At 41.3% G+C, this 72,089-nt stretch overlaps 1 protein-coding gene across 2 annotated transcripts; it reads right to left on the bottom strand.

The window, feature by feature from the left end:
* Positions 1-23,507: 23,507 nt before the first annotated feature.
* Positions 23,508-68,179, bottom strand: paxip1 (PAX interacting (with transcription-activation domain) protein 1). 2 transcript variants are annotated; one of them, XM_079285199.1, is made up of 23 exons: positions 68,039-68,179; positions 66,187-66,321; positions 65,835-65,878; positions 61,109-61,172; positions 60,736-60,846; positions 60,539-60,614; positions 58,931-59,458; positions 52,880-52,992; positions 48,744-49,572; positions 41,831-41,925; positions 41,587-41,682; positions 40,835-40,972; positions 38,777-38,898; positions 38,306-38,490; positions 38,028-38,071; positions 35,580-35,638; positions 35,364-35,466; positions 34,917-35,085; positions 34,730-34,830; positions 34,401-34,535; positions 27,209-27,284; positions 26,214-26,273; positions 23,508-23,806 (listed from the first exon to the last, which is right to left on the bottom strand). In XM_079285199.1, exons 1-23 carry the CDS (start codon positions 68,117-68,119, stop codon positions 23,790-23,792), a joined length of 3,381 nt encoding a protein of 1,126 aa, XP_079141325.1. In that variant the 5' UTR covers positions 68,120-68,179; the 3' UTR covers positions 23,508-23,789. The 2 variants fall into 2 exon arrangements, with proteins under 2 accessions (XP_079141325.1, XP_079141324.1); XM_079285198.1 differs by having other exon boundaries at positions 23,508-26,273.
* Between the last annotated feature and the right edge of the window lie 3,910 nt (positions 68,180-72,089).

Here is a 72,089-nt window from a genome sequence, read left to right as displayed (position 1 = left end):
TTTGAAATTGTGAAGTTTGAGCGAGGGTGCTGTGGACGGCAGCCGCTCACATGCTGCAATATAATCCTCGGGGCAAGTTGGATTCCACTAAAAGTGCGTATTTTAGCCGCTGACAGGCTGTGATCGTTATTAGAACGTCTGCTAACATTATGGAAAGAGTCGTGACCTGTTGCTAGAAGACAATGGTGGAAACAGCAGAGTATAGCAGAGTTTGTTGTGTCGGAGTATAGAAAGCATAGCTCAGTGTTATCTAAATGATTTTCAACATCATGCCTGAATATTAAGATGATTTCAAGAATGCTGTAAAGTGTGGGAACTTTTGCTGCCCCATATCAAGATTTCACAAAGAGACTTCTCCTTGAGCGTGACTGGGAACAGTAACAAACAGACCAGATGAAGCGAACGGTAAAGAAAAAGGTTTTAATTCTCTGTAGGGTTCTTTGCATGAAGTTGTCAGACACTTGCTCTAACAATCTGAGCCTGTCAGTGGATAAAATAAGCACTTTTAGTGGCCATTACGTTACAATGAAGCAGCACAATTGCCCTTGTAGCTCTTTTTGCGCCCGCAAGCAGCCGTGTTCTCACTGAACACTGGACCAATTCAAAAAAGAGTTGTCCCCATTTGCCATTGACACCCAAAAACACGGGGAAAAAGGGTTCAGGTTGAAAAATACCGAACGTTCCATAAGTGTGAATGTAAAAGTAGAGTTCATCTGAAAAATCCATAAAACACACGATAACGAGATTGTTTCTTGAAGAAGCAGCTCAGGCCGAAGTCGATGAGGCGGACCGAGCCGGTCTCTATCAGAACCTTCTAAACCTTGATGTCCTGGTGGAAGATGTGTTTGGACTCAAGTTCTGCTGCTGCTTCAACCAGCTGCTTCAGTATCACCTGTGAAGGCGGGAGAGACAAAGAGACGGAGAGAGGCGAGGGAGGTGAGGGAGGTGGGATGTGTAATGATAAAAAATGTTTTAACCTCCTGTCATATTTTCTGTCAGACATATTGCTGTTTAGAAAGTTCATTTGTATGGGCGTCTGGATGTCTGAACACATTGACCTATTTGGTCTAGGACAAAGGTCACTTTTCTATCTTAGTCGGGACAAACAGCCGACGTGTTCTTTCTCTATATCAGCTGCTTCTGGTTAGACTAAACATTTCTGCCTTAGTCTCCTGTGTTTTATCTGTTCCTCTCTGCCGGCCGGTATAAATATCTTGTTTTGATTTTGTGTCTTTAGAGCATATGCACAGTTCACTGCAATATGTGGTTGTGTTTTGTGTTCTCTGTTTGCAAACATTAAATTGACTTTTTGAAACTTTGATCATTCATCAAGACTCTGTTTTTATGGTAAACACTTTGGATAAAACCAACTTCACTCCTGAACTTGTCAAGGAAATATTCCACAACAGATGGATGTGCTGCCACCACTAACTCTGATTGTCTGGGTAAAGTTGACCAGACTGTCTTTACCGTGCCGGAGGGAACAGACACAGCTATCATGTTATCAGTGTGGTACCATCTGTAAACCGCTCCACTAAAGAGATGGCACGTCAGCAGGAGTGGTATCAATAGTATTCTTGAATTAGGTACTGCACACGTCAACATGTTCTTTGAGCTGTAAACTAAATGATATGATTGTACTGTGATGATGCACGTCAATGGTGGTAGTAAAATTGACATTTCTTACAAAATTTAGGAAAAATCTGTATTTCATGGGTTGAAAACGGCTCAACAGGCCGTCTGCTGTTTGAAATCAGCCGTGAACGTCGAAAGGCTAATGCTGACGTAACGTTGACGGGTTGGGACTAATCTATGTCTAATCTAGATTTATTTTTAAAAGAAAAGAATGTTAACGCTCATTTATCAGGGCCATGGGATGTGGTCTGCTCGTGGAACCAACGTAAATGCATGCAGTGCTTATGAGTAGAGTTCAACTTCAAGTGATCTTTGATATGCAAATTCATGACACTGGCCAATTGTCCTTGGCAGTGCTGATCGCTCAGAGAAGGAAGAGAGGCGGAGAATTTGAAATGGAGGGACTGAGTTATCATTTGGCATTTATAACCCTGATCTTTTCTTTTCTTATCCATTCTGACATGATGAGTGAATTTAGATGTGTCACTTCTTGTTGTAAAGACTCAATACTGAAAGTAGTCTGATGAAATCCTTTCAAGTGCTTTAACCCTACAACACTAACGTAACAGTTAGTAACACCATCACTAACGTCGGGTTTATTTTACCCGATATAATATACAACAATACATGGCCAAGTGAAGTACTCTTCTTTTATTTTAACGTCTCATAAAACCAAAAAACTGTATCATGGGGCGACCCTATAAAAAGGCTCTAAAATGAGTGAAAAGTTAGGGAATCGGGAAAAAAGACAAACAAGATACATTTGTTGAGAGGGGAAAAATGCAGAGCTTACTATAAAATAAATTTGACAGCAGCCGTAATGAGCACACATCTGGTCGAAAGTATCGACACCTCCCTTCGTTTGGTTGTAAAATTGGATGACTTCAGGCTTGCGAGTGGGTCCTATGCTTGGTTGTGTATGCATGGATGACAGGAGCAGGACAAGCTTCTTTTTTGAAGCTGTGTCAGGGAGGAAGGACACTAAAGTTAGTTCTTTGGTGAAAAGAAAAGCACTGGAGCCTGGCGTGCGATTTGCTTTATCTTTCATCACATGTGGGATCTCCCTTTTGTTTGCTTTCACCGTCCCCACAAGGGTCATGCAGCAGTTCTCCAGCAGATCAATCACCAGTGGCACAGAGGTGAACCAATTATCAGTGGTCACATTCCTGTTTGTCTGGTGATATTGCTCAGCTCCTTGGTGAAATGATGGCCAAGACTTTGGACACCCTGTGGTTGTGTCACCTGCTTCCAGGTATGGTATCCCTGCCAGCAGCTAATTGCTGTGGACATCATTGGCAAGGACAAGCTTGATTCCATATTTGGCAGGTTTGTTGGTGTTATGATGTGGTGTGTTCATGGACCCGAATGCAGACTCAGACAGCAGAGTTCTATTTCAAAACCACGATCATTTATTTCTCTCAGTCAAGGGAAAAGACAGGAAATGGACAAAGTCAATAGGAGGCGTCTCCACGGTTCCAAGCCGGAAAGTGGCTAATCCTGCTGAACGGCAGCCGAAGCTGACAGGAAAACTGTCAAACGTCAGTACGGAGGCACGTCCTCGCGCTCCGCTCGGATCTTAGCCGGGAAGTGGCCGGTCCGCGTCCGTGGCTGGCAGACAGGCTGGATCGTCTGTGTGACACCCGAGGCTCGACACAGGAACGCCAAGACTACACAGTTGATCTCCGAGGAACTAACTGGAAGGCTTCTTCGTACAGGTGAAAACCCGAGGCTCGACACTGTACGGCAGGCAAGTTGAAAAAACTAAATGCATCGTTAGTAGCAGATCTTCAGAGAGTGAACAAATGGACTACTCACGGGTCGGAATACCAGGTAGGTAAACGGACGGACTGACAACTGGAATGAGAGTGACAGGAGTATTTATGTCAGCTGGAGGCGATCACCGGAGATGAGGCACAGCTGTGCCTACGGAGAGAGGTGCGGCAGTGGGCGGGACTCGTAGGAGGACCCTACTGAGGGAAATACAGCAGAGCTAGACACAAATCCTCACAGTACCCCCCCTCAACGGGAGCCTCCCGGCGAACCGCCAGGCTTATCGGGGTGCAGGCGATGGTATGCGGAGTAGCTCTGGATCCATAATCCGGGAGCGAGGAACCCAGCATCGTTCCTCCACACCATACCCCACCCAATCAACGAGGTATTGGTAACCCCTACCTCGTCGGCGGACATCCAGGAGACGGTCGACTGTGTAAACCGGACCGCCTTCGATGAGTCGGGGGGGTGGAGGAGAGGCTAGCAGTGGCACCGAGGCTGCGGCAGAACGCCTTCCAAACTTGGGAGGAGAACTGAGGACCCCGATCAGAAACAATATCCATAGGGATGCCGTGGAGTCTAAAGACATGTTGAACCAACAAGTCTGCGGTCTCGTGGGCCGATGGGAGCTTGGGAAGGGGAATAAAGTGAGCTGCCTTGGAAAACCGGTCCACAATGGTAAGGATGACCGTGTTGTTCTCGGAGGGAGGAAATCTGGTGATGAAGTCCAATGCCATATGCGACCAAGGCCTGTGGGGAACAGGCAGAGGTCGTAATAGTCCAACAGGGGGTCTGTGTGAGGCCTTGTTGCGCGCACAGGTTGTAAAGGCTAGGACGTACGCTTGGGTGTCATTGTCCAAGGATGGCCACCAGAAGGAGCGCCGGAGCCAGTTGATTGTACGTCTTATCCCAGGGTGGCCGGAGAGTCGGGAGTCATGAGCCCATTGTAGGACCCGGGAATGGACGGAAAGGGGAACGAACAGGCGCCCAGGAGGACCACCTCCTGGGTCTGGCTGGGTCTGCTGAGCCTCCCGCACTGCAGACTCTATCGCCCAGGTGAGAACCCCTAGGACACAGGCAGGTGGACCAATCGTGTCCAGAGCTGGGTCAACCTCGTCTGGGGAAAACTGCCGAGAGAGGGCGACGGGCTTCATGTTCTTACTTCCTGGGCGGTAGGTGATGGTGAAATTGAAATGGGCAAAGAACAGAGCCCAACGGGCTTGGCGGGAGTTCAGTCGCCGGGCTGAATGGATGTATTCGAGATTTCGGTGGTCGGTCCACGCAATGAACAGGTGGACTGACCCCTCCAACCAATGTCTCCATTCCTCCAGAGCCAGCTTGACGGCCAGTAACTCCCGGTTGCCCACATCATAGTTCCGCTCGGCCGGGGAAAGGCGCGGCAGTGGGCGGGACTCGTAGGAGGACCCTACTGAGGGAAATACAGCAGAGCTAGACACAAATCCTCACAGTTGGGGATGTATGTCCTAAATAGACACCTCCCTCTAAATGCCAGCAGCTGTTCATCCACAGTTATGGGCACATACAACATTTTACAGTTGTCAATGAATATGTCCCATATTTTTCTAATGGGAGCAAATTTGTCCATGGCCTGTCTTTCCCGCCATGTGTCAGGGTCATCCAATCACAGACAGGCAAGGAGGAACGAAAAGCAACCCTGAGACATAGCAGCACGGCACACAGGTGCACCAGTACCAGGGTTCCACAGTTATTTAGTAGACAGATGGTTGTCCATCTGGCAACCACTAAAGATAACAATCCCCAGCATCGCACGCACCTCTGCTGCTGTTGTTGACTGAACTGTAGCTGTTCCGCTCTGATATATCGTCGCTTCAGCATCAATACGGGACATATGGTAGGGAAGTAGGATGGGCAGTAGGCTTAGAGGTAACAGGTCCTGGGGTGGCCATTTGTCTGGTGGTAGGCCGACTGGAATCATGACATCGTATTTTTTCTCTCTGATGACTTGAAGTGCTAGGCTCAATGCCATCACTATCATCCATCATCATCATGAATGAATGAATGAATGAATTTTATTTATATATCGCTTTTCACAGACAATAGTATCACACAGTGCTTAACAGAGCAGACATTTAAAAGCATAAAAAACACAATGTGACCCTAGGGTCAATAAATTATATACACAGAGAAAAGTAAAAAATAAAATAAAAAATAAAAATAAAAATGTAAAACATATTTTAAGAGCAGGTCTAGGACATGGGTTTACTTTTACACAAACGCCAGCCTAAACAGGTGGGTTTTGAGCTGGTTCTTAAAAGTATTCACAGTATCTGCGAGGCGTAGGCAGAGCATTCCAGAGCCTCGGGCCACTGCCTCAAAGGCTCGGTCACCATGGGTCTTAAATCATGTGCGTGGCAGAAGACCTAGAGCGTTTGACCTGAGAGTGCGGGCGGGTGAATAGGGGCGAAGTAGATCAGCTACATAAGCCGGAGCCTGACCGTGAAGTGCTCTGTAAGTGATGGTGAGAATTTTAAAGTGTATCCGAGATGCTACAGGAAGCCAGTGGAGAGATCGGAGTACGGGGGTGATGTGAGACCGTCGATTTGTCCTGGTGAGTAATCTGGCGGCAGCATTTTGGATGACCTGCAGACGGTTAAGAGCAGATGCACTGAGTGATGTAAAAAGTGAGTTGCAGTAGTCAATGCGTGAAGAGATAAATGTGTGTATGATCATCTCTAATTCAGGTGTTGATATTACAGATCTCAGTTTACTGATATTTCTTAGATGGAAGAAACATGATCTGGACAGCTGCTTAACATGAGGGTCAAACGACATGGATCGATCAAAGAAAATCCCAAGATTGCGCAGGTTGCAATGGGCAGCAGAGGAGAGTGGACTAATAATCTGCCTGATCATGGGGACAAACTCCTCTGGAGCAATAACTAGGACCTCCGTCTTAGAGTCATTGAATTACAAGCAATTTTCTGCCGTCCAGTCTCTGATGGCATTGACAGTCCAGGAGCCTAGTTTATGGAGCTAAATCCAGGTCAAAAGTTGCGTTCACTTGAAAAAAAAATGTGAACCTGAAAGTTCAAAAATACAGCAATGTATTGAAAATAAAAATAAGTGAATGAAAAGTTTTTTTGGGTTGAATATAATTTTGATTCAGTTCTGGAATTTTTTCGAATACATTTTTTTTTTCAGTTTTCACGTTCATATATATTTTGATATTTGAGTTCTTATATTTTTCAGTTTCAGATTTTCAGGTAAGATTTGCAGGTAAGAAATCGAATACATTTTTTTACAGATACTAGAAATTATCCTAAATATTACAATGATGATTGTAAGATAGCGTCATACATAGAGGGAGAAGATTTATTTAAGTGGGGATTTCGCCAAAGCTAGAAATTAAGCAACTAGCTTAATGCTGTTAGCTTGTGTTTGTGTATAGAGTGGTCTCGTGTGACGTCACAGTTTAGCTGTCGGCCATGTTGGAGTACACACAAAGCCACTGGCATGCACGGCTGAGTCGCATAACCTATCGGTGGTGAACTTTTGTGCTGTCTTTGGTTGTGGCAGCAGAGCTGATAGAGACAAGAAATCATTCTTTCGTTTGCCAGCGGTCATTACACATCAAGGAAATGACACGAAGGAGCTATCCAAGCGACGTCGCGAGAAATGGCTGTCACGCATCTCTCGAGATATAAAGGAATGGAATTTGGCATACACTAGAGCAGTGATTTTCAACCGGTGTGCCGCGGCACACTAGTGTGCCGCGAGAGATCGTCAGGTGTGCCGTGGGAAATTTTCTAATATCACCTAATTAACCATTGTCGGGTGTCTGTGCTGTAATAAAGTGTCGCAGATAATGTAATACTCTTCTATGGCAGTGGGTGGCAGCAGAGGGATTTAAATACCTGTAAAGACAATAGAGTTAGTGCTGCGCGACACGTGACAGTGACAGTTTGGGATCAAAGCAAGACGAGCAAGTGACAGTGATGAAAAAAAAAAAAAAAAAAGGTGACAGTGATGGAGAAGTTTTTGAGAAGGGAAAATGCAAATGCCGAACAGGGCCCTGGACAAAATTCTGACCCAGATGAAGGCCCAAGTATGAGTGGTCGACAAAAGAAAAAAGACAAGACGGTGAGCTCGAGGCAATACAGCGAATGCTATCTTTCATTTGGATTTACGTTCACCGGGGATGCTACGGCACCGAGTCCGCTGTGCTTGGTGTGTGGTGAGAAGCTATCCAATAGCGCCATGGTGCCAAGCAAGCTTAAACGCCATCTCCAAACGAAACACCCTTCCGTTCAAAACAAGTCGATGGACTATTTTGTACGCTTACGTACAAACAATGAGAAACAGGCAACTGTTTTGAGAAAAACCACAAAGGTAAACGAGAGAGCCCTCAAAGCTAGCTACCTTGTTGCTGAACTCGTAGCTAAAACAAAAAAGTCCCACACCGTGGCAGAAACATTAATACTGCCAGCTTGTAAAGCCATTGTGAATGAGATGCTCGGCCCTGACGCGGCCAAAGAGATCGCTAAAGTGCCTCTCTCAGATAACACAATTGCCAGACGTATTGATGACATGTCTGCGGACATAGAAACTGTTGTTTTGGAAAAGATGCGCATCAGTAAGAAATTTGCCTTGCAACTTGATGAGTCGACGGATATTAGTGGACATTGTCAGCTCTTGGCCAACGTGCGTTTTGTGGATGGAGAAGCCATTAGAGAAAACTTCCTATTTTGCAAGGCACTGCCAGAAAAATCAACAGGAGATGAAATATTTCGGGTCACGTCGGAATATCTTGACAAAAGCGGGCTTACGTGGGAAAACTGCACAGGTGTCTGCACTGATGGAGCCGCAGCGATGGTCGGGCGCATCAAAGGCTTCGTAAGTAGGGTCAAAGAAAGAAACCCAGCTGTTACTGTTACGCACTGTTTTTTGCACCGTGAGGCCCTCGTTGCAAAGACCTTACCAGCAGATCTAGGTCCTGTGTTGGATGATGTTGTGCGCTTAGTGAACTTTGTGAAGACGCGACCTTTGAAATCTCGCTTATTTGCATCTCTGTGTGAGGAAATGGGAGCGGAACATAAAGTGTTATTGCTCCACACGGAGGTCCGGTGGCTGTCGCGCGGCAAAGTGCTGGCCCGTGTGTATGAGCTCCGAGAGGAACTTAAAGTGTTTCTGACAGACGAGAGGCCCGATTTCTCAAAGCTGCTTGCAAGTGATCAGTGGTGTGCAAAGCTGGCATACCTGGCTGATATATTTCATCATCTGAATGAACTGAACACACGGATGCAAGGCCGAAATGAAAACCTGCTTACAAGCACTGACAAAATGAACGGATTCCGTTTAAAGGTGCAGCTCTGGCAACAACATGTGCAGCGTGGCAACCTTGAGATGTTCCCACTCACCGAGAAACTGCAGGATGGCAACACTGCTGCAATGTGCGAGGTGATTGGCAAACATTTGAAAACTCTGGAGGAGAAGTTGTCATTTTATTTCTCTTCAGCCTTCACAGAATGCCTTGACTGGGTTAGGGACCCATACAGCTCAGCATCCGTTGCTGGAAAGGACATGACTTTAAAGGAGCAAGAGGAACTCATTGAACTGAAACAAGATCGTGGTTTAAAGCTAAACTTTGCTGATCTTCCTTTGGACAGTTTTTGGTTAGCTGTTGCCAAGGAGTTCCCCATTCTGGCCAACAAAGCTATTTTGACATTGCTCCCGTTTTCAACCACATATCTGTGTGAGCTGAGCTTCTCAAGCTTGACAGCGATAAAAACTAAAAACAGAGAGAGACTGAGAGCTGTTGAGGAAGAGCTTCGTGTGTGTCTTTCTACCATTCCTGCCAGGATATCCATGTTGTGTTCATCGAAACAGGCCCAGGTTTCACACTAAGTGAGTACAAATACATTTAGAAACTATATTATTAACTATATGTATTATATGTACTGTGTTAGTGTCTTTTTGTGTCATTTTGGTTGGTGGTGTGCCCCAGGATTTTGTAAATGTAAAAAGTGTGCCGCGGCTCAAAAAAGGTTGAAAATCACTGCACTAGAGTATGTGCGGATCACTTTATAAGTGGTCAGTGATTTTATTTACAAATTCGTTTGTGAACAGTATTTAATAAAGGAAATATAAATTAAACTTGGACATGAGAAGGTTACCGAAGCTTCATCGGCCCGTGACAGCAGTCGGTACCAGAGACGTGTCGAGCGTGTACAACAGGCGGAACACAGAGATGCAGCCTCAGCATTGCTTGATATGAGTTTAACGTCAGATCATAAATATATATATATATATATGTGTGTGGGGGGGGGATGAAGTTAGGGGTTAGTTTAAAGTTAATTCCTACACACACGCACACAATGACGTGCATGTACAATGTAAACAAACACACGTGTCTGTTTGCACTGAGTAAACATTGAATATTGCTAAATATCTGACCAGATCTGTATATATTTACTCTTCCAATGACGAGATGAGAATTCTCGACGACCGTTGCTTTGACGTCTCGGACCCATCCACTGACAAACTGATTATAAGCGTTGAGCCCTTTGTAGCACTCCAACTCGTCTTTTGTGTAAGGACTGGGGGTGTTCACGAGATACGTGTAGATGTTGGCGTAGTTTACCGATGGAAGATAAGTAGGATCGGCACTGAAACCATCTGCACTCATCGTATAGGGATCCAAGTTACCAATAACCTTCAATTTGGCCAGGTAGCGAACCTTTGATGCACTATCCAGTGATTCAAAGTATGGTATTTTCGCCGCACTTCCTTGTTTACTCGCCGCCATGTAGGATCTGTATGTACTCCAACATGGCCGACAGACCTCGTAACTAAGGAGATTGTGACGTCGGTGAGACCACTCCATTGTTCCCTCCTTACACTGACCAGCTCAAGTCCTTCAATGTGTGTTGTCTTTCGTAACAGAATGTCGACTATAATTCGACAGTGGCTGCAGCTGCACAGAGCCTTATAAATGTGCTCGCACAGAACCTCTCAGGGACAGGAAGAGCAAGGAAGAATGCAGCAAAAGCCATCGTCTTCTGTAGAACAGGACATGGCCAGGTTTTAGTTTTTATGGAATTTCATTTTTCATGTTAATTTAATGGTAGTTTGACAAGTTCATATGTATATTCATCATATTTCAATCAAATTGTTTTTTTTAATCATGTAGATCTTTCCCTGGGTTTTTCACAAGAAAAGGTAACCGTGGAAAGCGAATGATGCCGAGTCTAAAGACCTGTGGCACAGCATCCACAAAGACCTGGAGGCCTTTTAGTTTCTATGCATACCTGTTGAACATTAATGCAGAGACAACCCCAACCTCCTCTGAAGAGTTTGACCTTGCCCAGGCAGGACTTGGAAAAAGACATCTCAACATGTCCAGGGATATGGGCCATGAAGAGGTATTGCATAAAGAAAACGTACTAGTTACAAATTGCACAATTGAAACATGCAACTTCATCCTAGTGTTTGGCTTTTCTTCAAGCATGTAGACATCACTTAGTCCCTATGTTATTGTTCTTTTAGTTCTTCAGACGACTACAAGATGAGTATCCTAAGATGCAGGGGCTGACAGGAGGATGGCTACTCTACAAGGCTGCAGGTAGAGAAAACTTGTTATATAAATTCCATTGTAATACATTGCCATTCAAATAAGTAGCCCAAACAAACACAACTGATCTAAACAATGTTGCATTTACAGGTGGGCAGGGTAAACGGAGACTAATAATGATTCCTCCTGATTCTCATGGATACACTGGGACCCTAATTCGCAGTGTTACAGGGTCAGGGAGAAACACCCTGTTTATTGTGCCTCTGCAACATGAGTTTGATGGAAATCCGTTACCTCCAGATGCCATTGAATTCAAAAGTATGCCAAAAGCACAATGCCAAACGTGCAAAGTGAGTTTCCCTTTGCAGATTTTGGCCCTCCATGTTCAAGAGTTCATGGATTCTCAGTCGGCAGCAGAGGATATTGAGGTAAATCGAGCTATGAAATACTGTATATGTGATGTTGCATTGTGCAAGTTTAACTTACGTTAACTTTTGATTGTTGTCCAGTGAGTTATAACAGCATATTTGTGGGTAATTTTTTATGTCTTAGGCATGTCAAAGTGAGGTCCAGATAGTTTCCAGATAGTTTGTACTTTTTTTTAGAGGAGCAGAAGACCATAGGATTGCTGAGACAACGTCCATGAGCCTTGACAATGGAGAGGAGCAGATCAAGAGGTAAATACTGTGTTGTCCTGATACAAAAACATCTTTAGCCTACAGAGCTTTTGTATTCAACATTAGGAGTTAACATCTGGTAATTTTGAGTTTTTTTGGCAGTGTTGATGATGTATTGGACACCATTTGTCAAAGAGTTGCCGTAGAGAAACGGTTCAACATCCAAATCTCAAGAACAAACATTGTGGAGAGAGGCCTTCTACAGTGGCAACGTCAAAAGAAAAATTCACCCACTGCTACTCTGAAAGTGACCTTCTTTGGGGAGGCAGGGGTAGACACAGGTGCTCTCCGAAAAGAATTTCTCACAGGTAAAACAAAAACATATATATTTGCATTCTTATACACTATTGAAAGAGTTTTAGGTTTCAGCTCATGAGTGATGTCATACTTTGGTTAAAAGGGCAGCTAACCCAAGATTCATGTAGACATTTTTCACTTTTATCTTAAAAATATCGTAGTTATCGAAGGACCTCTATCCTTGAGTTGTATGTTATACTGTTAATCGTGTTAGTTCATTTTTCCATAGTGTACATAGAAATAGAATACAACATTATTTACAGCAGTGACTCTCTTCTCAACAACCCAAATTAGAATTAGTGGGCAGATAAACCCGACAGTTCTCAACAGTGATGCAGTGGCAGATGTCCAGTTGCGTGCATTAATTGAGCAGGTAAGACATGGTAGACATGCTGGGTTAATGAAAAAAAGCATTCCTTGTCAAATGATATTGCCATATGTTTACATAGCATATGGCACCGAGATGTTCCTGAAGATTTAATCGAGATGACATTTTTTTTTTCATTTTCAGGTTGAGTTGTCGACTGAGCATTCAATTGAAGGCCTATCTGATGAAATCTGTAATTGCGGATATACTGGAGTTATCTCGGTTCGAAACAAGGAGTCAATTGTTCGGTACGCGAGGACATGTGTTTATGTTTAGGAAAGTATAATACATGAGTAAGGTTTTATAGGAATTATTTTCCTTTCTACTGTTGTAGTGCCATCATACTCCACGCAGTGCTGAGGTTGCAGCCTATGTTGGAACAACTAAGGGAAGGCCTGCAGCTGTATGACCTTCTTCTGCTAATCAGGAAGTAGCCAGATATCTGCCAGCCCCTGTTTGTTCCTGGGGAAGATGTAAAAGTGAGCAAAACAAGAGTGACCATTTATTATTATGAACAAAGAACACTTTCTATGAAATTTCATAATGAATGTGTGTATATAATTTGCATCTTGATTTTATTTCATCATAGGTCAATGCAGAGTTTTTAATGACATCCATTATTCCTCAACTGAGTGACAAAGGGACTACCAGGCATCAGGTTGAGCTGGAGGTGATCAACTTCATCCAGGACCTGCTTTATGAAGCTGAAGGTGTATAGTTTGTGATTTCCTGCAAATGAAAAAATTCCAAAAGCTGTCAAATTTTAGTGTTTTCGTGACACAAGATTGAGGAATTTGTTGTAGTATTTAAAAATAGCCAGCTACCCCTGTGGTTATACTGGTATTGAAGAAGTGATATTGTCCCTGAAAAAGCTTGATGGTGGTAACAGGTATTATTTGCCAGGGTACTTTGTGTTTTAAATCAGAGGCCATCCCTGTCACAATATTTATTTTGGCTGAGCAAAGCCATTATCACAATAAGCATACATATAGATTGTGATGGAAGAAGTAATTTTTGAGTAAAGTAAAAGTAGCTATACCACTGTAAAAAAAAAACTTTGTTTCAAGTAAATGTCCTGCATTCAAAACCTTAATTATGTCAAAGCACAAAAGTATTAGCATCAAAATATAGCAAAAGTATAATTAGTCATTATATATATATATATATATATATATGATGCATTAATGTTGATCACTTTAATGTTGTGGCTGTTGAAGGTGGAGCTAATTTTAGTAATGTGTATTAATGATCTAAATCTGCAAAGTAACCAGAAACTAAAGCTCTCAATGAATGTTGTGGAGTAAAACGTACAAGATTTCCCTCTGAAATAGTTGAGTAGAAGTATAAAGAAGCATGGAATGCAAATACTGAAGTAAAGTAAAAGTACTTTTAAATAGTACTTAAGTGAAGTTAGTAAATGAAATTAGTTACACTCCACAACTGCATAGACATTATACATACAAATGAGAATTCTTTTTTCCTAAACCTCTAGTTCTTAATGAGAACTTTTACAAAGGCCAATCTATATCTCCATTCCTTGTAAAAAGACTTAATGTTAACACAGAATGCCATTTATAACCATTGTGCTTGGCCGAAACAGTCGAATATCTCCAAACCTCAGGAAATCACACACATTTGTTTTGGATCAGCTGTTCTTCTGTGACCGAGAGTACCTGTTTATTTCACTTCTTTAAATCGAAAGACCTGCATTGCAGTAAAAAAGGAAAACTACATTTTAAACTGTCACATAACTTTATTTTTTTCTTCTCTTTGCTTCATAGCTGAAGATCATGAAGAGGACGAAGACGGCCCACGGCCCATCACACCTGCAAGGTTTCTGCAGTGGATCACGGGCCAAGGTCACATCCCACTTCTCCCATCCGAGAAGAAGGATTTTGCTGTGATGCTCAGATTTAACCACGACTGCAGTGCAGACTTTGGGCATCACAGCATCTGTTACCCTGTCGTCTCAGCATGTACAAAGACAATTGCACTACCCGTACGACATATGAGGTCATATGTCGAGTTGAAAAAGGTTATGATGGAGGCTTTTCATCTCGGGCAGGAATTTCACAATGTGTAGACAATTGTCTCTCTCTACCCTCCATTTATTTTTTTTTGCCTCTGTTTATGTTTAGCAAAAACTGCTGTTTTAATACTCTCATGTTCTGAGAAAATAAAAGTATTTAATTGTAATATTTAAAAATACTTGTTTTGAAAAATGAGTTCCGTACACACAAAAATTGTGTTGAATGTTTATAAAAGAGAACAAAATGTTAAGGTTTGGAATTAAAAAACGATTTTATACGATTTATTCTTCTTTTTTTTTTACATGTGGCTTCACTGTTGCCAGTCACAACAAATAAACATTTAAAACACATTCATTGTATACTTGTTGGTGTTAAAATGGTAAAACCCTTGAAACATAACGTTTGCATTTATGGTACATGAGTTAGTACACAGTTCAATACAGCTAAATAAATGTCTCGGCCGTAGGACTCAGATGGTCTAGCAACATCAATAGCGGCCCTAAGGCGTGCCATATCCTCCTCACATAGGGGACATGCAATGGGTGGAAGAATCACTCCAGAACTGGTCGCATTTTGCTCACTGGCACTGTTGAAATCAAGATCTGCATCCTCGATTTCCTTCATTAAGAAAAAAAGGCAGATTTCTTAATTAAACATTTGTCATATAGAAATCAGAGGACATAAAGTAAAACTATAAAGGTAAGCAGATTTTAAAGAGATCAACATGTGAACATAACTGATACGATGCTGATGCAAGTATCAACATAGTATCATTTAATTAGTTGTAATGTGAACAAAGAGATACAAGCCCTGATCAGCATTTGAACAGTTTTGAATACATTTTTGTTCTGTTATCTTTCATTAATTTGACGTTGGTGATTGAAAAAAACTTTGACACATCTGTTATTAAACAATATTCAATTTTCTTACCCCAAATTATAATTGGTAGTGTAATCTAAAGTAAACTAAATTCAGTTGTACCTAGATGTTTTTTCATGGTATAAGTTTTGAGGGCTTCCTTCACAGTGTTGAAAAGCTGTTTTATGCACAATGCTTGTGTCTAAAATAAATTCAAGGAAATGGTGTGAGCTTTGCTATTCTATGAAGTAGAAACACTGGTCAAAACTATCAATGTATAATACTATGTTTGCATAAAAATAACTTAGATTTGCTACCTCTGCCAGGTCTGGAGCATTAACAGGATTCTGGAGGAGTCCGATTGTCCACAGTTGTTGTGGGGACAGATTTTGCTCTGTCCTTAAAGGATGATTATCCCAACCCATCCTGAAGACATCAAGATCCCTCTGCAGACGTGGAAGAAATACATGCTGGGCACAGAACAGGTGGATGCTATCAGAAGGATCTAGAACACCTTCATCCTCAAAGTTGTGAAGAATCTCGTAGTGCACGTTTGAAACAAGCTTCCAAACAGAAAGGCAGTTTTGATATGGGCCTGTAGTTCATGGGCAAAACTGGATCTAAGTTAGGTTTCTTTAATATGGGCTGGATAGTGGCATGTTTGAAATAGGAAGGGACAATTCCTGTAGATAATGAGGAATTGACAATAGATGTTACTGCAGGGCCAATAGTTAGCAGAACATTCTTAAATAGAGAGGATGGTATTATATCCAGAGGGCAAGATGATGGCTTTGTTTTGTTAATTAAGTCCATCAGGTCTTGAAGGCTGATAGGCTGGAAAGAGTCCAGAACAGCAGGAGATTGCGAGGAGCTACAAGTAGATTAACAGATCCAGGCTGAATGCCAGACCTAATACCCGTTACCTTATCAATAAAATAGATAAGGAATTTGTTGCAATCGTCAACAGAATAGCATGGTAATGTAGAGACAGACGGTGAAACAATTCTCTTAATTGTGTCAAACTGAATCTTGGGATTTCTCTTTGAAGAAGAGATTAGGTTGGCAAAATAAGCAGTTCTAGCTTCCTTTACTCCAGTATTAAAAGAAACTCTGAGGTCTTTGAGATATGAGTGATGCACTTCTAGCCCAGTGTCTTTCCAGAGCCGCTCTGCAGACAGCGTCTGTCATCCACGGAGAAGTGTTATAGGCAGCCCTGGTCCTTTCCTTAAGAGGTGCCACTTTGTCCAGCAAAGTGGTGCAATGTTCATTAAATGACTGTATCAAGAGTTCAACATCATTGAGATTTGTGTTAATATCACAGCAGAAGTGCATAGCGAACTGATCAGCTGTACTCTGAGTAATAATGCGGGAGTGGAATGTTTGTTTCAGACACAAGGGGTCAGCATTGACAGAAAGATCAAAGAAAATACATTTATGGTCACTGATCAATAGGTCCTCACAACGGGTATTATCAATATCAAGACCCAGAGAGAACACAAGGTCCAAGGTGTGACCACCCCTGTGAGTGGCGCCAGAAACATGTTGCGTGAAATTAAAAGATTCAGTAATATTGAGAAACTCAGCAGCAATACAGTCTGTGGTATCATTGATATGCAGATTAAAATCACCAACCAGAAGCACTTTGTCTAGCTTGATAATAGAGGTCAGAAAGTCTGTGAACTCTGATAAAAACTGACCAGCAGGACCTGGAGGTCGGTAAATTAAAAAACAGAAAAACGGCTTTAGTCGGCCCACTTTAGTGAGCTGCAGCTCAAAAGTAGCATAGGATTCTGTGCTCCCCAATTGGCAGGAAAGCTGATTCTTCCAGACCACGGCGAGGCCTCCACCGCTGCCTGTCAAACGCGGTGTCCCAACATAAGAACAGTCCACAGGGCAGAGTTCATTGAAATGGATGCATTCCATATTCCGTTGCCAGGTCTCGGTCAGAAATAAAAAAGCCAAATTATGACTTGTGAACAAGTCATTTAAAATGTGAGCCTTGTTTGTTATAGAGCGTGCATTAATCAGACACATTTTGATGGGGGAAGACACTGTGTCGTCATCAGCACAGGAAGCTTTGGGGGTATGTGCAATAAGACAGTGATTCTTAACCATAGGGCGCCACCTAGAGGGCCGCGAAAAACTTTCAGTTTTGCACCTGTGGGCCGCGAGGGCCGCGGGACCGCATAGGTTATCAATTGAAGACACCAGAGATATTACTGTTATCCATGAGACGCTCAGTTACAATATAGCTTCCCACCACCTGGTGGCGGTAATGCGTCAGTCAGTTGTTTAACAAGCTGCAATAAGCAGAAGAAGACACTCAGCTAGCCGCTAGCCTGTAGCGAAAGTTATGGATAAGTTATTAAAAAGAAAAAATGAAGACGACAGTGGTGCCATACCCCCCAAAAGTCTAAATGTGTGCGCAAGTACAACCCTGACTTTCTTAAGTACGGCTTTGTGAACGGAGGCAACGAGGCAGAGCCGAGGGCTCAGTGTGTGGAATGTGGGCTAATGCTATCAAACGAAGTACTGAAGCCTTCAAAAATAAAGCGACACGTAGCGACGAAACATCCAACGCTCGTGGGAAAGTCTGTTGGGCTTCTTGTTGTGTATGCAGGTTTACATACACATGGTAATACAGTTTTTCTCGATTGCTAAGACACATTTCTTGAAACGGTCACCCATTCTCTCAAAACTGTAAACACAAAACCTCATCTTCAAGCACTATTTACAAAACCTCTGAATCCTCTTGCAAAATGAAACTTTCGCCTCAAAACAGTTTTACCTGTGCTCAAAATCAAACACTGCTCTCAAATCACAAACAAAGTGATCAAAATAATATACACTATCAAGCAGTCAGTAAACAATACACCAATGAATAGAAAACACATTGTTCAAAACATATAGTTCTCAGGGAGAAGTCGATTTTTAATCTCAAAACTAATTTCATATGAACGAAAACATGTTCTATTACAGTAGCTCAAAATTGATCAGAAATGACTACTGTGCTTTGCTCTTTGCAATTTATTTTGTTCTTCCTCCTCCTTGTACCCCTATTTGTACAGTACTGTACCCTGCATCTCACAAACGTGTCCTTTGTCTCTGTGATACTGGAATTCTTGTTCTTTCTTGATATGAACCTGCAACCAGTCAACATCTATTGAGCAGTCAGTGCTGTTACTGTAACAAATAGAAAGCACGATGTTCAAGGCCATACAATTTGTTTATTGTTCATTATACAGCCTACAATGCACTGTAGGCCTACTACAGTATACAATACTACAGTGAAAGGGACAAAAATCAAAGGAGTCAACATGTCATCAATGTGCTTCTTCTTGTCTTTGGGCTGGGTCAGGCCAGAGCACTTCGTCGACATCACCTTCAACCACCTGTTTGCTCTCTGAACTGGCTTATATTGGTTGTGTCACATCATTTGATACAAGTGAAATCAATTTTGAGTGATTGTGTTTAATCAATGACATGTGTTCTCTATTTGTATTTGATTGTTGCCACTTGTGTTTACCAGTATGGATGACATGTGCATTAGAGTGCAGAATGTGTTTAGAGTTTTGCTGAAAAGTCGAAGTGAGATCTGAAAATTGTGTTTCACCATGTGACACAGTTTAAGGTATTGACAACAGACTGCACAATTAGCTAAATGAGTTCAGGCAACTGAGAACTTTGCTCAGCCAATGGGTTTTAGTGTTTTAGCAATTGAGAAAAACTGTAAATGTCTTTGTGATCATCACATTGTATCATCTCATTTACAGTTTTTCTCAATGCAATCAATCAATGCACATCTACTTTTTGTAGAACTGCAAGGCTGCCACATGCAGGTGGAAGGAGAGCTATATTCACTCAGGAGCAAGAGACCGTTAGAGTGGGCATGCTCCTTCAAGATAATTTAATACGACTCAGAGAAATCCAGGAACGAGTGATACAAGACAACACACACTTCCAGGGAATCGACAGTGTACAATAAACAAATTGTATGGCCTTGAACATGGTGCTTTCTATTTGTTATAGTAACAGTACTGACTGCTCAATAGAGTTTGACTGGTTGCAGGTTCATATCAACAAAGAACAAGAATTACAGTGTCACAGAGACAACGGACACGTTTGTGAGATGCAGGGTACAGTACTGTACAAATAGGGGTACAAGGAGGAGGAAGAACAAAAGAAATTGCAAAGAGCAAAGCACAGTAGTCATTTCTGATCAATTTTGAGTTACTGTAATAGAACATGTTTTCGTTCATATGAAATTAGTTTTGAGATTAAAAATCTGCTTCTCCCTGAGAACTATATGTTTTGAACAATGTGCTTTCTATTTATTGGTGTATTGTTTACTGACTGCTTGATAGTGTATCTTATTTTGATCACTTTGTTTATGATTTGAGAGCAGTGTTTGATTTCGAGCACAGGTAAAACTGTTTTGAGGCGAAAGTTTCATTTTGCAAGAGGATTCAGAGGTTTTGTAAATAGTGCTTGAAGATGAGGTTTTGTGTTTACAGTTTTGAGAGAATGGGTGACCGTTTCAAGAAATGTGTCTTAGCAATCGAGAAAAACTGTAACAAGGGTTTTGCCTGTTCAACACCGGCATCCTCGATCCCCTCCCCTTCCGTTCCTACGGCTTGTTTGCGCAAATACGTCACAAAACATGTCCGTGTTTGGTATCCCAGCATGCCCAAAATCCTCATCTTTGCAAAGAAATCATCGTTTTTCTTTCATTTCTTATGGTTTCTCCACAAAAGGAGCCCAAACACACACTGTCCAAAGTCGCCATAACCGCTGCAAGTCGTATCTTGCAGCATTTCGACGGAAAAAGACACATTACAGACCCGACAACGTGCTAGCGGATGTTACCATGGAGCTACTGCCTTCAGAAAAAGCTAGTACTTATAGTACAAACCGTATCTTCCTCTTGCATAAGCCGTCAACCAACGTTTGCGTAACTGAGCTATTCTCATGCTCGATCGTGCGCTCTCTCGCAGCCATTAAGCACAGCAAGTCCGCTACTCACACACCATGTCTTCCACCATATATACATAGTTTTTGCAATTTGCAAAGGCTAATAATAAAAGGAAAATAATATAATATCAAAATATAAAGGGAGAAACACCTTTAGTGTGTCAGAATATCATGTGGTTACCATGTGTCCATTTGGGTCTCCAAATGTCCTTTTAGAGCTCCGCCTGGATCTCTTCATGGAAGAAACACTGTAGAATGGTCATACTTTGTCCAATCTTCTTCAAATTTGAGGCAGTTGTTCACTGATAGTGTAGTTACAGCCCTATACTGTCCTTTACCTGTACAGATACAGCCACCGGCAGTTATTTATGCTGAAAGATACTTTTTTATTTTATGCGGACAAAAATCTTAAATTTGTACTGACTCCAAAGGCCCACTGCTCTGTTTCTGTATGACCTACAGGTTGTCTGACACTTTTGATGCATATAGTCAGAGTGGGCCCCGGGACACTTTGTACTTGAAAAGTTGGGCCCCGAGGTCAAAAAGGTTAAGAACCCCTGGTATATAGTGTATTGTGTCCTGTTATACATGTTATATAAAGTGTGTTGTGTCCTGTCATACATATGTTGTATATAGTGTGTTGTGTCCTGTTATACATGTTGTATATAGTGTGTTGTGTCCTGTTATACATGTTATATAAAGTGTGTTGTGTCCTGTCATACATATGTTGTATATAGTGTGTTGTGTCCTGTTATACATGTTGTATATAGTGTGTTGTGTCCTGTTATACATGTTATATAAAGTGTGTTGTGTCCTGTCATACATATGTTGTATATAGTGTTGTGTCCTGTTATACATGTTGTATATAGTGTGTTGTGTCCTGTTATACATGTTATATAAAGTGTGTTGTGTCCTGTCATACATATGTTGTATATAGTGTTGTGTCCTGTTATACATGTTGTATATAGTGTGTTGTGTCCTGTCATACATGTTATATATCGTGCGTTGTGTCCTGTTATACATATGTTGTAGATAGTGTGTTGTGTACTGTTATATATGTTATACATAGTGTGCTGTAGTATAGTGTTGCTTTCTGTTATATTATTTAGAGTGTTTTGTTATGTCATATATGGTGTTATGTTATTACAGCAGTCGCTCAGTACTTTGAGGATGGCAGGTCTCTTATCTGTTCAATATTCACCACTACCTCCACTTCTACTGTAGTGCCCCCAAGCAGGGCACTAAACCTTCGTCTGCATCCAGCGGAGTTGCTCAGTGTTTGTAGTGAACCTGGATACATAAAGGTGAAACGTCTTCTCCTGTTCTCTGCTTTGTCTGAAACAAAGCATTTTTCTCGAAGCCTCCTTTTTCCAGAAGTGTAATGAGATAGCCCAGCCTTGTAATTGGTTAAATTACTAGTCATTAGTTCCATCATATGCTAATTAGCTCATATGTAAATTGCGGGGGCCAGATGAATCCCAGAGCCCATCTCTGTGTAATTAGTCTGTAATTCCTCTGCATCCTGTGGAACACAGTGAAGTTGGCAGGCCAAACGTGTGTCTGATGCAACAGAGGGAGGGACTGGGGACTAATTAGAAATATCTCACATGAAGCATTTCTACATTAATTACATTTTTTATGTCCCAATACTTTTGTCATTCCTTCTCCCCACAACTGGGCTGCATCAGAGGACATCACAAACCAACAAGGAGCCCGACTGCTGCTTAATCAAAGATGTGGCTCCTTATTTGCATTTATAATTGGAATTAATTAGGATCATACAAATAGTGTGTGTGTGTGTGTTCTCTCAGAGATGTTCTTGCTCATGTGGATTTCTTCATTCAGCTGATGATGTCATCAACGGTGGACGGACAGCAGGACATCTGGAGTGAATCAGCTGCTATTAACAGCAACATGTTAAACTCTGTTATGCATCCCAATAGCTGCCTGTCTGAACACCTCAGGCTGGCCATTACTGCAGCGTCCTTTGCCATTTGTTGGTTATTGTCTTTCCTTCATTGTTAAACTCTTTGAAACTGTTAAGAAAGGTGTTGTATAAAGTAGTTATTATCGTTATTACTCTCTGGTGCCCCTTACAACATGTTAGGGTACCACTTTATAACAAGGTAGGTAGCATTTATAGAAAGGTCTGTAAGCTCTCAAGAACACTTCACTAATGGACAATACATAATGAACCTATTTGTACTATTTTACACAGCAAACATATTTTACTAGTCATGTTCAGTGCAGAGGGCATGATGGTGTCATGGGGATGTCATCAGGGTCATCTCAAATCTATAACAGACAGCCTACATTACAAAGAACGTGGCAGGGTCCGCCCAATGAAAAGATCATATCAAGTTGCATTATGGGAAGATTATGGTCCAGTATTGTTTTATTAAAAGCTCAGCTTCTGCTGCTTATATTCCGAGTCTCTCTTGGGAGCCTTTTATGGACATGTCACTAGATGTGTGGAGTAGCCCTCTGAAGACGTGTATTTACAACCTGTTCACCGAACGCTGGACCCCGCTGCTCTCCAAAGACTGAGGGAGAACATGTTGCGCTCCAGTAATGAACCCAACTACAGGTCCAACTGTGCAATGAAGGATGGTGGCTTTTAGGTTAGACCATTAGATGGTGTCACTTTTCAGTGAGTGAAAAGGCAATGAAGGTTCAGTGCACTATGAAAGGAATCCTGGACGGGTTTGTCAAAAGAACAAATCACCCAAAAGCCTGAACCAGAAAGGGCTGTGAAGCTACTTGTTCTGTCAGGAGAAGCTGCAGAGCTTTGGTTCTGCTGTGACGTGAACTGTTCAGACTAAATGGAGTGAATCTCATGTTCGTGTGAATACTCGTTCGGCAGCACACATCCGATATGTAGCACATGACCTTGGCTCAGACTATCTAATTCAGTCTGCTGTAGTTTTGAGGGCAGCACTGCAGGCGACGCTGCACCCCCCCCCCCCCCCCCAACCACACATGACCCCAGGCTATCCGTCTGACAGCCAGCAATTAGAACTTCACCAGTAACTACCCCAGACCCTCATTACCAGTTAATTAAATTAAATCTATCAGGAATTATCTGCTTAACCCTGTGAGGGAGGAATAGCTTCACAAACCCTCACAAGTAGGAACCAGCAGAGCCGGAGCTTTCGTCCTGAAACGTGACCTTCCTTTAGGCTTCGATTGTTGGACCTACGCTCAGTCATCGATGCCAAAACGTCTGTTCATAGTCGATCCTTGAGCTTTCTTACTTGAGGCGTATTTCACAGGTGGAACACACGGACTAAAAACCCTAAAAAAGAACATTTTGGAGCCATTCTTTTTCAAAGCCAAAGACATTTTTCACAAACAATGTACAGTTTTTATTCCAAAAGAGCAGTGTGTACGAGCTGACGCCTTTACACATTCCATTTCAACAACAGTAAAAGGGTTAAAATCCTCCATAATTTAAACATTCATTTCAGAAAAATAACATCCATTTATTTATTCTCAAACAGGTCATAAAAAGCTACAAAATGGAGACTCGAGATCTATGCACAGAAATAAAAACATAGAAAAGTCAGTGTGGCTGGACTGTACACAGACGGGCTCCTCCTCCTCCTCCTCGTCGTGTCATCACTGCTTCACCATCAAGTGAATTTATATGTGTGACTGTCAAGGAGAGTCACTTTTAGTCCACAGCACATATCACTGCTGGCACAGTACCAACACCATTAAAGGTTCTCGGGCATCTTTACTCAACACGCTGGCATGTCCGATAGTCAGTCTGCACTCATTCATTTAAATATTAGCACATTAGAATTCAATGAAGGAAGGAGTTATTACAGCTGTTGGATGGGTCCGTTCTAATGTTTGTTGCAGTGATCAGTCTTTATTGCTGCTGTCTAGAGTCTGCACTACAGTATCACTCAGACATGAACACGACTGTCAGAATAGAAATAAAGAGCTTGTTGAAGGCTGACAGTTGGTTTTAGTCCCAGTGAGATGAGAACACGTCCATCATGTCAAGTCAAGCAGCTGATCGGTGGTAAATACACAGTGATCATCAGCAGATTGTTAAATAAGCAAATAAGTGTAGAAACTACTTTTTTAAAATATGATCATGTTAACATCAGTTAATATGTGCTGCTGCTATCATAGTGTGATATTAAGAAGACTGTTGTGCAGGTGTGTGAGCAGCACTTTGAGTCAAGTGTGGATACACTGAGTACACTGTCAGGAAGGAAGCTTAACTACAGCTCTTCATCCTGCAACTCCTCTTCACACAGATCAACCTGTCGTAGTTGAGATTATATATCTGTTGGGACCATGTGCTTTGAAACAGAGGGATCTGGCCTGTATAGGTAGATAGCATTCAAACCCCCACAAGAGAGGATTCCACACTCACCTGTGAAATCTTCACCCAAACACAACGCTGGCCTCCCATTGGTCAGGCCCACAGACCCCTGTGGCTCAGCCCTTCTCAGCCCTAACTCTCTGCCTTTCCAGTCGGACTCACGTCAAAGAAGGGGAAACGCAGCGTTGCTGTTCATAAAAGGATCCTAGGTCAGTTCTTCATGCGCAGGACAAAGAGAGACTATTTGTTTGGTTTTTTGTTTTGCATCCTGGAAAAGGAAGCGGACAATTTGCCTGCCGAATTGAATAAAACTGATTCTTCAGAGAAAGAGGACACTTCTCTTTCCAACCAAGTGCACTTTGTGCCAGCCGTAAGGAAGAAACATTCCCTGACTGAGCCGAAGAAATGACCTCTGACACACAGTTTCAGCACGGAGCTGTGCAGCCTGAGGGCCGAGGAGCTCAGAAAGACCACAGAGCCACCTCACCGTCAGGCTTACTTAGGGTGTCCGGGCTTCGTCAGGTCATTGTGTTTATTATCTTCTTTGTGTTTTGCTTAAGTTACATTTCATAACGTGGTATTGTGTATGTATAATAATCGCCAAGATTAACGACCGAGATGGTTAATGTTGTGTATTTCATACTGCTGCAACCGTGTTTTGAGATAGTTCAGTCCCCGTTCGGTAGCTTGTTGTTTCATGGGTTCAAAGGTCAGAACCTTTGGGGCGAGTCAAAGATCGTCAGCCGCGTTTCTGTGATGAGATGCAATCCCCGTATATTTGGCGGTGGTGAGGATCTGTTTGAGGATTTATTTTGTTTTGCTTTCTCTCTTCTTTCACTAACCCACACACACGTATATAGCGTGAAGCTACATGTAGCTCCGGGTTGGGCTAACTGCTTCAGACACGTGTAGATAACCAGATCTCTATATTCGCCATTTTGTGGTCTTGTGAGTGTGGTCACGTGCAAACTCCATTTTGATAGTTCGTGCTAATGTGTAGTCCCACTTGATGTAGCCAAGTTTTAGATGACATCATACGTTGTCTGAACTGTTCTCTCCCCTCTCTCATTACAGATAGTCTGTTGATTTTAGATAGCGTGCTCATGAATGTATAGTTGTTTGTTTAGATATTAGTTGACTAGATCATTGTTATTAGAACGTAATAAACTCTGTTATATTTAAGGAGCAGCTGTCTGTGGTTACTTTGTGCATGTATTGTGATAACAGCTGATCTGTGGTCTGTGCTCTTAAACTCAAACCTTCACGTTCACTCTGAATGTGTAACAGTACTCAGACTGTTGACATAGTGAGTGAACACGAGTGATGAGATGAAGTTTATCGTTTGGTTATTGGTCCCTGTTCTCTCGGCGGTGCCCTGTTATTATTAATAATTGTTAATAATCTTACTGACATTAATAATTCTATTGATGTCAATCATTTTGTTTTTCATATATACTCAAACACGCTCCTTTCCTTCCCAACATATTATATATATGTGTCGTATCCTTATATTATTATTTATTTTGCAAAAAAACAACAACATACAACTCCATACTAATGTTTGATCAGCAGGTACTACAGTCGGTGGAATGTAAAATGAAGGCCAGAAGAACTGTGGCTCCACTAACTGTGTCTCTATCTGCTATCATGCCAAAGGAGCAGTTACTGTCCTAAAAGGAGCCTTTTGTCCTGACCTGTCATTGCTGTAAAGGATATGAGTCGTAGTCGAGCTTCTGGGTGAGAACTCCTGTCAGGATGAACTCAGCGTTGTGGACATCTGGACAACAGAGACAGAATGAGAAACACGTCAGCACATATTCTGATAGAACATCAGGTTTACAGACACACTTCTCTCAATGCTCTTTGTAAAAAAATCTCGATGTGTACAAACACATTTTCAAGCATTAACAAGTGAAATGCTGCACTGTAGGCTTCTGTAAAGAAGAACTTATGCAACACTAACAGGCTGATATATACAAAACACTGTAGAGTACAGTGAAGAAACACAGTAGAGTAAAGTGAAGAAACACAGTAGAGTACAGTAAATAAACACAGTAGAGTACAGTGAAGAAATGCAGTAGAGTACAGTGAAGAAATGCAGTAGGGTACAGTGAAGAAACACGGTAGAGTACAGTGAAGAAACAGTATAATACAGTGAAGAAACACAGTAGAGTACAGTGAAGAAAGACGGTAGAGTACAGTGAAGAAACACGGTAGAGTACAGTGAAGAAACACAGTATAATACAGTGAAGAAACACAGTAGAGTACAGTGAAGAAAGACGGTAGAGTACAGTGAAGAAAGACGGTAGAGTACAGTGAAGAAACACGGTAGAGTACAGTGAAGAAACACGGTAGAGTACAGTGAAGAAACACAGTAGAGTAAACATTAGAGTACAGTAAAGAAACTCCGTAGAGTACAGTAAAGAAACAGTAGAATACAGTGAAGAAACACAGTAGAATACAGTAAAGAAACACAGTAGAGTACAGTAAAGAAACACAGTCGAGTACACAGTAGAGTACAGTGAAGAAACACAACCGAGTAAAGTAAAGAGACACAGTAGAGTAGAAGATTTTGATCGGCCCCAATACTGATTCTTAAGATCCGTTTAGGACATATCTAATATCAAGTGATTTTACAATTGCTTTCTAAAAGTGGATAATACTCAGAACGTAGGACAGGAGTAAGACTGTCTGTGTGTGTGTGTGTTTTACCAATGTTTTTCAAGAAGTATTCTCTACAAAGGTGGAGGTCATTGTCACAGGAAATTAAGATGATCTCTGGAAGATTCTGCAACAGAAATCCAACATGTAGTTAGTACTTTGTAAATAAATGTATTATGTATTTAATAAAATAAGTTTTACTATCTGCTGTTTACATTTCTTTATTAGTACTAATGCTTAGTACTGTATTAGTTCTGTTGAGAAACCTGACGTAAACATAAATGATCATCATTGCTTAAAGGTGCATTGTGTATGAGGCCAGAATTTAGTTAAAAAAAAAAAAATGAACTGCATGTGAAGAAGTTACAGTGCAGAAGTTTGCTTTGATTAAACATTTGTGGGAGGGCATTAGTGATGTATTATTAAGGGCTTAGTTAATGCCAGTGTTCGGAAGTTAAACGAGTCATAATTCCATCTCTAATTGTTGGAATGCTGTTAAGCATTCCAACTATTGTTCTTCGAATCTTTATTCAACTTCTTCTATTTCTTCCGTCGCACCGCTTCTCCTCCTTCATTTTTTAAGCTACAGAAATCGTTCAACTATTAAAATGTTCAGCTCCTTCACCAGAGGTCTGCTATGACTTTTTATATTTCTAACCTTTAAACTTTTTGAATTATTAAGCTTTTTATTTTTTCAATAGGATCTCTATGGAGAATATTTTCAAATGGCTTCAGGCACACAGGTGTTTGCGATTAAGCCAATTAGTGATGTTTATAAACAGACTCACAGACACACGCGCACATACACTCCTCTCCCTCTATCTCTCTGTGTGTCTCTCTCTTATACAGTCATTCAGGTCTTAGGGATCTTTCTTCTCTCTCTCTCTCTCTCTCTCTCACTCATTCTCTTCTCTCTCTCTCACTCATTCTTTCTTCTCTCTCTCTCTCTCTCTCTCTCTCTCACACTCTCTCACTCATTGTTGGAATGCTGTTAAGCATTCCAACTATTGTTATCCTGTTTCTTCATTCAACTTCTTCTATTTCTTCCGTACCCCTCTTCTCCTCCTTCATTTTTAAGCTACAGAAACTGTTCAACTGTTAAAATGTTCAGCTCTTTCACCAGAGGTGTGCTATGACTTTTTATATTTCTAACCTTTAAACTTTTTGAATTATTAAGCTTTTTATTTTTTCAATAGGATCTCTATGGAGAATATTTTCAAATGGCTTCAGGCACACAGGTGTTCGCGATTGAGCCAATTAGTGATGTTGATAAACACACAGACTCACAGACACACGCGCACATACACTCCTCTCCCGCTCTCTCTCTCTCTGTGTCTCTCATACAGTCATTCAGGTCTTAGGGATCTTTAGTGTCTCTCTCACTCACTCACTCATTCTTTCTTTCTTCTCTCTCTCTCTCACTCATTCTTTCTTCTCTCTCTCTCTCATTCTTTCCCCTCTCTCTCTCACTCATTCTTTCTTCTCTCTCTCTCTCTCTCTCACTCATTCTTTCTTCTCTCTCTCTCACTCATTCTTTCTTCTCTCTCTCTCTCTCTCTCTCTCTCTCTCTCTCTCTCTCTCACTAATTATTTCTTCTCTCTCTCTCTCTCACACTCATTCTTTCTTCTCTCTCTCTCTCACTAATTATTTCTTCTCTCTCTCTCTCTCTCACAAATTATTTCTTCTCTCTCTCTCTCTCTCACTCATTATTCTCTCTCTCTCACTCACTCATTCTTCTCACTCTCTCTCACTCATTCTTTCTTCTCTCTCTCTCCCTCTCATTCTTTCTTCTCTCTCTCTTTCTCTCTCACTCACTCATTCTTTCTTCTCGCTCTCTCTCTCATTCTTTCTTCTCTCTCTCTCTCTCTCTCTCTCATTCTTTCTTCTCGCCCTCTCTTTCTTTCTTCTCTCTCTCTTTCTTCTCACTCTCTCTCTCACTCATTCTTTCTTCTCTCTCTCTCATACAGTCTTTCAGGTCTTAGGGATCTTTAGAGGTCTTTCCACCCTCCCACACACACACGCCATTTTAAAATAAAAGCCCCACAGAATGAATCCTAACTGAAATGCTTGTGATGAGCCTGTCATTTAATAACCGGTTTGTGTTTATCGAACATCATGATTCTGTCTCCTCTCCCCTTCTGCCCTACCCCATTTCAAAATAAAAGCCCCAGAGAGTGAATTCTAACTGAACTGCTTGTGATGAAGCCTGTCATTTAATAACCTCTGTTTATGTGTGTCAAACATTATGATTATGTCACCTCCCTCCCCCACCCAGCCCCATCCTTTCCAAATAAAAGCCCCATGGATTAACTGTATGAAAACATTAAACTCAAAATTAGGCTTTTTTGTTGAAATAATGAATGCTCTTACAAATACTGCGCCAACTACTACTGCTGCTAATATTTCGAGCATTACTACTACTACTGCTGCTACTACTTCTACTACAACTTTTGCTGTTGCTACTATTACTAGTGCTATTACTGCTACCATCAATATTATTACTACCACTACTGCTATTACTACCACTACCACTATTACTTATACTACAACTGCTCTACTACTGCTATTCATGCTACTACCAGTACTAATACTACTACAGCTATTAGAACGACTGCTACTAGTACTACTACTACTGCTACTTCAAATACTGCCATTACTTTTACTACTACTACTACTACTACTGTTATATTAAATACTACGACCACTACTACAGCTATTACGACTACTACTGATACTAGGCTGCTACTTCTTCTAAATACCAATACTTCTTCTAAATACTCATACTTCTACTCCTAATGATACTTCTACTACAACTACGACTTATACTACTACTATTACAAATATCACTACTGCTATGACTACTACTTATTCTAATGCTACTAATACTTCTACTACTAATAATACTTCTACTTCAAATACAACTTCTACTACTATTACTACAAATATCACTACTTCTGAAATTTGTTTAAGCTACAGAAATTGTTCAAATATCAAAATGTTCAGCTCTTTCAGGAGAGGGGTGCTTTGACTTTTCATATTTGTAATCTTTAAACTTTTTTGAATTAAGCTTTTTGCAATTTTCTTTTGAATGGGATCTCTATGGAGAAAATCTTAAAAATCCTGTTATACTTCAACTTTCAAAGCCTTCTTCTTCCTCATACTTTCAGCTAGACACCATAGTTAGACATTTCAACTAGAAGGTTTTTCAGCAGTGCAGTTTAAATGCTTTCGAGCTTCAACATTTTTCAAACAGATAGTCTCCCATTTCTTAATTTTCAGCAATTTTTTCACAATTCATTTCAGCTTTCAGCATTCCAACGCATTTTCAGCAGGAAATGCTTTTTCTAGTTCCACTATTTCTTCCGTCCCCCGTTTTGTCGCAACGCTTCTTCTTCTTCATTTTTTAAGCTACAGAAACCGTTCAACTATCAAAATGTTCAGCTCCTTCAGCTCGTCTGCTATTTCGACTTTTTCTATTTCTAACCTTTAAACTTTTGAATTATTAAGCTTTTAGCAACTGTTTTTGAATGGGATCTCTATGGAGAATATTTACAAATCCTCTTAAACTTCTTCAACTTTCAAATCCTTCAACTTCCTCATACTTTCAGCTACAGACACCATTTCAACTTTCAAATGTTGAGAAAACCCTCAACTATTGCCAACATGATTCAGCTTTTTGATATCTTTTAAACTTTTTGAACTGCAGCAATTTAACTTTTATGATTTTTCAGCCCTTTTCTGACTTTATAATGGGTGTGTATTGCGCAGCTTAGAGTGCGTGATGTCACCGCTAGAGTGAAGAGCAGCTTGAGATTCTTGTGAAAAAAACATTTGTATTTTGCCACTGTGTCCACAATATTCACTCTTCATGCATAATTTCTGGATGTAGAAGTAGCTAATATTGTCCTTGTCGTAGAAAAATTACTGTGGAATCCCACAGATTTCCACATTTGACACGGAAGCCATTAATTGAGAGGAAAACCAACTTTCTGCTCCATAGAGACCAATGTTAAATTTAGCTTCAAAAACATCTTCCACAGAACACGGTACCCCATTTCTAGATCGCCAGTTAAGCCACATTTTTTACACTACAGACACAATTTTTACAGAATCTGTTCTTCAACTCATTCTTCCCCTCAATTATTAATATCGCAGCAATAGGAGCTACGGTTATGGGAGTTTTGATGATTTGTTTGAGAGGTGTTTCCCTGTTTTATCTCCATGAAATGGCTTCAGGCACACAGGTGTTTGGGATTGAGCCAATTAGTGATGTTGATAAACACAGACTCACAGACACACACGCACATACACTCCTCTCCCTCTCTCTCTCTGTGTGTCTCTCTCAGACAGTCATTCAGGTCTTAGGGATCTTCAGAGGTCTTTCCCCCCTCCCCCACCCCATTTTAAAATAAAAGCCACACACACATGATTTGTTGCAGCTGTTACGTGTTGCATCTCGGCCAATCAGACATGAGTATTCTGATAAGTTTCCTGATTCGAGTGACATTTACACACACCGCGACACAAAAGGGAGAGGTGAGGAAAGACATGGCAGAGCAGGACAACAGTGTTAGCTGTAAAAGATAAAACATCGGACAATCTCCAAATGAGAAAGTTTGCCAGAGATATCAGAGCCTCTCTCTTGCTCTCTCTCTCTCTCTCTCTCTCTCTCTCTCTCTCTCTCTCTCTCTCTCACACAAATTCTTTCTTCTCTCTCTCTCTCACAAATTCTCTCTCTCTCACACAAATTCTTTCTCCTCTCTCTCAATTCCCTGTCTATGTCTCTCTCTCATACAGTCATTCAGGTCTTAGAGACTTTTAGAGGACCCCCCCCCACACACACACACCCCATTTCAAAATAAAAGCCCCAAAGAGTGAATTCTAATTGAAATGCTTGTGATGAAGCCAGGCATTTAATAACCTCTGTTTATGTGTCAGACATTATGATTGTGTCTCCTCTCCCCCACCCAGCACCACCCTTTCAAAATAAAAGCCCCATGGATTAACTGTATTTAAACAAGCTCAAAATTAGGTTTTTTTGTTAAAAAAATGAATGCTCTTACTAATACTGCGACAACTACTACTGCTGCTACTAATACAGTATTACTACTTCGACTATAACTTTTGCTGTTGCTACTATTACTGCTACTACTGCTACCATCAATATTATTACTACCACTACTCCTATTACTACCACTACTACTATTACTTATACGACAACTGCTACTACTACTACTGCTATTCATGCTACTAAAAGTAGTAATACTACTACAGCTATTAGTACGACTGCTACTAGTACTACTACTGCTACATCTTCTACTGCCATTACTATTACTACTACTACTACTACTGTGATATTAAATACTACGACCAATACTACAGCTGTTACTATGACTACTGATACCAAGTCTTCTACTACTTCTTCTAATTACTAATACTTCTACTTCTAATAATACTTCTACTACAACTACAACTTCTACTACGACTACAAATATCACTACTACTAGTACTTATTCAAATGCTACTAATACTTCTACGAATAATACTTATACTAAAACTTATACTACTACTAATATCACCACTGATGAATTTTTTTAAGCCACAGAAACTGTTCAAATATCAAAATGTTCAGCTCTTTCAGGAGAGATGTGATATGACTTTTCATATTTGTAATCTTTAAACTCTTTGAATTATTAAGGTTTTTGCAATTTGTTTTTGAATTGGATATCTATTTTCAGCAATGTTTTTGCCATTCATTTCAGTTTTCAGCATTCCAACACATTTTCAGCAGGAAATGCTTTTTCTAGTATCTATTTCATATTGCTGTGAAAACATCTGGATTCATTGACTTTTCTCACCAAAACTCTATTTTAGAAGATCACATTTGAACACATCATGATAATGCCCAATACTCATTTTCTATTGTTTTTTGCAGCCTGAAGGCAACATATTGTAACTGAGTGGAACCTCCATACATTCACTGGTAGCTGCTTTATAAGCAGGACTGTTCTAGGGAGACTCTGTGATGTCGGCAGAAGAGCATGTCACTGTGATTAATCTGAGCAGCATTCATGACCATGCATCACAATATAATATGTTTACCTGTCTGAATCAGTTAGCTGTTCCAAATGTTGCTATGCTGTGAGCTATTTAGCCAAGCAGGGCTGTTAACGTTAACTAGCCCTCCTTTTGCCGATTTCAACAGACTTAATGTTCACAATGTAGCATCATCGTGATCGGAGACTGAAAGCATTAAAGGCGATCGCCCAACGCATGTTTTTCCAAATTGTTCAAGAGTTTACTTGCCCCGGGCCAGCGCCCTGCTATGTTTTGTGTTGCAGAGATATCTACTGAATTGAGCATGCTAACCAGTTAGCCCTGGCCCATCCTGTCTTGTAATACCACTTGTTCCACGACAGGCGACAGTGAGTCACTGTAATGTATAGTGTGCCCTCAGTCCAACATGAGAGGACGAAGAAGCAGAGCTGTCCAGAGAGCTTGTCAAACACATTGAAGGGTTTCTTTATTTGCCAGGAGACTAACTTCACAGGGAGAAGGGCGGGACAGACTTTCAGTTAGCAGTTAGCTGTAACAATTAGCATTCAGTCAGCACAACTCCCAGTGTTGGGAGTCACAGCAGGCTGCTGGAGCGCTGGGTCTAACCTGTGTAACGGAAGCAACAGAAGGTCTGCTGACCCCTGGGATCAGACCCCCGGTGCTGGCGTTTGCTCTGGCTACATTTCTGTTGTTACAGCTGCTAACTGAGGGTCTGTCTCCCTGAACAACCAGTTGTTCTCCCTGAAAAGTAGTCTCCCGGTGTCGGGGAGGAAAAAACGAAAATACAAGTCGTTTTCACATTTCTGCAACTTTGGTTTTAATCCAATAAACAACTATAAAAGCGCAGACGGACCCGGTTAGTGGCAGAAACACACAGAGAGCTAACGTAAACTACAGGCTACTGCTGTTAGTTAGGAGTTGGCTTTTTATTTTATAACTGATGACTGTAAATTCAGATTGTATTGACACATCTAGAGGTGAAATGCTGAATTACACATTGCCCCTTAAATAACATCACCTTCCATTCATTGGCTGTAAGGACTTTTGATAAATTTGGTATGTTAGGTACCACTAAAACCTTTTCACTGTCATTTTACCAACCTAAATTGTGCTGCATATTAAAAGCATTTGAAAGAAGAATCTGTGTTTTTCAGGACATAAAAGGACAGACTGTGGATGGGTGCACCTTGTTCTGTTTGTGCTCCATGATCTTCCTGTAGGAGGGTTGTTTGGCCAGCAGCTTCCCTCCAGCACTCTCCAGGATGGGCTTCATGGTGCTGAGGCTGGGGCAGATCCCCGGGGTCAGATAGAAGTACTTCCCCTGCATCAGCCATCACATCAAACAGACAAAATACATTCATCAGAACCAATCCAGCTTCACACATTTTCACCACTGTTCGGTCTTTCCAGTACCAGCGAGAACAATCTCAATGAAAAACACATTTTGCCCGAATCACTCTGCCCATCAGGTAAACGCTCCAGGCCAGCTGCTTTCAGAGGGAACTTGTGTCTAACCTTGAAGAGCGGTGCGCTGTGTGCTCTCTTTAGTGACTCCTCCAAACTGAAGCCAAACAACACCTCTGCCTCCGCATCCCTCAGAGTGTAGCTCTGCTCATCTGCAACACACACACACTAGGCTAGCTCACTGCTGTGAGGGACACATGTTTATTCTTTTTATTAGGAAAAAGGGAGACACACATACCCACAAACTTCTGGCTCCTCCAGCTCTCCTCCAGCCACTCTGGGCTGACGATGTGTTTGACCACAGACATGGCAGTGAGGAACTTGATGGTGCGAGTCACCTTACTAGCCAGCAGGTGAGTGACTTTCTGACTGTTGTCTGCTACTTCTCCACCTAAAGCGTGTAACCTCTGCAGGGGAGGAGACGAGGACAGATACCATCAAACACGGAGAAGCTTATGTTGAGAAGAAACAAATTATGTTTACTCATGTTTAGAAACAGGAAGCTCGTGACCTCATTAAAGTGCCTGATGGTGACAAGGTGAGTGTAACAATAGAATCCTGTCTGATGGTTGGTGACTGTCCTGTTAACATTGCTTTGAGAAGTCTGATGCTGATCCAGATAAAAGTGACAAAGAGACACATAATGAAAGGTGTAGTGTTTGAGTGAGTGATGAGCAGACGTTACCTTCGTGTACTGCTGTACTTGTGTGGGCTCAAAGCCTGTAAACATGACTCGGGGAGTAGACTCCGGAGGAAGCTTCTTATTGGGGGACTGGATCTCCTCCAGCCTGCACACACACCATTGTACTTTTAGCCACAAAACCACCATGAGACGGCGATGTGGATCTAACTTGTTGTTTCATAGTGACACATGGCCTGTGCCCAGATCTGCTGTACTGACCTGGCCTTCTTGTTTGCAGGCTGGTCAGTTATCTTCTGCTTCTGGAACAGCTGGAGACTCTAAACACCACACGATCACAACAGGTGAGCCAACACAGCAGCAACACAAGCAGTGCAGCAACTATCATCCACTGTTTGGTTCTGTACTGACAGAACTATAGTGGTGTAACGCAGTGATTTTCAACCGCTGTGCCGTGAGAGATCGTCAGGTGTGCCGCGGGAAAATGTTCAATTCCACTTAATTGGTCCAATAAAATATGATTGATTTGCTGCAAATAATTTGCATTGTTGAGCGTCTGAGCTGCAATACAGTGTCTGGCTAAGTAATAAATACTCTTCCATGCCAGTGGGGGGCAGTAGGTAGCGCAGTAATGACGTGTTAATGTAGGACAGGAGAACTAAATGATGGGAGAGGTTGTGGTGACAAGACGAACATCGATGGAGAAATATTTAAAAGGTAAAATGCAGACTCTGAACTGGGCCTTGGACAACATAACCCAGATGAAAAGCATAGTAAGGATCAACACATTGAGAGACTTGTCATTAAATTGTCAGCATATATCAGAAATGTCAACCTCAAGGCCCGCAGGCCAAGTCCGGCCCTCGGTACAATTATATCCGGCCTGCAAGAATATAAGATAACTGGCCCGCCACACCACAGAGCTCCGGGACCAAAGGTGGCGATGTGAGCTGACCTTTCTGTGCGACATAACTAAGCATCTCACTGCGCTGAACTAAGCTTCAGGGACGTGTGATCACAGACATGTGTGATCACATACATGTGTGATCACAGACATGTGTGATCACAGACATGTATGATCACAGACATGTGTGATGCAGTGAGAGCTTCCCAAGCCAAGCTGCGCCTGTGGGACACTCAGATGCAGACAGGAAACTTGGGTCACTGTCCGTGTTGCCAAACCGTATCTCCACCGCTGTGTTCCTGACTGCGCATGTTGCTGATAAACTGGTGCACTTGGTACAGAGGTCACTTTGCGATTTGCCGAAATTTGCCTGAGAAATTTAAATTTGAACTGCTCAGCAATCCGTTTGCAGTTGACGTGGAAAGAGCACCCGTGCACATCCAAATGGAGCCGATAGACCTCCAGTGTGATGACACTCAAGGAAAAGTGTGACTCTGAGGGCGCTGCACAGTTTCAAAGCTTCATCCCTGGAACGATGCCTTAACTCCACCTACATGCTGCTCAAACGCTCTGCATGTTTGGAAGCACATACATGTACCTGTGTGAGCAGCTTTTCTCCGTGATGAAGAGGAACACAAACCCACACAGGAGTCGTCTCACTGATGCTCTGACGCATGTGAACCGCAGATTAATTACACAGTTTAACGTTAACCATCAGTCTGAAATAAAGTTTACTGACGATCGGTATCCACTAATATTCAGTGAAATGTGAGATCAGGACATCATTTATGCTTTTCTAGTCACCGATCTCTGATTATGTTACATTGTAACCAATCTGTGTTTAAATTGACAGGAGAACAAAGGTTCCATTCGCTTACATCATGATGCGTTCAGGCTCTGCTCAGTGAAAATAAGTTTTGGGTGAAGGTAAATTATAACGTCATGTAGGAAATATAGGTTTAGAGGAAATATAGGTTTAGAACTGCTTTAAGAAATTATAATAGAAGTGTTTAATGATTCATAATTAAGAATTCATAATTAGAAGTGTTTTGGAATTCATAATTATTCATGATTATAAGAGTGCTTTAGAATTTATAGTTAGAAATGTTAATGTTATGTTATGGTAATGTTAGAAATTACCATAGTAGCGCTTCTTATAGGTGGGGAATAATATGATAGCAAGTACTTGGAAGTCCCATTTATGCTTGTAAAACTTGTTAAGTTTTTGCCGAAAGTTGCAAATCCTTATCTTTATTATAGTATGTTAAGAGTAAGGCTTAGGGACAGAGAGATTTCTAGACAGGCAATTGCAGCGGACGCAGAAGGAGCATCACCCGAGCCAGGGGTCCTAGCCAGTCGGAGTTAGCCAATAGGAATTAAGATAGACAGTCTGTGGGGGGGGGATTTCAAACTGGGAACGAGAGGGCTGGGGAAGAATTCAGTCTCTTTGCTCTCCTCTCAAGGTGGGAACAGCTGTGGGTCCCATCTCGGATGTTGGGTGAGATGCTCTCTGCGCAGAGTATATATATACATCTATATATATATATATAGATATCTATATCTATATCTATATCTATATATATATATATATATATATATATATATATATATCTATATATATATATATATATATATATATATATATGAGGTAAATAAAGTCGTAATCATCTATCAGGGGGCCAGGGGGGCCGTTTGCAACAGTACGGGAAACACTGTCTTTACGTTGGTACAGAAACTACTTTAACAACTAAAACAGAATGAGCTGACTGGCATCATCTCATGAAACAGTGAGCGAACAAACTCACCGCCAAAGCTTCAGAGGATACTTTGATTGGCGTTCTCCAAGCAGCTACAGAAAGAAATAGAAGTTAATGCAGGACAGTTTCATACCACGCACGAGCGCACACACAAACACACACACACACACACACACACACACACACACACACACACACACACACACACACACACACACACACACACACACACACACACACACACACACACACACACACACCTTTTCATTGCTCAACATTCAACATAAAATAAGTGTTTTGATGAAGGCAGATGAAAGTGTACATACCCAGCAGGTTCTGGACCAGCTGTGGGTTGGGCACCAGAGGTTCAGGGTGTGTGTAGATAGAGTATCTGCTGTGCTGAATCTGTCGCAGTGCTTCGAAGTTCCCCAGCAGTATATCACACAGCCACTGGGCATTCACACATGGGATCTTCCACTCCTTGGCCTTCTCATATTTAAGCCCACTGGGTCTGAAGAGAGATCAGCAAGAGGACCATATCAGCACTGCAGCTGGTCCTTCACAGGCCAACATGGCTGGGTGGCAGAAAACCGTCAGGGCTGATGGTACAAATACTAATATTTATCACTTATCAATGTAAGGCCTCGCTGAATAAGACTTCCTGTTCTCCGGCACTCCTGTTAGTCAGTACATCACATTGCACGGAGTATCCCAGAGAACTGAATTTGATCACACCCAGGTGTCGATCTTCTGCTACAAGAGCTACAAATATGATCATCCATCCCCCCTAATCTTACTCTTTACAGATGAGGACAGTGTTGCTGCGACACAGATATCCGGTGTATCTGGCACCAGCCAGGTAGGCCATCAACTTCAGGTCGTCCCTGTCAGCATCCACAAAGCCTGTCACCGATATGATCTATGAGCGACAGAGAAAGGGTTCCAGTTCAGAGATGACAAGCACACGTCAGAAACAAGATGAAGACACCGAACACTGTGAGCGAGTGCTGGGCATCTCTGAGGCTGTTGGACAGTAGGGAGGGGGTCTCTAGAGACCTCACCATTCCATTCTGATTCAGAGGGCTACGATGCCATTATAAAACCATTATCGATTCATCTTAATGCATTCAAAGTAGTGCTGGGCAAGTTAACGCGTTATTATCGCGTTAATTCATTAATTAACGCCGACAATTATTTTATCGCGCATTAACGCAGTTTTTTTTTTTTTTTTTTAAGCGACATTCTTAACACAAGAACAGCGAGCGGTGAACAGCTGTTTGTGTGGCGTCTCTTCCTGTTTCCTTCACCTACATTCCCCTGGGTCCTAAGTCCCTCCATGTACAGCTTCTTATCACCCTCTATGTACCAACGTACATTTATAACAAATACCACACATATTACGGTAATCAGCATTGTATGTGTCTGACCAAAATACCAAAAAAAGCTAAATAGAAATTATTCATATAAATTATTGTTTTAGAGTTTTTAAAGTGTTTTTGTTTGTAATATGTATAATAAGCATCATTTAGTATCACTACTGAGAATTTAACAAACATAAAAACATGACGTAGGTAGGTTTGCAGTTTTCAAGATGTATATTTCAGATTGCATCTCTTACACACATGAAGATAAAGTTGTGAACACCGGCTGAATATCTATGATCAGAATCATTATAACTGTGTTATAACTGCTGCTGTGTAAAGGGAATACTGCTGCTAACAACAACCTGATGTGTTTAAAGTGTTTACACCAAATGTTATTGACCTTTTGTTCATAGAGCAGTACTTTAAAATAAAAGTGCACAATACACTACTTTTGAATTCATTGTTGAATTTTGCCATAACAATGCGATTAATCATGATTAAAGATTTGAATCGTTGCCCAGCACTAGTTAAAATGTTTCTGTACATGATTTATTTTTTCTCACTGCGACTATCTGCTATTGTTTCAGAATTTACTTCAATTATCTTGTATTAATTTAATATCAGCAACAAATAGGAAGGTTACATTTCCACGCACTGCAAAGACAACAAACAAGAAAACAGATAACACAGATAACACAGAATTCAGCATGTTCTCAGACATGTGACATAACAAGCTGCTCCTATTCACTAATAATAATATAGAATTATCTTCAAACAAATCCCCTGTTAAAGGCAATGCGCATTCAGCTTTTGTACAAAAACAACACTTTCTGAAATATGTGGTAAACTATAAATACGGTGATCAAGTGCGCAGTTACAATCACACAAGATTCTGTAGCGTGTTACTGCCATCAAACCAGAGGTCCTCGTGACTCCATGGCTTTAGCTTTGGTTCAGTTGTAGAGTCTGTCCGTGTCCGCAAAAATGTCGGGATGAATGTTGTATATCTCGGTTCCAACGTGTGCAACATAGCACGAAAGCTCTGCTTCTCAATGACCGAGTAGGGACGCAAATCTACTTTGTGATTCACTTCGCCCTCTCCGAGTTTGGCGGAAGAAGAAGAAGCAAAATGCTTCCATACGTTAGCTTTTAAGCAGGGGGTGCCGATCAGATGGTATCCACATTAGGCTGCGCAAGCTCAGCCACCCTCACCAAAACAGGGTTACAAACAGGAACCCCGGTGTCACAGAATTGTTACAGGCGATCATGACATTGTGAAGGCATTCCTGGAAATTCAAAGACGGAGGAGACTTCTTGAAATCTCATTCTTTTACCAGGTTAAATAAGATGGGAAGTGGGAGGTCTCCTTTGTATCGAGAGACAAGTAGATTTTCACAGCCGGTGCCTTTATCGAGTTCACCAACAGAGTTCAGGCTGGCAACAAAGATGACTGAGTGAACCGAAGTAGATCTCTGTGGGAGTTGGACTTACGTGTTGAGAGCAGGGTTTGGCTCCAGGGGGGAAGGCGAAAGGTAGATGTAATGTCCGATGAGGAGGGACCATCCTCCTCCTCTTCAGTATAGTGTTGAGCCAGTGGGCTGTTACACAGCGCTTCCCCTCTCTGAGTGCCTGGCAGAGAAAACACCACAAACACCAACAACAATGACAAAGATGGGATGTTTTTGGCAAAATGATTCAAACGTACCAGCTGCGAGTAGAGAATCACCCATTCCCTTCAGATATAAATTCAACTGTCAGATACTCAGTCCCTTCTCCTGTCAGCATGTTTACTTTGTCACCTCTGTATCTTCTCTATCGTCTCCTCCTCTTATGATGCCTGACACACTGGCTCCATGTGAAGCTGCACCCTTTCCCTTTACTCTCGTCTCTGTACATAAACAGCTGCACCTCCAGTCATCAGTCTGTCACGCTTCGAGCACCACCCTCACTGGACTCATCTCTGGAGGGGGAGACTAACCATCTGGTGACCTGCAGCCGACTTAGATCTCAACGCTCTGAAGACAGTGGAGACGGTTGTGGATTATACTATATTTTATACAATTTTAATTGTTGATTTCTTTTTTATATTTATGATTCTTCACTTTTTGCAGAACTGTTTTTCTTTTTAAACTTGGTGCTTACCTCGTTTCTAATTCTGATTTCTGAGAGTTTGCAGTGTTCAAATGTCTTGTAGTGGTGACTACTTGGAGAGCTGTGTATGATCTGATAGCACACATCCTTACCTGTACATACATGTTGCTGACTTGACTCTCACACAGCAGGTGTGTGCAGCGGCTGGTCAGGGTGGGGTCAACAGCACCTCCACACGCCTGGATGACCTGAGGGAGGGGTTTAGGAAACATAACCTGATTCACAACATCTTCTGTCATCATTAATGGAACCACTCATAACATAAGCTACTGGTCGCTCCTCCCAAACAGTTCTACGTGGAGACGACTTCTTTGTGTGACTGAGTGATTGTCTCACCCTCTTCCATGTGGCCAGGAGTTGTTTGTCAGCCATCTGCTCTGGGTAGTCAGCAATAGCAAACACACAGCCGAGCAGGAAGCCGTCCTGTGGAACTGAGAATTAGAAGAGAGAGAAGGTACACAAGTGAATCTGCAGGTTCAATTAAAACCCTCACACCACCTTTTTTATGGACTTGCACTTGGAGCTGACTTTTCAACTAGTTTTACTACCCAACGTAGAGACAATTGTAACACAATCTTCTCATGTTCTTCATATCAAATGGGGGTCTATGGAGAGACTCCACATTAAGGCCATTACACTTAAAGATTCATCTTTTACTCTTAATGTTGGCCCGATGTGAAATGCGCTCTTCAAACCAAATTGAAGAGCCTTTCCAAAGATTTCTCCATGATGGATAAATCTCAAAACATAACCTACCCAGCCGATCGATCGATCGATGACGTCCATGAATGGAGAACGACTTCTTACTGGAACTAAAACACATGGATGTACTGAACAACCGTGAGATTAAACTCTTTGTTAACAAAGAAAGGAGGAAGCACTTTGTCTTTAAATAGTGAACAGCAGCTCTGGTAAGTGAACTGCAGTAGCTTTAACTGCCATAAATATTATTTATGTCATTATTTAATATGCTTATATCTTTATATCTTTATATTATTATTTGTATAACTTGTTTTTATGAAGATGGATTTTCATTTGGTTTTATATGTGATAGGAACTATTGTTATGTCCTATGTTGCGCGGGGGACACATTTAGACGGTGCACAGCAACAAGACGATGCGTGAAGCGGCAGTGGTCTATATACTCCGTGCAAAGTGTTAAAGTTAAGTTTAAGTGGTTCAGTGATCTACTTTGAAGGTTCATGTGTTTTCAAGTGGACTCATTTTCCCTCTCGGTGTTGACAGACGAATAAATTCGTCAGTAACAAGAACTATGGAGTCGTGTGTTTCCTGGAGGGAGTGATAGGAGAGTTACTGCTCTGTTCATTTGTCTATGGTGTCATCTTCATGATATGGGTAATATTGTTCCCTCTGATATGAATAATATGCTCTTGAGTGTGTGGCGGAATGCGTGTTTTAGCTGAATTGATTTTGACTTTATGCATTGTTCGTTAATGCCGCCGCATCCCGTCATGCAGGTATTCATGTGTCTGCACTCATAGTGTATTTGTAGGTGTTGGGCTTCATTTTTCATTGTTCTTCGAATCTTTATTGTTGGAATGCTGTTAAGCGTTCCAGCTATTGTTATCCTGTTTCTTTATTCAACTTCTTCTATTTCTTCCGTGCCCCTCTTCTCCTCCTTCATTTTTTAAGCTACAGAAACCGTTCAACTATTAAAATGTTCAGCTCTTTCACCAAAGGTGTGCTATGACTTTTTATATTTCTAACCTTTAAACTTTTTGAATTATTAAGCTTTTTATTTTTTCAATAGGATCTCTATGGAGAATATTTTCAAATGGCTTCAGGCACACAGGTGTTCGCGATTGAGCCAATTAGTGATGTTGATAAACACACAGACTCACAGACACACGCGCACATACACTCCTCTCCCTCTCTCTCTCTCTGTGTGTCTCTCATACAGTCATTCAGGTCTTAGGGATCTTTAGAGGTGTCTCTCTCTCTCTCACTCACTCACTCATTCTTTCTTCTCTCTCTCTCTCTCTCTCTCTCACTCACTCATTCTTTCTTCTCTCTCTCTCACTCACTCTTTGTTCTCTCTCTCTCTCTCACTCATTCTTTCCTCTCTCTCTCTCTCTCTCTCTCTCACTCATTCTTTCTTCTCTCTCTAACTCATTCTTACTTCTCTCTCTCTCTCACTCATTATTTCCTCTCTCTCTCTCTCTCTCTCTCTCTCTCACTCATTCTTTCCTCTCTCTATCTCTCACTCATTCTTTCTTCTCTCTCTCACTCATTCTGTCTTCTCTCTCTCTCTCACTCATTCTTTCTTCTCTCTCTCTCTCTCGCTCTCACTCATTCTTTCCCCTCTCTCGCTCTCTCTCACTCATTCTTTCCTCTCTCTCTCTCTGTCTCTCTCTCTCTCATTCTTTCTTCTCTCTCTCTCACACAAATTATTTCTTCTCTCTCTCTCTCATGAATTCTTTCTTCTCTCTCTCTCACATAAATTCTTTCTTCTCTCTCTCGCTCTCTCTCACTAATTCTTTCTTCTCTCTCTCTCGCTCTCTCTCACTAATTCTTTCTTCTCTCTCTCTCACTCACTCATTCTTTCTTCTCTCTCTCTCACTCACTCACTCTTTCTTCTCTCTCTCACTAATTCTTTCTTCTCTCTCACTAATTCTTTCTTCTCTCTCTCTCTCACTAATTCTTTCTTCTCTCTCTCTCTCACTCATTATTTCTTCTCGCTCTCCCTCTCTCTCACTAATTCTTTCTTCTCTCTCTCTCTCACTAATTCTTTCTTCTCTCTCTCTCTCTCACTCACTCTTCTCTGTCTCTCTCGCTCTCTCACTCACTCACTCATTCTTTCTTCTCACTCTCTCACTAATTCTTTCTTCTCTCTCTCTCTCACTAATTCTTTCTTCTCTCTCTCTCTCTCTCACTCATTCTTCTCTCTCTCTCTCGCTCTCTCACTCACTCACTCATTCTTTCTTCTCTCTCTCTCTCTCTCCCTCTCATTCTTTCTTCTCTCTCTCTCTTTCGCTCTCTCTCACTCATTCTTTCTTCTCTCTCTCTCTCATTCTTTCTTCTCGCTCTCTCTCTTTCTTCTCTCTCTCTCTTTCTTTCTTCTCTGTGTCTCTCTCTCTCTCATACAGTCTTTCAGGTCTTAGGGATCTTTAGAGGTCTTTCCACCCTCCTCCACACCCCCCCCCCACACACACACATACGCCATTTTTAAATAAAAGCCCCACAGAATGAATCCTAACTGAAATGCTTGTGATGAGCCTGTCATTTAATAACCGGTTTGTGTTTATCGAACATCATGATTCTGTCTCCTCTCCCCTTCTCCCCCACCCCCCATTTCAAAATAAAAGCCCCCAGAGAGTGAATTCTAACTGAACTGCTTGTGATGAGCCTGTCATTTAATAACCTCTGTTTATGTGTGTCAAACATTATGATTATGTCTCCTCTCCCCTCCCTCCCCCACCCAGCCCCACCCTTTCCAAATAAAAGCCCCATGGATTAACTGTATGAAAACATTAAGCTCAAAATTTGGCTTTTTTGTTGAAATAATGAATGCTCTTACAAATACTGCGACAACTACTACTGCTGCTAATATTTCGAGCATTACTACTACTACTGCTGCTACTACTTCTACTACAACTTTTGCTGTTGCTACTATTACTAGTGCTATTACTGCTACCATCAATATTATTACTACCACTACTGCTATTACTACCACTACCACTATTACTTATACTACAACTGCTCTACTACTGCTATTCATGCTACTACCAGTACTAATACTACTACAGCTATTAGAACGACTGCTACTAGTACTACTACTACTGCTACTTCAAATACTGCCATTACTTTTACTACTACTACTACTACTACTGTTATATTAAATACTATGACCACTACTACAGCTATTACGACTACTACTAATACTAGGCTGCTACTTCTTCTAAATACTAATACTTCTTCTAAATACTAATACTTCTACTCCTAATGATACTTCTACTACAACTACGACTTCTACTACTACGCTTACAAATATCACTACTGCTACTACTACTACTTATTCTAATGCTACTAATACTTCTACTCCTAATAATACTTCTACTTCAACTACAACTTCTACTCCTATTACTACAAATGTCACTACTTCTGAAATTTGTTTAAGCTACAGAAATTGTTCAAATATCAAAACGTTCAGCTTTCAGGAGAGGGGTGCTTTGACTTTTCATTTTTGTAATCTTTAAACTTTTTGCAATTTTCTTTTGAATGGGATCTCTATGGAGAAAATCTTCAAATCCTGTTATACTTCTTCAACTTTCAAAGCCTTCTTCTTCCTCATACTTTCAGCTACAGACACCATAGTTAGACATTTCAACTAGAAGGTTTTTCAGCAGTGCAGTTTAAATGCTTTCGGGCTTCAACATTTTTCAGACAGATAGTCTCCCATTTCTTAATTTTCAGCAATCTTTTCACAATTAATTTCAGCTTTCAGCATTCCAACGCATTTTCAGCAGGAAATGCTTTTTCTAGTTCAACTTCTATTTCTTCCGTCCCACCTCTTCTTCTCCTTCATATTTTAAGCTACACAAACCATTCAACTATCAAAATGTTCAGCTCTTTCACCAGAGGGGTGCTATGACTTTTCATATTTCGAACCTTTAAACTTTTTGAATTATTAAGCTTTTTATTTTCAATGGGATCTCTATGGAGAATATTTTCAAATCCTCTTAAACTTCTTCAACTTTCAAATCCTTCAACTTCCTCATACTTTCAGCTACAGACACCATTTCAACTTTCAAATGTTGAGAAAACCCTTAACTATTGCCAAATGATTCAGCTTTTTGATATCTTTTAAACTTTTTGAACTGCAGCAATTTAACGTTTATGATTTTTCAGCCCTTTTCTGACTTTATAATGGGTGTGTATTGGGCAGCTTAGAGTGTGTGATGTCACCGCTAGAGTGAAGAGCAGCTTGAGATTCTTGTGAAAAAAACATTTGTATTTTGCCACTGTGTCCACAATCTTCACTCTTCATGCATCATTTCTGGATGTAGAAGTAGCTAATATTGTCCTTGTCGTAGAAAAATTACTGTGGAATCCCACAGATTTCCACATTTGACACGGAAGCCGTTAACTGAGAGGAAAACCAACTTTCTGCTCCATAGAGACCAATGTTAAATTTTGCTTCAAAAACATCTTCCACAGAACACGGTACCCCATTTCTAGATCCCCAATTAAGCCACATTTTTTTACACTACAGACACAATTTTTACAGGATCTGTTCTCATCCTTCCTCGCACTTATTAATATCGGAGCAATAGGAGCTACGTTTATGGGAGTTTTGAGGATTTGTTTGAGAGGTGTTTCCCTGTTTTATCCCTGTGTTTGCGATTGAGCCAATTAGTGATGTTGACAAACACACAGACTCACAGACACACGAGCACTCCTCTCTCTCTCTCTCTCTCTCTCTCTCTCTCTCTCTCTCTCTCTCTCTCTCTCTCTCTCTCTCTCTCTCTCTCTCATATCCAGTCATTTCAGGTCTTGGAGACTTTTAGAGGACCCCCCCGACAAACACACCCACCCCATTTTAAAATAAAAGCCGCACACACATGATTTGTTGCAGCTGTTACGTGTTGCAGCTCGGCCAATCAGATATGAGTATTCTGATAAGTTTCCTGATTCAAGTGACATTTACACACACCGCGACACAAGAGGGAGAGGGGCGAGGAAAGACATGGCAGAGCAGGACAATAGTCATGTAAGCTGTAAAAGATAAAACATAGTACAATCTCCAAATGAGAAAGTTTGCCAGAGATATCAGAGCCTCTCTCTGCCTCTCACTCACTAATTCTTTCTTCTCTCTCGCTCACTAATTCTTTCTTCTCTCTCTCTCTCACTAATTATTTCCTGTCTCTCGCTCTCATAGTCATTCAGGTCTTAGAGACTTTTAGAGGACCCCCCCCGACACACACACCCCATTTCAAAATAAAAGCCCCAAAGAGTGAATGCTAATTGAAATGCTTGTGATGAAGCCAGGCATTTAATAACCTCTGTTTATGTGTGTCAGACATTATGATTATGTCTCCTCTCCCCCCCCCACCCAGCACGACCCTTTCAAAATAAAAGCCCCATGGATTAACTGTATTTAAACAAGCTCAAAATTAGGCTTTTTTGTTAAAAAAATGAATGCTCTTACTAATACTGCGACAACTACTACTGCTGCTGCTAATATAGTATTACTACTACTGCTACTACTACTTCTACTATAACTTTTGCTGTTGCTACTATTACTACTACTGCTACTACTGCTACCATCAATATGATTACTACCACTACTGCTATTACTAACACTACTACTATTACTTATACGACAACTGCTACTACTGCTATTCATGCTACTAAAAGTAGTCATACTACAGCTATTAGTATGACTGCTACTAGTACTACTACTACTGCTACATCTTCTACTGCCATTACTATTACTACTACTGTGATATTAAATACTACGACCAATACTACAGCTATTACTATGACTGTGACTGATACTACGTCTTCTACTACTTCTTCTAATTACTAATACTTCTACTACTAATAATACTTCTACTACAACTACAACTTCTACCACTACTACAAATATCACTACTACTAGTACTTATTCTAATGCTACTAATACTTCTACTAATAATACTTCTACTACAACTACAACTTCTACCACTACTACAAATATCACTACTACTACTACTAGTACTTATTCTAATGCTACAAATACTTCTACGAATAATACTTCTACTACAACTTATACTACTACAAATATCACCACTGATGAATTTTTTTAAGCCACAGAAACTGTTCAAATATCAAAATGTTCAGCTCTTTCAGGAGAGGGGTGATATGACTTTTCATATTTGTAATCTTTAAACTTTTTGAATTATTAAGCTTTTTGCAATTTGTTTTTGAATTGGATATCTATTTTCAGCAATGTTTTTGCGATTAATTTCAGTTTTCAGCATTCCAACGCATTTTCAGCAGGAAATGCTTTTTCTAGTTTCTACTTTCTTTATTTGATTTGACAGTTGTTGACTACACAGAGACGTTGTTACTACTACTTGGCTTCTTCAATATATTTATGGCACTAAATAGCGCGGGTTAGATATTATTGTAATGTTCCGGACCTTTGCCCGAGGAGATTTTCTCAATCTGGACCTTTTGGAATTTTAATTGAATACCCCTGGTCTAGACCATAATCACCCTCCACTCCAACTGTGGGCGTACTCACTTTCTTGTCCTGGCTCGTGTCCAAAAAGCTGTGAGACGTGAGGAGGCTGCTGGAGCTGAGGCTGCAGTGTTGTCTGCTGCGGATGATGCTGCTGCTGCTGCAGGGCCTGCTGGTTCTGATGCTGCAAAACCTGCTGCTGCTGATTCTGCAGGTGCTGCTGCTGCTGCATCTGCTGCATGTGTTGCTGCTGCTGTAGGAAATGCTGCTGCTGCTGCTGTTGTAGATGCTGTTGGTGCAACTGCTGTTGATTCTGCTGTTGCTGCTGTTGCTGTAACATCTGCATGCGTTGCTGCTGTTGGAACTGCTGGAGCTGTTGTTGCAGTGCCTGTTGCTGCTGCAGCTGCTGTAAACCAGGTCGCAAAAGCTGCTGGGGCCGGAGCTGCTGCTGCTGCTGCTGCTGGGGGAAGGCATGTTGCTGCTGCTGTTGCTGCTGCTGAGAAAACATCTGCTGTTGGTGCATTTGCTGCTGTTGCTGCAGAAATTGTTGTTGCTGTTGGGGCAACTGTGCGAACCCTTGTTGTTGTGCGACCTGCGACTGTTGTTGTTGTTGTTGGTGATGTAGCTGCATCATCTGATGCTGCTGCTGCTGCTGGAGGTGCATCATGGGATGCTGTGGTTGCTGTGGTAACTGTTGATGCTGTTGCTGGGCAACCTGGTGTGACTGTTGCTGTTGCAATAACTGTTGCTGCTGCTCTGTTGTGAGGGGCTGAACAGCCAGTTTGGACTGATTGAACAGAAGAGGGTTGGTACTGTTGGGGGTCGGAGCATGGCTCTGATTGGTCTGCTGCTCCAGTGGCTTTGTCTGATTTACTGTCAGATTCTGGATGATCTGCAACAGAGGACAGATAAAGAAGTGAACACGTAGAGCAGGCACTGATGTACATGATATCAGTGTCCATATTCAGTAATACTTGAATAATGTTAGTCATGAAATGTGGTCCTGCTGTTCCTCAGGTCGTATCCTCAGTGACAGCAGGTAGGGAGAACTCAGTCAGAGCACCAGGGATGCCCCCGTTACCCGGTTCCAAACGGGAACCGATAAGACAGTAGTAAATACCTAGAGGTATTGATAACATACCTGCAAACTCATGAGGGGTGAAAAGGGTGACAAGCCCGAAACCCTGTCAGCAGGGCGGGGGGGGGGGGGGTCCAAGAATTTCATTTTAATGTATTTTTAATGCTTTAAAATGTAGCATGCTGGTGTACTCTGAGAAGAAAATTAAGTGATAAGACATTTACTTTAAAACAAATGTATTATTCAGTTATTAATCACTATTTCCAGCTCTATTATTATTAACCTTTTAGACACAATCCATTGAGACCGAGGTCTCACTTTCAAAAGTTTTGGTCAAATAAAAACAAAGATAGCAAGAGTAGCGAGAACCATCGCCTGTAGAAATAAAGTGATTGGTTTTCATTGATAATATTAATATTAACTTCCACTGTTACTGTAAAGCTGTTAGAATTGTGGCCTATCTTCTATTTGCAATTAATATGCATTCAATCCAGTTCAATTATTTAAATGAAAATGATAATCTGGCTAAAGTAGTTTATAAAGAATAAAATAATAGCTGTGATCTATACACACCTCTGCATTAGCAACCCGCTGAAATGAAGGTACAGGCACCTTAACCCTCATTACTTCAGGGTTCTTGAGAGTAACGTGGGACTGTTGGTACACTGGCTGTGGTCATTACAGTGAACAGTTACAGTGAACGGTGTGATGAGAGGACACGTGAGCCCTTGTTGCTGTAGTTCATCTCCTTGGAGTACTTAAGTAGTTTTTTACTATTTATATGTCTGTTGACTTTTACTTTTACTTCACTACATTTTGCAAAGAAAAGTGATACTTTGACTCCGATACATTTCCCCTGAAACCTTCGTTACTCGCTACAAAATCAAATCTATCTTTAGAAACAAAATGAATCATGAGATCAGCGTCGGGGACTGTGGTGGAACACAGACTGCAAGCAAGCAGGTTTGGTGAATCAGTGGTCCTAGCAGCAAGTTAAATCATTGGTTAGTCACGTTAATGCACAATTGCAAACAAGTGCTCTCAAAGCCGCGGTGTTTTGATTCCCAGTGATGCCCAGGATGCTACATGCTATAGCTTGCGGGCAACTACATGAGCAGAATTCCACTCTACGATGACTGATTTCATGACGGAAGCAGAAATGGAAGCACCTGCTACTCCCCAAACAAACGACGGTGGTGACGAAGACCAACACCAGTGGATCGCTAGCGAGTTAGTGAGCTGAGGAAGTATTGACAGTTGTGAGATTTTGTTGATTCGAGTCATCTTAGCTATAATCATTGCAGCACTAGTTGGCTAACGTAGCTAACTTAACGTTAGTTAACTTAATGTTAGCTAGCCACCACACCATAGGATTGACAGGAGCCGCGAGAGCGCAGCGTTAGCATTAGCGTTAGGGAAATTTAGGGCTATATAAATAGGGCTATTTAGCATCGCAGGACTAGTCTTCAGCCCAAGAAGAGCGAGACTGAATTCTCGCAATTTTGAAAACAAACTTCTTTTGAACAGGACATTTTTCAGTTTCAAGTAATGACTGGGTTGCTGCTTTAGTATTGATCATGTTTTGATATTTGAGTCATGTTGTGGATGATCAGATGGAGTTATGATGGCAGCAGTCACCCAATTGCAGATTCAGCTTGAGCAAAACCTTTGCCGATTGTGTTCAAATCAGGCCCATAGGAGTTTACAAGGCAGGTGTCCTTTCTCTAAACACTGACCTGATGCATCAAGTGGATATGTTTTGCTGAACATAATATTATGCATTTGTCCTCTACATCCTCTAGTCTAATGAGCATACTTATAAATGCACTGTTACAACTCCTTCATAGTGTCATATTGCTTTTTGGAGAATTATGATGATAAGTTCATAGTATATGCAAAAGTATACTTATGTACAATATATTATGTTGAACATTGTTGCTCCTGGATGGATCACAGCCAACCCAATTATGTTCAACACAGCTCCATGTCCTTGGTCATGGTGCCACAGCACTTAAAGGAATAAACTTCATAATTCTCAAAATTCTGACCCTTCACTTTTTTATTAACAGCATTTACTTGTACTTTTACTTTCAATACTTAAGTACATTTAATATCAGAAAATTACTTTTGATACTTAAGTAAAATAAATATCAGATACTTTTACTCAAGTAGTATTCTAATAGGTGACTTTTACTGGAGTCATTTTCCAGTAAGGTATCTTTACTTTTACTCAAGTATGGCTTTTCAGTACTTGATACACCACTGGTTATGAGCCTCAAGACGGACCGTCACCAGAAGAACACACGAGTTGTGTTAAAGGAGAGGACGACTAAAGCGACGGCGTTACAACGAGCAGCAGCTGCTGCTCTCATTGGAGACTACTGGACATCACTGGGTCACCTTCATCACCTCTGAGTTACAGCATCATAGTGATGAAGAGTAGAGCTGGGTCACCTTCATCACCTCTGAGTTACAGCATCATAGTGATGAAGAGTAGAGCTGGATGACCTTCATCACCTCTGAGTTACAGCATCATAGTGATGAAGAGTAGAGCTGGGTCACCTTCATCACCTCTGAGTTACAGCATCATAGTGATGAAGAGTAGAGCTGCATCACATGCTCTGACTGTGATGAAGACTCAACACACATGTAGATGAACGTGTGAAACATGTTGTTCCTGTTGCACAGCAGTGGAACGTTTCACACACAGTCACACACTGAGCACAGATATAGAAGAGATAGAACTGCTGCTGTGTGAAGAGAACACTGCTGCTGACAACAACCTGATGTGTTTAAAGTGTTTACACACAATGTTATTCACCTTTAGTTCATAGAGCAGCACTTCAAAATAAAAGTGCAGAATACACTACTTTTGAATTCATGATTGAACTTGAGTTCATGACAATAACAATAGTGAGTTATTTAAAGATTTCTGCAGTTGCCGTTGAAGAAAATCTATTTGTTTACGTATGAATAATAAAGCAATGTTGATTCTTTTTTGTCCTCACAAAATGATCCAAAGGAACCGATAAGAGTATGGATAAGATAAGAGTACGAGTACTGTAATCCCTACAGAGCACTGCTGTTCTAAACATGTGGGGAGGAGCATTGGGTTTCTTACATGTGCTACATTGGCAGGTCGATTGGTTGGCGGCATGTCAGAGTTGTTGGTGATGTTGCGGAGGGTTCTAGCAGCCGGGCTCCACCCAGGGATGCCCTCTGGAGCGGATGCACCTACAAATCAGAAAAAGGTGAAACCTTCATCAACAGGATACTGTGTTAGAAAAATGGAACAAAGTTCCGGAGAACAAGGACTGCTGTTGATCCACTTAGCATTCTGGGTGGGTGAGGAAGTGGACAAGTACAAGTACCTAGGAGTTTACCTTGACAACAGACTGAGGCTGGTAATATAAAAGGACGGAACAGACCCTACTTCCCGAGGAAACTCAGGTCCTTTAATGTCTGCAACATGTTCTTGTTGCAGACCTATCCAGCCTATCCAGTTTCGACCTATCCAGCTCTGCCTTGACAAGGACCACTACAGGAGGCCTTTCTTGCCAGCTGCCATCTTCCAGTACAACCAGTCTCATCTGTGTCAGGACAGGGGCTCAGTTTTTGAAGTAGCAGGAGTAGTAGTACTAGTAGCAGTCGTACTAATAGCTGTAGTAGTATTAGTACTGGTTATTAGTACTGGTAGTAGCAGGAATAGCAGTAGTAGCAGTTGTAGTACAAGTAATAGTAGTAGTGGTAGTAATAGCAGTAGTGGTAGTAATAATATTTATGGTAGCAGTAATAGCAGTAGTAGTAATAGTAGCAACAGCAAAAGTTGAAGTAGTAGTAGTAGTAGTAGTAGTAGTAGTAATACTAGAAATATTAGCAGTAGTAGTAGTTGTCGCAGTATTAGTAAGAGCATTCATTATTTCAACAAAAAAGCCTAATTTTGAGCTAAACGTTTAAATACAGTTAATCCATGAGGCTTTTATTTTGAAAGGGTGGGACTGGGTGGGGGAGAGGAGACATAATCATCATGTTTGACACACATAAACAGAGGTTATTAAATTACAGGCTTCATCACAAGCAGTTCAGTTAGAATTCACTCTCTGGGGCTTTTATTTTGAAATGGGGTGTGGGGGAGAAGGGGAGAGGAGACAGAATCATAATGTTAGATAAACACAAACCGGTTATCAAATGACAGGCTCATCACAAGCATTTCAGTTAGGATTCATTCTGTGGGGCATTTATTTTAAAATGGCGTGTGTGTGTGTGGGTGTGTGGGGGTGGAGGTGGGGGGAAAGACCTCTAAAGATTCCTAAGACCTGAATAATAATAATAATAATAATAATAACTTTAATTTATATAGCGCCTTTCAGGGGACCCAAGGCCGCTTTACAAGAGTAACAAAAACAGTATAGACAAACAGTCAGACAAACAAAACAAGTAAACTAGGGGCCGAAAGCCTTGGCGAACAGATGGGACTTGAGGGCCCTTCTGAAGGCGTCCAGAGTGGAGATGTTGCGGATCACCGCAGGGAGAGAGTTCCAGAGGGTGGGGGCTGCCACACTGAAAGCTCTGTCCCCGAAGGTTCGCAGTTTGGTGCGGGCGGTGGTAAGCAGGCCAGAGTCTGAAGACCGCAGGTTCCGGGGAGGGGCATGTGGGCGGAGGAGGTCCGATAGGTACTGGGGGGCATGGGCATGGAGGGACTTGTAGGTGAGGAGGAGGATCTTGTATGAGATGCGGGACTTGACCGGGAGCCAGTGGAGGTTGATGAGGGTGGGGGTGATGTGCTGCCAGGGCTTTGTGTGCGTGAGAACCCTGGCAGCAGAGTTTTGTACATACTGGAGCCTGTCCAGGGTTTTGTTGGGTACCCCGAACAGGACACCATTGCAGTAGTCCAAGCGGGAGGTGACAAACGCATGGACCAGGGTTTCAGCAACAGACTCCGAGAGTGACGGTCGGAGTCTGGCAATGTTCCTGAGATGGAAAAAGGCAGTTTTGAATGACTGTATGAGAGAGACACAGAGAGAGAGAGGGAGAGGAGTGTATGTGCGCGTGTGTCTGTGAGTCTGTGTGTTTATCAACATCACTAATTGGCTCAATCGTGAACACCTGTGTGCCTGAAGCCATTTCATGGAGATAAAACAGGGAAACACCTCTCAAACAAATCATCAAAACTCCCATAACCGTAGCTCCTATTGCTCCGATATTAATAATTGAGAGGAAGGATGAGTTGAAGAACAGATCCTGTAAACATTGTGTCTGTAGTGTAAAAAATGTGGCTTAACTGGCGATCTAGAAATGGGGTACCGTGTTCTGTGGAAGATGTTTTTGAAGCAAAATTTAACATTGGTCTCTATGGACCAGAAAGTTGGTTTTCCTCTCAATTAACGGCTTCCGTGTCAAATGTGGAAATCTGTGGGATTCTACAGTAATTTTTCTACGACAAGGACAAGATTAGCTCCTTTTAAATCCAGAAATTATGCATGAAGAGTGAAGATTGTGGACACAGTGGCAAAACACAAATGTTTTTTTCACAAGAATCTCAAGCTGCTCTTCACTCTAGCGATGACATCACGCACTCTAAGCTGCGCAATACACACCCATTATAAAGTCAGAAAAGGGCTGAAAAATCATAAAAGTTAAATTGCTGCAGTTCAAAAAGTTTAAAAGATATCAAAAAGCTGAATCATTTGGCAATAGTTAAGGGTTTTCTCAACATTTGAAAGTTGAAATGGTGTCTGTAGCTGAAAGTATGAGGAAGTTGAAGAATTTGAAAGTTGAAGAAGTTTAAGAGGATTTGAAAATATTCTCCATAGAGATCCCATTGAAAATAAAAAGCTTAATAATTCAAAAAGTTGAAAGGTTAGAAATAGAAAAAGTCATAGCAGAGATGAGCTGAAGGAGCTGAACATTTTGATAGTTGAATGGTTTCTGTAGCTTAAAAAATGAAGAAGAAGAAGAGTTGCGACGAAACGGGGGGGGACGGAAGAAATAGTGGAACTAGAAAATGCATTGGAATGCTGAAATTTGAAATGAATTGCAAAAAATTGCTGAAAATAGATAACCAATTTTTTTTAAATTGCAAAAAGCTTAATAATTCAAAAAGTTTAAGACATAGTATCAGTAGTCATGGTAATAGCTGTAGTATTGGTCGTAGTATTTAACATCCCAGTAGTAGTCGTAGTCATAGTAATGGCAGTAGAAGATGTAGCAGTAGTAGTAGTACTAGTAGCAGTCGTACTAATAGCTGTAGTAGTATTACTACTTTTAGTAGCATGAATAGCAGTAGTAGTAGCAGTTGTCGAATAAGTAATAGTAGTCGTGGTAGTAATAGCAGTAGTGGTAGTAATAATATTGATGGTAGCAGTAATAGCAGTAATAGTAGCAACAGCAAAAGTTATAGTAGAAGTAGTAGTAGCAGTAGTAGTAATGCTATATTAGCAGCAGCAGTAGTAGTTGTCGCAGTATTAGTAAGAGCATTAATTTTTTTTAACAAAAAAGCCTAATTTTGAGCTTGTTTAAATACAGTTAATCCATGGGGCTTTTATTTTGAAAGGGTGGGGCTGGGTGGGGGGAGAGGAGACATAATCATAATGTCTGACACACATAAACAGAGGTTATTAAATGCCTGGCTTCATCACAAGCATTTCAATTGGAATTCACTCTTTGGGGCTTTTATTTTGAAATGGGGTGTGTGGGTGTGGGGGTCCACTAAAAGTACCTAAGACCTGAATGACTGTATGAGAGAGAGACAGACAGGGAGAGAGAGAGAATTAGTGAGAAGAACGAATTAGTGAGAGAGAGCACGAGAGAGAGAGAGAGAGAGAGGCTCTGATATCTCTGGCAAACTTTCTCATTTGGAGATTGTACTATGTTTTATCTTTTACAGCTTACATGACTATTGTCCTGCTCTGCCATGTCTTTCCTCGCCTCTCCCTCTTGTGTCGCGGTGTGTGTAAATGTCACTTGAATCAGGAAACTTATCAGAATACTCATATCTGATTGGCCGAGCTGCAACACGTAACAGCTGCAACAAATCATGTGTGTGCGGCTTTTATTTTAAAATGGGGTGGGTGGGTGTGTGTGGGGTCCTCTAAAAGTCTCCAAGACCTGAAATGACTGTATATATGAGAGAGAGAGAGAGAGAGAGAGAGAGAGAGAGAGAGAGAGAGAGAGAGAGAGAGAGAGAGAGAGAGAGAGAGAGAGAGGTGCTCGTGTGTGTTTATCAACATCACTAATTGGCTCAATCGCAAACACCTGTGTGCCTGAAGCCATTTCATGGAGATAAAACAGGGAAACATCTCTCAAACAAATCCTCAAAACTCCCATAACCGTAGCTCCTATTGCTCCGACATTAATAATTGAGAGGAAGGATGAGTTGAAGAACAGATCCTGTAAAAATTGTGTCTGTAGTGTAAAAAATGTGGCTTAATTGGCGATCTAGAAATGGGGTACCGTGTTCTGTGGAAGATGTTTTTGAAGCAAAATTTAACATTGGTCTCTATGGAGCAGAAAGTTGGTTTTCCTCTCAATTAACGGCTTCCGTATCAAATGTGGAAATCTGTGGGATTCCACAGACATTTGAAAGTTGAAATGGTGTCTGTAGCTGAACGTATGAGGAAGTTGAAGGATTTGAAAGTTGAAGAAGTTTAAGAGGATTTGAAAATATTCTCCAGAGATCCCATTCAAAAATAAAGTTGCTAAAAGCTTAATAATTCAAAAAGTTTAAAGGTTAGAAATAGAAAAAGTCATAGCAGAGATGAGCTGAAGGAGCTGAACATTTTGATAGTTGAACGGTTTCTGTAGCTTAAAAAATGAAGAAGAGTTGCAATGAAAAATGGGGGGGACGGAAGAAATAGTGGAATAAAGAAACAGGATAACAATAGTTGGAATGCTTAACAGCATTCCAACAATAAAGAAACAGGATAACAATAGTTGGAATGCTTAACAGCATTCCAACAATTATTAACTCAGCGATGCCTTGATTACACATACATTAGTCATTGTGTGGAATTTTTGAGAAAAACATTTTTATAGCACCGTAGTTATTTAAAAAATGTGCCATTTGAAGGTCCAAATTCAGTTCAGAGTTTTTACTGAGTAAAATATCTTAATTGACTGTCAGTCAGGTATTATTCATTAACAACCCTCAAATCAAAGACTAAAGACACTTTACGCACAATTTAGGTGTATTTTCCCTTTAACTCACGAGATGCAGCATGTTTTATACTTAATGTGAATATAATTCATACTTTGTTGGCATCTTATTCTGAAACCCGGATGTTCGTCTGAAGAAACCGGATGTTGACTCACGTTAATCTTTCCGCTCTAAAATTTAAGTGTCTGCTGAGTTGACCGCAGTCTCGCAATCACAGGTCTGATTAAGAAGCGCTCCGTTTATTTATTTGTTGTCGATATTCATAAAAGCCTCTGAACACCCAGATCTTCTGACTGATTAGACCTGTGCTTTGGTAGAAAGTTATATGGTCATAGATTTTCATTTCCCAATATGAATGATATTGAAAACAAGATTACATGTGAACACATGATAACGGTATAATTTACCTTCGCCCAATCGTCATTTTCACTGAACAGAGCCTGAACGCATCGTAATGTGAGTGGACATAACCTTTGTTAGTTGTTCAGGCTGCATGTTTCATCATTTTTTTCCTCCTAAATCGCGATTATGACTAACGTTAACAGTCGACAAAGTTTTGCATGCAGCGGATGTTAACTTAACCCAGCAAGTCTGACCTGTAACGGAACATAAAGTAACTTCAACTTTAACGCCAATACACAATCCACTAACGTTAGCTGTAGCTGTACACATCTGAACGCTGATTAGCCAAGACTCGACACGTCACATCAAAGATCTTTCATTGCGAAGATCACGACATCACCTTTTCTCCTCGTCTCACTCCAATCTGAGAAACACTGACTAGCCAGTTGCCTGCCCCCCCCCTAAAAAAAACCCACGGAGCTACACGATTCACGTGGATGATATATTTTGACTCAAAACGGCGAATTTCGCCAAAAAGCGACAGGTTTGCAGGTATGGACTGAGACCGAGACTTGGACCTGTCAGGTGGTAGCTCCCACACTTTACCGTGGGCCTCATGGTGGTATCGAAGCGTATCTAGGAGGACCCGTTTCTGACCGTTCCTGACATACTGACCTTGCTGTGTTGTGTGACTGATGGCAGCAGCAGCAGAGCGAGCCTCTGCAGGCATGGCTCCTCCACTGCCAGGACCAGGAGGCACAGTGGCACACAGGTTAATCAGCCCACTGCCTGCGGATGGAACCGGGTCTTTGCTGCCGGGCGGCCCACCTCGCCGTCTGGCTGTGCCGGTCGGGATAGGGGGTGTCGGCGTGACGACTTCAGCCGGCGTCCAGTTGAGGTTGGTGCCCTCCTTCTCAGTGGAGGAGTCGTCGTCTGAATCGTCGAACATGCGCTCGCTGCGGCGCTCAGGCTTGCGGGGAGAGGAAGGGGAGACAGAGTTCAGTTTTTTGGGTCCTGGCCTTCTGCGGGGGCTGGACTCCTCACCAGACGAGCCGCCGCTGGACAGCCGGGATCGCCGGGGGCTGTAGCTTCCATCTGAATGGGAGTGCTGGTCATATGACTCTGCTTCGCTCTCCTCCTCTTCCTCAGGCTCCACATACGTGAGTCTGGGGTGATAGAGCACTTCATCTTTCCTGCTTTTGTCTGTAAAGGGTGGAAAGAGGGAATAACTAACAGTTGTTTGTATCTGATCATAGAGAGCGCCATTCGTGTCGGCCACCATGGTTCTATGGTTTATTTCTTTGATAGTTAACCACATATCACATTAAGCAGTGTTTCATCAGGCTTTTTTGAAAAAACAGAGCCCCACCACCAATAACAGTTCAAGCAGAGAGTGGTACTGCAGCTAGGACTACGACGAGTCTTTCAAAACGACAACCAACTAAATGAAAATAAATTCAGTTCTATGAGAAGTTGATGAGAGAAAAGCTGCTACATCAGGAAGACACCACAGCAACTGTAGAAAGCGCAGTTGTGCTTAAGTGGTGTTTGTTAAGAGAATGTCACTCACTGTTGGAAGACTGTCCATTCAACAGTGAAATGATACTTCAACATGCTTCTTTTTGTCAATTATGTTTTTGTCAAATTACAAGAGATGATTGGACGGACTCAGAAGAGATGGTAAATCTGATTCCATCAGTATATATTTGGTCAGTAATTACAGCCGCCTTGTGGAATTGTGATATTTTAACGAGAAGAAAATAAAACAGACTACGAATTATTAAAAGAACATAATATACATTATATATATTAATGATTTATGAATTTATTAGTGGATTAAGAGCTATAATGAGAAGCCAATAAATCGACAAGAAATGTATATGCAACAATTTCAATAACTGATTCATCTTTTTCAACATCTTTCAAGCAAAAGTGCCAAATATTCTCTGGTTGCAGCTTCTTCTGATTCAGAAGATTCCTTTTATTTGTTTTACATGTATGAAGAAACTGATTATATTCGAGTTTTTTTTCTTTTGGTCCAATAAAACAAGTTATCTGAACACCTGGCCTTGGGCGGTTGGAGATTATAACAGGCATTTTTCACTGTTCTCTGATTTATAACCAAACAATACATCAATTAATGGAGACAATAATCTGCAGATTGGTCGTTACTTTTAGCCCAACTATAGAAACACATCCTCAAACCTCAGTCAGCACATCAGATAATAATCCAAAAGTAAAATGAATGCATGAATTCTTCAGCTACAGCAGCACTACCATTACCTTTAACACAATCTGTTATCCAGTCCGGGGTGACAATCCTGATGCCCAGGTGCTTCAGCGCACACTCAAACTTGGCCTGGAGGTCAAAAAATATATATAAAAGTTGAATTAGAAGTGCACATAATGATGAAGATTCTGAGCAATAACATGCGCAGTTGAACTTATAAAATGGTAAAGATCAGACACGGAGCACTCACCCCCTTTGGTTCCTTCACTACTAAGTGGGTGACCTTCTTGTTGAGGTTAAGTTGACATTCTCCTCCATAAAATGTTATGTAAGCCCACAAAGTGTTGAGATCGTCTGGAAGCTGTGTACAAACACACACACACACACACACAATAATGAGCTGAAGATGCTGGACTAGTTTTTGTCTTTCACAAGTAAACAATAGCAGCCCAGCCCAAGGTCATTCCCAAAGTTAAGTAGAGTAAAGCAACACGAGTGTTTTGAAACAAGAAACAAGCCTCGTCTTGACTGCAGAATAAACGAATCCCTCCATCTGCATATCTCTCAAATCCCATAAGTTCATGGAGAGAACAAATCACACACACACACACACAAACTCTTACCCTGGGAAGACAAGCTGTCACACCGAAGAATATCTGTCCTGATTCTGGGGAGAATCCTGTGACTCTGTGGAGTACATAGTTATGGAAAACAATCACGTTCTTATTGTGACGTTTTAATTAATTCCACAAATTCTATAATCTTTTTTTGCCAATGAATCACTAAGAACATTTTTGTTGTTGTTTTTGTTGACTTATGTAATTCTAAACATTAATATTCAGCTGTCATATTCACTGTTATTGTAGAAGCCATTACTATGATTTGTGTATTGCCTATAGATTCTATCCTTATCCTTGCATCAATGCAGAGTGTCAGTGAACAGATATAAAGCAGTAGTGTTCACGTGAACGGAGCAGCTTAGAAGCATTTAACGGTGAAGTCATGGCAAGCGGAGGAACGTCAGAAGCCGCGGCGTCATTTAAGTCGCAAGTTTGGGAACATTTTGTCTTCCCTGTAACGTATAATAATGGATGAGGGTGGTGGACGAAACCGTTACGGTATGTAGGCGTTATTTAAAGAGAGACGCACGACAACGGCAAAACATCGGCATGTCCACACATATGAAGAGCCACCATCCCGTCTGTCAGCGACGGGGACACTCCGGTGTAGAAAACAAAGGATTTCTAAATCTGGTTAAAATGCTTGAGCCACGCTACGAAATCCACTCACGCACCCAATTTAGTGTGAAGCTGTTCCAGGCCTCTATGAGAAGGAAAAAACTGTGACCGCTTTCACCATGCTGTTAAGCATTCCAACTATTGTTATCCTGTTTCTTTATTTTTGGAATGCTGTTAAGCATTCCAACTATTGTTATCCTGTTTCTTTATTCAACTTCTATTTCTTCCGTGCCCCTCTTCTCCTCCTTCATTTTTTAAGCTACAGAAACCGTTCAACTATTAAAATGTTCAGCTCTTTCACCACAGGTGTGCTATGACTTTTCATATTTCTAACCTTTAAACTTTTTGAATTATTAAGCTTTTTATTTTTTCAATAGGATCTCTATGGAGAATATTTTCAATTGGCTTCAGGCACACAGGTGTTCGCGATTGAGCCAATTAGTGATGTTATAAACACACAGACTCACAGACACACGCGCACATACACTCCTCTCCCTCTATCTCTCTCTGTGTCTCTCTCTCATACAGTCATTCAGGTCTCTTAGGGATCTTCAGAGGTCTTTCCCCCCTCCTCCCCCTCCCCCCCCCCACACACACACACCATTTTAAAAATAAAAGCCCCACAGAATGAATCCTAACTGAAATGCTTGTGATGAGCCTGTCATTTAATAACCGGTTTGTGTTTATCTAACATTATGATTCTGTCTCCTCTCCCCTTCTCCCCCACACCCCATTTCAAAATAAAAGCCCCAGAGAGTGAATTCTAACTGAACTGTTTGTGATGAAGCCTGTCATTTAATAACCTCTGTTTATGTGTGTCAAACATTATGATTATGTCTCCTCTCCCCCTCCCTCCCCCACCCAGCCCCACCCTTTCAAAATAAAAGCCCCATGGATTAACTGTATGTAAACATTAAGCTCAAAATTCTGCTTTTTTGTTGAAATAATGAATGCTCTTACTAATACTGCGACAACTACTACTGCTGCTAATATTTCTAGTATTACTACGACTACTGCTACTTCTACTACAACTTTTGCTGTTGCTACTATTACTAGTGCTATTACTGCTACCATCAATATTATCACTACCACTACTGCTATTACTACCACTACGACTATTACTTATACTACAACTGCTACTACTGCTATTCATGCTACTACCAGTACTAATACTACGACAGCTATTAGTACGACTGCTACTAGTACTACTACTACTGCAATTCAAATACTGCCATTACTTTTACTCCTACTACTGTTATATTAAATACTACGACCACTACTACAGCTATTACTACTACTACTGATACTAGGCTACTACTTCTTCTAAATACTACTACTTCTTCTAAATACCAATACTTCTTCTTAATACTAATACTTCTACTACTAATGATACTTCTACTACAACTACAACTTCTACTACTATTACTACAAATATCACTACTTCTGAAATTTGTTTAAGCTACAGAAATTGTTCAAATATCAAAATGTTCAGCTCTTTCAGGTGAGGGGTGCTTTGACTTTTCATATTTGTAATCTTTAAACTTTTTGAATTAAGCTTTTTGCAATTTTCTTTTGAATGGGATCTCTATGGAGAAAATCTTAAAAATCCTGTTATACTTCAACTTTCAAAGCCTTCTTCTTCCTCATACTTTCAGCTACAGACACCATAGTTAGACATTTCAACTAGAAGGTTTTTCAGCAGTGCAGTTTAAATGCTTCCGAGCTTCAACATTTTTCAAACAGATAGTCTCCCATTTCTTAATTTTCAGCAATTTTTTCACAATTAATTTCAGCTTTCAGCATTCCAACGCATTTTCAGCAGAAAATGCTTTTTCTAGTTCAACTTCTATTTCTTCCGTCGCACCGCTTCTCCTCCTTCATTTTTTAAGCTACAGAAACCGTTCAACTATTAAAATGTTCAGCTCTTTCACCAGAGGTGTGCTATGACTTTTTATATTTCTAACCTTTAAACTTTTTGAATTATTAAGCTTTTTATTATTTCAATAGGATCTCTATGGAGAATATTTTCAAATGGCTTCAGGCACACAGGTGTTCGCGATTAAGCCAATTAGTGATGTTGGTAAACACACAGACTCACGCGCACATACACTCCTCTCCCTCTCTCTCTGACTCATTCTTTCTTCTCTCTCTCTCTCTCTCAGTCATTCTTTCTTCTCTCTCTCTGTGTGTCTCTCTCTCATACAGTCTTTCAGGTCTTATGCCGTGTTCACACCGGTCGCGTTGATTTTTTGACGCGCGTCGAGATTACATACAAAGTCTATGCACAGACGCGATGAGACTGGCGCGGCGCGATTTTGCGATGGCGCGGCGCGTTGGGCGCGTTATTGCAGTGCGGTGGACGCGTTGGACGGCGCAAAATCGCCAACGCGCGAGTTGAAATTTTTCAACTTCAGCGACATAATCGCGTGACGCTGTGGCGCGATAGCCTATCAGCGTTGAGTTGCTCCCCCTGTCATCACTGGCTTTCTGCCGTTGTTGAATCAGGAAATAAATCCTGTAGCCATCTGTGTTCACCCAGAGCGCTACGATACCTCATATCAACAGAGACCGGACCAAACTATGTGTATACATGTGTGTGTGTAAACCATACGGTACAAACAATGAATAGACGCTGCCGTATTTACGTCTACGTGACGTTATTGAGTGCTGGTGGAGCTGCTACGATGTTAGCATAGCCTAGCACCGATCCATCAGAGCTACATTGAGAAGACCAGTAACCTACAAATCGGCATCATTACGTCGTTATTTCGGAGTCCCTTTTTGTCGGAGAAGACAAGTACAAATCGGTATCATTACGTAGTTATTTCGGAGTCCCTTTTTGTCGGTTTATTGCAGTTGAATCACAGCCAAATCAGTTTATTTAGTGTTCCTACAGCTGTAGTAAACAGCGATCGGTGGCTTGCTAGACACAGTGAATACAGCTCGATACAATCCACGGAGCTCCTCTGAACAATATTATGAACCAGACATGACGGCGTTTGGCATTCCGATGTTTGAGGGACTTCCACAACACGTACAAAGCAGCAATTGTCCTTATTCCTTTCACGGTCGACAGCAGAAATAAATGGCAGCCATGTGAACGGCTTCCAGGACGATAAACCACGCCCCCTCTCCGGCGCTACGAGATTTTGCGGCGTCTGGTGTGAACACGACCGGCGGCGCGTTGGACGCGATTGTGCAGTGCGTTGGACGCTTTTTTGCAGTGCGTCAAAAAATCAACGCGACCGGTGTGAACGCAGCATTAGGGATCTTTAGAGGTCTTTCCACCCTCCTCCACCCCCCCCCCCCCCCACACACGCCATTTTTAAATAAAAGCCCCACAGAATGAATCCTAACTGAAATGCTTGTGATGAGCCTCATTTAATAACCGGTTTGTGTTTATCTAACATTATGATTCTGTCTCCTCTCCCCTTCTCCCCCACTTCAAAATAAAAGCCCCACAGAGTGAATTCTAACTGAAATGCTTGTGTGAAGCCTGTCATTTAATAACCTCTGTTTATGTGTGTCAAACATGATGATTATGTCTCCTCTCCCCCTCCCAGTCCCACCCTTTCAAAATAAAAGCCTCATGGATTAACTGTATTTAAACGTTTCACTCAAAATTAGGCTTTTTTGTTGAAATAATGAATGCTCTCACTAATACTGCGACAACTACTACTGCTGCTAATATTTCTAGTATTACTACTACTACTGCTGCTACTACTTCTACTACAACTTTTGCTGTTGCTACTATTACTAGTGCTATTACTGCTACCATCAATATTCAGCTTTTTGCAATTTTCTTTTGAATGGGATCTCTATGGAGAAAATCTTCAAATCCTGTTATACTTCTATAACTAACTATTTTTCAACCGCATTATGCATTGGCGGTCGCATTAGAAGACCGCATTATGAGACAAAGCGGGTTTTTCTGTTTAAGATGACTTCCATGTATGCTTTTGATGCTGTTCTGGAATAAAAGAAAGTTTTGAAGTGACACTACGAGAGAATGCGCGTTAATCGACCGACCGCTCCTACAATTATTGTTTTTTCAAAACGTCTTTAAATGACACGCATTTGAGGCATTGTGGACTAGATGGTGGAAGGATACGGTAACAGGTCTCCACATCTGAATGAGAGGATCACCCAGGACGGCTGGAAAACATGAGGAGAAAAACATGTTAAAGTGTGATTTCTACTTCTTTCTCTTAGTGACACTAGTTCAAAGTAGCTTTAACTCACTGCTACTATTTGACAGAGATTAAACATCAACAATAAGGAAACTAACCAAGTGACCGCCTCCCACATGCTCTATCGCTATGCATTAAAGGGATACGTTGACATGTTGGAAAATATGCTCATCCGTTATCCCTCTGTTTACGGTCTTTATGCTGGGATAAGCTGACCGGCTGCAGAACCACTTTTAGCCCAAAACAAAAAGGAAGAAACGGTACAACCCTTACCTTGACAACAGGCAGGTCAAACACCTCTCTTGACTCGCCCACCTCGGGGTTGTCCCCGTCCTCTGCGATGATGTGAGTGGCCAAAGCATTGTAGGACACCTCCTTCCCTTTTCCTGCCTTCAGCAGCTGCACAACCTGGAACATCAGCCGAAGGTTCAGTCAAATTCTACTTCAGTCCAGACTAGCTGAGACAATGACGCTGACGCTCTTCACAGTGTCAACTCTGGCCAAAGATCATACCATTTGCAATTTAGAGAGAGTAAGCACGGAAGTTCTCAAAAATACTTGAATCACTTGTGGGAGTTACTCTGATAGCAATGCAACACCACTAACATAGGAGCTGTCTGAGATGAAGCGACTGTACACAGTTCAGTTCATATGAATATTTGAATGTCTAAGTCATTAGACAAGTTTTGTAGCATGATATTCAGGATGTTTTCAAGTGCTGCTTCATACACAAAGACAGAGCTGTGGCTCTGTATGGTCTTCATCTCCACAGCATTACGACATGCTGCTGGGACTGATAACCATGAAGCAAAGAAATCAATCACTGTCACAGAATCCCAACAGCATCTCTCTTTTGTAATAATTTAGGTAGTAATGACTATGTGTCTATCAAACTTAATAGATTTCAACGGCTGCAGCGTTTCAACGAACCATTTATCAAAGATCCTGTTCAAACCCTGATACTTCTATCAGATACATCGGCACTTTGTCCCTCATCTAACAGCTACTTGGTCACAGACCCACTGCTGCAAGTTTCACACATTTTGACATTCTTTCATTAAAGCTTTCTCAAACCCTGAATTAGTTTGAAAGGGTCTCATTTTAACAAGGCATCCATCGAAACCCATGCATGAGGCCTCAGCAAAAAGACATGAAAGAAGAGAGACATGCAGTGCCATCTTCAATCTAAAACAGTCAGTGTTAGGACTGAGATGGAAACAGGAAGAAAAAAGAATTGTGCTTACATTACACAACCGGAAATGATAAGATGTATCAACATTTGAACCATAGTTCCCGAATAATTCAAAATAAGATGTTGGCCAGACTGTTCAATAAGTTTACGTTTTAGGGGAAAGGTCTCTATGAACTACTGTAATATTATGATATCATGTCTTTATTTCACTTGAGCAATAAGCTCACAGGGTGGTGTATCGAACTAACATCAGCCCATATATCACTTTCGCTGTATATAAACACGGTGAGAATGAGGTGCGACTGGGGTTCACTATTTGGCAGGAAGTACAGCTCCGTGCCACAGGTCCCCAGCACCAACGAGTGAAACAGCATTGACACATGCGCAGTAAGGGGCGCCCAATTGAGCAAGACGCTAATAGTCACAGGTTGACGCAGAATAACCCCGTGCACATAGGTATTTCACTCCCCCAGAACAGCGCACTACTGTACTGAGGTTGTTCCGCTGTTATGATTTAGGAAAAAGCAAGCTAACACACGCCATCTTTATTGCCAGTTTAGCAAACCCCGTGACATAAAACGTTAAACCGCAAGCAATAAGCTAGCAGCTTACCATCTGTGCAACTACAAAACTCATAGCTAATGCTAAGGGACTGCATGAAAAGTGTAACCTTAGTGCTAGGTAAGTTAGCTTCTGCACATATTACTCACAGTGAAGTAGACTATCATGGATACAGCTTCACATGTTTGCAAGACTTATGTAGGGTTCGTCACAATACTTTAATGCTAGCCAATGATCAAGCTCACTGTTTTCCATGTAGCATGTTAGCTAGGTAGGTTAGCTTCTCCTGCAGCACTTCATTTAGATTGACTGGTGCTAGCAACTTAGCCTGCTACCAATTTAGCTACAGGAAGCTAACGTCCAGAGCCTCACCTTTTGGTCAATGTCCCCTACCACGTAGAATTTGACATCTTTGAAAAGTTCGTCGGAAACCTTTTTTCCCACTTCAGACATGATTGCCCATTAACGTCATAGGGTTACGTATTGAAAACCCAGGCAAACCCTGAAAGAGTAAAGAGTATGTCAGAGCAGCTGGGTGAGAGCGTACAGTAAACCGGAGACACTAGCGCCAAATCGCTGAGCGCGCCTTGGACTGCAACATTCCGAATACTGAGGGGGGTCTGTGTTATCTTATCAGTCGTATATTCCTTTATTTTGTCTTTTATAACCCTACCATGCATTTCATTGCCTTATGTGTCTATGCGTGAAGTGGATTTTATCCGAAATACAATACAACCAACTTACAGGGACGGAAATGAATACATATATTTTTCTTATGGACATGTAATCCCCCTGTCATATGAGAGTTGATGTTTTATCCAAACGTGTAACCTAGATTACCATGCAGAAAACGAAATAGACCCATAACATATTTTAGATAGTACTGTAAAACATGGTAAAGTGATAATAAATAGTCTGAGGTAATAAGAACAATTTGAATTGTTAGAAATAAATAGCTGTTAAGCAAATAGTACATTGTTATAAAAGCATCAGCTAATGTCAAAATAATATGGGGGCCCTGGGAGCTCAACACTGCAAGATAACTAAAATAGGTAGTCCTACGCAAATAGACAAAACACAAGCAACTTAAGAAAACATAATCACTAATATGACAACACGGGCGTAGCATTAGAAGCTGCAAGTAGAGAAAACACAACCAAATGTGCTGCAAGTAGCACAACACAACAACAACTGTTATTAGGTGACACTAAGAATGTATGCATGGGGGTTTTCATGGGAAACTAACTATGATGTGTTGAGTCCAAAACCTCTCTGAATCATGGAAGGCCGCACGTCTCCCGCTGCTGCTATCTTTCGTCAGCAGTAGTACCAAAAAAAACAGCTGGTTCGAAGTTATAATCAAATCAAAAGATGTTTAATATCTACAGAGGCATAACAGTTGCAAACTGAATACACTTAACAGTTTTATGTTCCATGGAGCAGGGATCAAATGAAGTCCTCCACACAGTCCAGCCAAGCTAGTTAGCTGCCCAGAGGTCCCAAGTGATCTGATTCTTCTTCTGTGAAACAATGTCCCTTGTTTGTCCGAAAGTTTCAAATGTCCAGTATCAGCTCAGTGATTGGCTGAAATCCAATAGTCTCCGCCTGGCTTCAGACACGATAGGCTGTCCTCCTCGCTGACCACTTCCTCTTGACAGCGTCTCTGCATCTCAGGTACTCCCATATATGGTTGTCTGCAAAGCCTCGCTCAGAAATCCCTCACTGGCACTCATGGTTCAAAACATTCAGTAACTACACTTTTTAGTTTAATACATTCAATGATTATGCTTTATGGTATAACACTTCTATAAGTAAATATACTGTAACATATAATATCCTCTATCAGTAAATATATTGTGACATTGAATATCCACCACTAGGGGTGCTATTAATCATACTAAGAATGCTTTTAAACTTTAATTCCTCACAGATGCAAGGATTCTCTCCATCTTTCTGTCTGTCTGTGTTCTTCGTATACTGTATGTGGAGAACCACTCATCGGCGGGTTTATTTCTGGGCAAAGCCTTCTCTGCTGGCCGAAACAGAATCACAAAATTATAGCTATTTTATAATTAAATCATTTTTCACAAATACACTTATCGTTTTTCCCCATTATCTTATTTTCTCATTGCACAGCTCCTGTCTTCAGCTGCTCTGCTTCCAGTGCAGCTTGTTATAAGGAGAGCTTTCATCCAATCAGATTCAGCCCCTATGTCTCTATGTAAGGAAAGGCCCGAGGTCCTCTAGGTAGGCTTTGCAGATTAAAGTATATGGGGACGATATTGTTGATTGTCACAGTGTTCAACCAATCAGATCATTAGTTTGACATGTTGGGCGTATTCTTTGACGTGCCAGAGCTACCAAGGTAGCCTACAAGTACGTCTGCATTAACGTGCAGCTCAGCAATAATGTGCAATGTGATTCACTGACCAATCAGCTAGCGTGACTGTTGTGACGCTGAAACTAGCTAGCAGAACTTAGTAGGAACAGTTCAAGTTCAAGTTCACTGGGTAGAGAGGGTCGTCCGGTAACCGCAAGGTCGGTGGTTCGATCCTTGGCTGCTACGTGTCCTGTGTCGCTGAGTAAGACACTGAACCCCTAACTGCTCCCCGGGTGCCTGTCATGGGCAGCCCACTGCTCCCTATATACAGGGCTGCAGAGACCAATTTCCCCTTCCGGGATGAATATAGTATAAAAAATAAAAATGTTTATGATGTGGTTAATATTGTTCCCTCTGATGTGAGTAATATTTGAATGGCTCGTGCTCTTCAGTGTGTGGATGAATACGTGTGTTAGCGCTGCAGAGTTGCTGGATTGATTTGTTGCTTTGTTGTCATATAAATATCTGTGACTGGTTCTTGTGAGTTTGTTCTTGGCATTGTGTTAATTACATTGATTTTGACGATATGCATTGTCCGTTAATGATGAAGCATCCCGTTATGCGCGGGGTTAGTGTTAGGGTGACCATATCCATAACACCAAAAAGGAGGACACTGTGCGGTATTTAGTGAAGCTGTGAATAATTGCATAGGACTCTGGCGTGCTCTCCTCTACAATACAACATTGTGTGATTGCTACATGATGTATGTGTAACATAATAGGAAAACATAGTCTTAAAGAGTCAAAGTGTTTGTTCACAGTATTTGTATTTATTCAATACATTGTGGTGTTCAAAAACTGACCACTGTGCTGAGTGCCACAAAGCATAACATTTGTGGACTTAAAATGTACAAATTAAATCACAGGTCACATAAATAATAAACAGATAAATGAATGTTTTAAAAGCATAAAGAAAACCAAACAAATTTTGTTAACATTTAACGGCTCAAAAAGTAAAGAAATTCTAAAGTGATTCAGTCTATTGGGGACTTGTGTGCAGTGTCTTTTTTCATCAGACTCATTTGTCCATCGGCAGTATCAAGTGGTAGAAAGAGGTATGCAGAATGTCTGTCCTTGAACGCACCAGTTTGAATGTTATCTGTTCAACTGATGGTTGCTGTAAAACAAATAATTAATGTTGAAGTGGAAGAGGTATTCAGATCCTTTTCTGAAGTCAGGGTAGCAATACCACAGTATAACAAATGTAAGTCCTGTGTAATCCGACACCCGAGCTTTGTGCCACATATGGACAGAGGCGTGCTGGAGACATATTTCAGGGCGCCAAAAGAGACAACCAAAGCCAATAGGGCAAAAAACAGACGTATGTCCAATAGGGACAGTTCTTTTTCTGAAATGTCACCTTCAAACAGCCAGTGTAAGAGAAACTTTATCACTGAAAACAGGATTGTACTTTGGCCTTGGGACCTTTGTTGGTCACAGAAAAGTTTTGTGCAGCTTTTCTGTGGAATAAAAGAACACAGTAACACGGAAAAGTAACATACTAAAGAAAAGGCAGTAAATAATATCCTCATAAAAATATATATATTCCAAAAACAACTGTAGACTGAGCCAAAAAATATTTCTGAAGTGATTCAGTCTATTGGGGACTTGTGTGCAGCAGTCCACTTGTATTCAAGCAAACTCCAGCTTCACCCTCAGCAGAAGCTCAACAGCACCTCGGTCATCATGGTCGCCAAGCCCCCCCCCCCCCACGCCTGGGCCTGTTCATCTCCTGCAGGGACACATAACAGCAACAATACTGTTATCAGCATTCAAAAATCTGGATTGTTTTAAATCCCATGAATATTCATATTATATGGAGCCCATTCATAAAATCAAAATGCTGCATTAGAAATCAATTTGGCTTAAGAGCTTCCTACATGAAATGAGGAGCCTATATTTGCTCAATTAAATACACAGCAAACAAACTGCATCATATCAAGTGGATGCCACTGACACAACATCATCATATGTGTATGTCTGTTTGGGAAATAAAACATAAGACTAGTGTACTCACCAAATAGTTGATTCTCTATTTGCAATA

The sequence above is a fragment of the Melanostigma gelatinosum genome, assembly GCF_949748355.1.
Source record: "Melanostigma gelatinosum genome assembly, chromosome: 15".
In the NCBI taxonomy this organism is placed as follows: domain Eukaryota; kingdom Metazoa; phylum Chordata; class Actinopteri; order Perciformes; family Zoarcidae; genus Melanostigma; species Melanostigma gelatinosum.
This window is presented reverse-complemented; position numbering and strand designations above follow the sequence as displayed.

Coding starts and splice junctions, on each gene's coding strand:
- paxip1 (XM_079285198.1), bottom strand. CDS start 68,119: ATGTCTGAAGTGGGAAAAAAGGTTTCCGACGAACTTTTCAAAGATGTC. Junction 60,615..60,735: donor TAGTGAAGGAACCAAAGGGG/GTGAGTGCTCCG, acceptor TTTGACCTCCAG/GCCAAGTTTGAGTGTGCGCT. Junction 35,639..38,027: donor TATCCTCTGAAGCTTTGGCG/GTGAGTTTGTTC, acceptor TGTGGTGTTTAG/AGTCTCCAGCTGTTCCAGAA.